We start from the raw sequence: 63030 nt of genomic DNA on the forward strand, positions 1-63030 counted from the left end.
TCTTGGGCATGGAGTTCACCAGAGCTTCACAGGTTGCCACTGGAGTCCTCTTCCACTCCTCCATGACGACATCACGGAGCTGAAGGATGTTAGAGACCTTGCACTCCTCCACCTTCCGTTTGAGGATGCCCCACAGATGCTCAATAGGGTTTAGGTCTGGAGACATGCTTGGCCAGTCCATCACCTTTACCCTCAGCTTCTTTAGCAAGGCAGTGGTCGTCTTGGAGGTGTGTTTGGGGTCGTTATCATGTTGGAATACTGCCCTGAGGCTCAGTCTACGAAGGGAGGGGATCATGCTCTGCTTCAGTATGTCACAGTACATGTTGGCATTCATGGTTCCCTCAATGAACTGTAGCTCCCCATTGGACATCTTCACTTAGGGGTGTACTCACTTTTGTTGCCAGCGAATTAGACATTAATGGCTGTGTGTTGAGTTATTTTGAGGGGACAGCAAATTTACACTGTTACACAAGCTGTACACTCACTACTTTACATTGTAGCAATGTGTCATTTCTTCAGTGTTGACACATGAAAAGATATACTCATATTTACAAAAATGTGAGGGGTGTACTCACTTTTGTGATATACTGTAAATAAATTTGATTAGAATTTGATTTGATCACTTCAGAGAACACGTTTCCCCTGCTCCAAAGTCCAATGGCGGCAAGCTTTACACCACTCCAGCTGACACTTGGTATTGTGCCTGGTAATCTTAGGCTTGTGTGCGGCTGCTTGGTCATGGAAACCCATTTCATGAAGCTCCCGACGAACAGTTCTAAATTGACATCTCTTTGTAGATTGATTAAAACCAAGTAAAAATGGATAATTGAGTTAATGGGTAGAAAATAACAAGTGGAGCTGTTGCTTTCTTGATGAGGCAAAGAAAAATAACACGAAAAAGATTAACATCTTTAATACTTCATTCATAATGTAGATACCAATGACAATTTGGAAACCTAAACCTGCTAATCTCAGTACAGTTGAACGGCTCAACAATCAACAAATGTAAACAGTTCATTAACTGTACAATGCTGAGGAAAACACTATACCACATGCCATCTTATATTCTGACATTGGCAAATTTACATTGATATTTTTGATGTAGTTTGAGGTTACGGAGAACCGTGAAACTTTTACCACACTGAACACAACTAAATGGCTTTTGTCCACTGTGAAATCGCTCATGTCTTTGGCAGTTGTCCTGCCTTGTAAACATCTTGCCACAGAGTCTGCAACTGAAAGGTCTCTCACCCGTGTGAACACTCTGATGTGACTTAAGTCTATTTTTCTGAGTAAAACTTTTCCCACACTCAAGACATCTGTATGGCTTGACTCCAGAATGAGAGTGCTGGTGTGCTTCAAGTTGACAATGGCGGTGGAAGCTCTTTCCACACAATGAGCAGATGAACACTTTTTGGTTTGGCGCAGCTCTCCAAACATTTACCATTCTCTTTGTTTTCAATCTGTTCTTATTAAGAATATGCTCTTGGTTGTGTGAGTGTGATTCGGATGTAATCTCAGTTGCTCTGAAGAGCCCTTGTGAAGAAGGTCCTGGCTGCTGCATTCTGGGCTGTAAAATCAAGCCCTCCCTCTGCCCCTGCACAGCTTGTATGGACTCAGACATGGCATTGTCATGATACACAGGATGCCTCTCAGGCTCCACTTTCAGTGGGACAGTGCTGAATATGTCATCCAGTGGTTTCCCTACAATGGACAAAGAGTTACAGGAAGGATGGGATGGGATGGGAGCGGGATATTGATCTGCCTGAGATGAGAACATCTGTAAGCATCTCCCTGTAGAGTAAGACCCATCTGGGTGGCCAGAATTATTCCCACTTAGTCCTTGTGTAACAGAGGACCACAGCTGACTATCTCTCTCGTCCATTCTAAAGTCCACACTGTCTGTGATTCCTGGATCTTGTATGGTTCCCTGGGCTACATGTTCTTCCACCTGCTCTGCTTTCACCAGAAACTCCAGTCCACCCCTCGCACCTGCAAGGTGTCCAGACCGCTGCAGCTCATTGAAGCACTCTACTGGGTCCTCTACAGGCATAGTTTGGGATTTCTGGTCCTCTTCATCACCTGGAAGTAGACAGTTTGTCATTTTGAGAAATGATAAAGTCAAATAAGCAATAAAACACTGAACAATGCAAAATAACCTGACTTGTACCACTAAGAGTAAGTTTGCCTCTCACCTTTTTGTGGAGTCCCACTCCCAACCTGAATTCCCTCGGCATGTTGCCTGTCATTTGTCACTCGTGTTGTTGCTTCCCTTTGAGCTTTCCTCAGTTCTCTTTCCATCAGCTGTAAACTATTTTGAAGGCCTTCTATCTCATTTTCTTTCCGACACATTTCAAGCCGTAGCACGACGGTGCCCTCGTCTACAAGTTTGGTTATTTCTGCAACAGCTGACATAGTTAGCACATCCATGATGGCAGCTATTTGTTTACTGAAAGAAACAGACATAATTTTTTTTAAATAAACGTTGTTACACAAAAACGAATATGTAGTGCTTCGGTGAAATGTTTATAACAATCGTTTCTACTATTGTACAGTTCCTTGAAGCTGGCTGGAAGCATTGTTTGTGGAAAAAAAGTTCTTCCGGAAAGCTTGATAACGGAAACGACGACAGAAAGGGTTACCATAAACTTTCTAATAAATGCCCTTTTATGTGCATATTTCTGTGAAATCAGTCAAACAGCTACTTATAAAATTGAAAACACAAATAAGATAATCAGTTCCCTGCGAAGAAGTTAATTCCCCAAAACAATTTAAAAAATAATTGGTTTATGGAATTGATACAAATTATGACAAAACATCTCTAGACAATGCTCCTAAGAAGTTATTAAATGTGGTTGCTCATCCTTAAATCCATGGTTATGCATGAGATGTGATACCTGACATTTCCATACTTGAGTGTAAATTGACAACCCTTTGCAGATTGATTGAAACCAAATTAAAATTGTAAGTTAGGTTAACTTAATAGGTTGAAAATAGAAGCTGTTGAGAAGCCTTTTGGCCCTAGACTTGGTGATCCAGTACTGCTTGCTGTGCAGTAGCAGAGAAAACAATCTACAACTTGGGTGATTAGAGTCTCTGACAATTTTATGGACTTTTCTCTGACACCACCTATTATGTAGGTCCTGGATGGCAGTAATCTTGGCCCCAGTGATGTACTGGACCGTACGCACTGCCCCTCTGTAGCGCCTTACAGTCAGATGACGAGCAGTTGCCATACCAGGCAGTGATACAACCGGTCAGGATGCTCGATGGTGCAGCCGTAGAACCTTTAGAGGATCTGGGGACCCATGCCAAATATTTTCAGTCTCCTGAGGGGGAAAAGGGTTTGTTGTGTTCTCTTCACGACTGTCTTGGTATGTTTGGACCACTGAGGCTAGGTAACACAGTCACCACTGATAAATCCATGATAATCTAACATTTCAATAAGCATTTCTCAACGGCTGGCCATGCCTTCCTCCTGGCTACTACTTTGCAGACAGAGTTCAGTGTGTCAAATCGGAGGACATGTTGTCCGGACCTCTGGCAGTCTATATGGGGGTACCACAGGGTTAAATTCTCAGGCCGACTCTTTTCTCTGTATATACCAATGATGTTGCTCTTGCTGCGGGCGATTCCCTGATCCACCTTTACGCAGACGACACCATTCTGTATACTTCTGGCCCTGCCTTGGACACTGTGCTAACTAATCTCCAAACGAGCTTCAATGCCATACGACACTCCTTCCGTGGCCTCCAAATGCTCTTAAACGCTAGTAAAACCAAATGCATGCTTTTCAACCGTTCGCTGCCCGCACCCACCCGCCCAACTAGCATCACCACCCTGGACGTTCCGACCTAGAATATGTGGACAACTATAAATACCTACAGTGGGGCAAAAAAGTATTTAGTCAGTAACCAATTGTGCAAGTTCTCCCACTTAAAAAGATGAGAGAGGCCTGTAATTTTCATCACAGGTACACTTCAACTATGACAGACAAAATTAGGAAAAGAAATCCAGAAAATCACATTGTAGGATTTTTTATGAATTTATTTGCAAATTATGGTGGAAAATAAGTATTTGGTCACCTACAAACAAGCAAGATTTCTGGCTCTCACAGACCTGTAACATCTTCTTTAAGAGGCTCCTCTGTCCTCCACTCGTTGCTTGTATTAATCGCACCTGTTTGAACTTGTTATCAGTATAAAAGACACCTGTCCACAACCTCAAACAGTCACACTCCAAACTCCACTATGGCCAAGACCAAAGAGCTGTCAAAGGACACCAGAAACAAAATTGTAGACCTGCACCAGGCTGGGAAGACTGAATCTGCAATAGGTAAGCAGCTTGGTTTGAAGAAATCAACTGTGGGAGCAATTATTAGGAAATGGAAGACATACAAGACCACTGATAATCTCCCTCGATCTGGGGCTCCACGCAAGATCTCACCCCGTGGGGTAAAAATGATCACAAGAACGGTGAGCAAAAATCCCAGAACCACACGGGGGGACCTAGTGAATGACCTGCAGAGCTGGGACCAAAGTAACAAAGCCTACCATCAGTAACACACTACGCCGCCAGGGACTCAAATCCTGCAGTGCCAGACGTGTCCCCCTGCTTAAGCCAGTACATGTCCAGGCCCGTCTGAAGTTTGCTAGAGAGCATTTGGATGATCCAGAAGAAGATTGGGAGAATGTCATATGGTCAGATGAAACCAAAATATAATTTTTGGTAAAAACTCAACTCGTCGTGTTTGGAGGACAAAGAAAGCTGAGTTGCATCCAAAGAACACCATACCTACTGTGAAGCATGGGGGTGGAAACATCATGCTTTGGGGCTGTTTTTCTGCAAAAGGACCAGGACGACTGATCCGTGTAAAGGAAAGAATGAATGGGGCCATGTATCGTGAGATTTTGAGTGAAAACCTCCTTCCATCAGCAAGGGCATTGAAGATGAAACGTGGCTGGGTCTTTCAGCATGACAATGATCCCAAACACACCGCCCGGGCAACGAAGGAGTGGCTTCGTTAGAAGCATTTCAATGTCCTGGAGTGGCCTAGCCAGTCTCCAGATCTCAACCCCATAGAAAATCTTTGGAGGGAGTTGAAAGTCTGTGTTGCCCAGCAACAGCCCCAAAACATCACTGCTCTAGAGGAGATCTGCATGGAGGAATGGGCCAAAATACCAGCAAGTGTGAAAACCTTGTGAAGACTTACAGAAAACGTTTGACCTCTGTCATTGCCAACAAAGGGTATATAACAAAGTATTGAGATAAACTTTTGTAGGTGACCAAATACTTATTTTCCACCATCATTTGCAAATAAATTCATTAAAAATCCTACAATGTGATTTTCTGGATTTTTTTTCTTCTAATTTTGTCTGTCATAGTTGAAGTGTACCTATGATGAAAATTACAGGCCTCTCTCATCTTTTTATGTGGGAGAACTTGCACAATTGGTGGCTGACAAAATATTTTTTTGCCCCACTGTACATGTGATAGATATGAGTAATGTGAGATGTAACATTATTAAAGTCGCATTATTTAAAATGGCATTGTTTGAAGTGACTAGTGATCCATTTATTAAATTGTCCAGTGATTGGGTCTCAGTGTAGGCAGCAGCCTCACCCAGTTAGTGATGGCTATTTAACAGTCTGATAGAAGCTATTTTTCAATCTCAAGGCTATCTCTCAGTCCCAGCTTTGATGCATCTGTACTGACCTCGCCTTCTGGATTATAGCGGTGTGAACAGGCAGTGGCTCGGGTGGTTGTCCTTGCTGATCTTTTTGGCCTTCCTGTGACATCGGGTGCTGTAGGTGTCATGGAGGGCAGGTAGTTTGCCCCCGGTGATGCGTTGTGCAGACCGCACCACCCTCTGGAGAGCCTTGCGGTTGAAGGTGTCGTGGAGGATCGTTTAAAAATATAACACTTACAAGACCTTGTGAATTCAATATAGGCTTTTAATACAAACATATCAGAAGCCTAGATGGTCCGCGGAACACACACTTTCCCAGAGCACTGGCTCTGTATTTATACACACACAGTATATGAGTCCATTCCATATGTTAATGAAGTTACTTCCCTCAGGTCATCGGCCACCATTATCTTTCAGTCCAGGCTTCCAGCTTGTTCATGCCTAATAACGCCTGTATCCGCTCTTGATTAGATTACAATGGTGGCAGGACCCTCTCGTGTCCTTAAATTAATATGTCTATCTTACCCTAAGCACTTATGTCCTTTACCCTAAGCACTTATGTCCTTTACCCTAAGCACTTATGGCCTTTACCCTAAGCACTTATGGCCTTTACCCTAAGCACTTATGGCCTTTACCCTAAGCACTTATGTTTGTTCCTCTCTATCTAGTCTTTATAATGGTGTCCTGCTCTTTCCATAATAGATCATGTATTTAAGGGTCACCTCCTCTTTACCCTAAGCACTTATGTTTGTTCCTCTCTATCTAATCTTTATAATGGTGTCCTGCTCTTTCCATAATAGATAATGTATTTAAGGGTCACCTCCTCCTCTTTGCCCTAAGCCCTTATGCACTTTAAGGCATGTATGGCTTCGGCCATTACACTTATGCCTGTTTAATCTTTGGTTTCCTGTCCGCTTTGTTTGTGGTCTAATGTATACCTATCTGTCTCTATATGTAACAATAACTACAACAAATGCGGTGCAGTTGCCGTACAAGGCTGTGATACAGCCCGACAGGATGCTCTCGATTGTGCATCTGTAAAAGTTTGTCAGGGAATTGGGTGACAGAATACATTTATTCAGCCTCCTGAGGTTGAAGAGGCGCTGTTGCACCTTCTTCACCACACTGTCAGTGTGTCTGTGATGGTTACCCGTAGGAACTTAACTTTCCACCTCCACCTTGTCTAGACATTTTAACGATTAAAAGGCCAAAATTTTCACCCCAAAAAAGTCCAGAGTAGTAAATTGGGTTCGATTCCAAATTAAATGTTACAAAATGAACACAGTGGGGGAGGTGTTGGTCAAGTATTAATAGTAAATTGTTTGCCCTGGATCGGCGCACCAAGAAAACGCATCTTCACATGTTGCCGGTCACCAGCGCACCACCTAATATATTTTTTAAACATGTTTTTTTGGTGGTTAGACACTTTTTTTCAGACAATAATGAAATTGGGAAAAACAGTGGGAAGATTGGAAGCAGGGATTAAACTCTGGTCTCAGGTGGAAAGTGTAACCACTACACCAAGGCCCTGCACAGGAAATAGTTATATTAATGGTTGATGACAGTGGGTAACCAAATCATAGATTGCAGTTTCCTTTAACATAGACTGCTTTCAAGGTAAGGACACAAACATTTTGTATTTTGGGTATTCTCTCTTTAAAATAGGGATGGGAAAAAATCCTGCTCGCTCTCCAGGAGGGTTAGCCACCCCTGATCAATGTTTCCCAAGTGCTGGGTGTTTGAAAATGTTCTGGTTATAACAATATATTTCTCAAAATCATCCAACCTTCAAGAAAAATCTAATGAATATCAATATTCAGGTGGTTTATGCCTACTAGTTGAAGATCCTTGCCATAATTCTACTCTACATAGACAAAATATACATTTATGAGGTGTGAGTCCCCCAATCATCTCTGCCTAACGTGCCTGGAGCATTTCATATCCAATGCTTATCTGTATGACTTATTCAAAACTGTAAATGAATGGCTGAACAAATACATAGCCTCCTATAATTCATTTTGAAAGACAATTAGGCATATCAAATTTCAAATATGTGATTACACTGGCAAAATTGTGATGAAGCGGAATAAAACAAGTTTTTTGGGAATAATAGTAGTGTTCTTGGTGACAAGTATATCAATTACCCTATATTTTAGCCCATTGTTAAGAATGAGAATTGTTCCACTGACCTGGTGAATGAAGTAAATATAAAATTCCCTTTAGACGACCCTACACTCCAACCAAATAATTGTTATATTTATTTCCCCCTAGAATAAGGTCACCCTACCAAACTTCATTGCTAAAATATACTGTCGGTCTCTTATCTGCTGCTTTTCGATGTCACAGCCTACATGCCAATCACCAAACGAGGGGACTAATGCAAGTGTGGATTAAATCAACTTTAGTGCATGCTGTCAAAAGGCTATATTTTGCAATAGAGTTGGGAGTAACAGCAAACTAATTTTGTTGACAACATTGTACATAAAACAGAGCTACCGTGTCGCTCTTTTTCCAGTTTTATAAACTCCGCGGAGAACGTTCTCTCTCCCCATTCAGCACCCCATTAATATTCTGTTTTTTCTTTAAAACGTGCATCCAATCATCTTGATCCATTACATAACTAGACCAATCATATGCTTTAATGTGCCACAGTTCAGTGCCGTGGCAAGACAGGCCAATAATGATAGAGGTTCCGCTTGTGATGTTATTAAATTGCAGGTGCAGATATTCCGATTTCAAAACCATTTGGATCACAGTTGAAAATGACTCATTTGAAAAATAAATGTGAAAAATAAAACCAGTACTTTTCGATGTGTGAGAAGGGGCTCAAATGAGTGTCTCACAGCCAATGCGTTAGAGTTGGCAGCTCTGGGTAAGGCAAACAGTTCAGAGATTTAACGATGCTCCTACGAAGGATCTAACGATGAGCTTAACCTTAAACCGGGCCTGGAGCAGCAAGTCTCAGCCTCTGGGCCAAAACAAATTTTGAAGCATCTTTCTGACAGTCACACTTGGGACAGTGGACACCTAGTTACAACGGGAAGAAACAATTAGGCTATTATTATCAGTCATGTCAAAACCAACAGGGTACAAAATCTTCAAGCAGTAACGTTAATCATGCAACTTATGTTACAAAAGGCTCTGCACATCCAGTAAGCCTAGCTGGCAGTCGAAAAACAATTCAACTATCCGTAAACAAATAGTGGTTGATTGACAGTTTCACATTTCGTTGCATTGCACTGCAAACTCCTTGTAGAAATGTTAGATGTTTTACAATGCAATCATCAAATGTAAACTTTATTTCAACCCCAAAATGTACTAACTCGAACTGCTGCTACGATCAGGCAACAAAGTAACACTATTGGACGTGCTACGGAAATGAATGATAAATACAAGAGAATATGCACAAAGCAATTTAAGCTAGCATGCAGCTGTTGCTCTCTTGATGAGGCAAAGATAAATCACATTAAGAAGAGGTTCAACATTTTAAAGTGGCACTCCAGTCTCCTTTTCACCTCATTTTACACCCAATTTACTTAACTATGTATACTAAATATGAAAAAAAAAAATATATATATATATATATATATATATATATATACACTACATACTTATATATGTGTAACTACATACTTGACTGTATGTTTGTTTATTCCATGTGTAACTCTGTGTTGTTGTTTGTGTCGTACTGCTTTGCTTTATCTTGGCCAGGTCGCAGTTGTAAATGAGATCTTGTTCTCAACTGGCCTACCTGGTTAAATAAAGGAGAAATAAAAACATTAAAACTAAAGGCACAGCTCAATAGGTGGTCCAGGTAAGTCATGACAAAGCACAAGTAAAAATGTTTTACCCTTTAGTTTGTGGTGTACTTTACTGTACTTATACATCACTGGATGACATCTTGAAATACTTGATTGGAAACCTAATCCTGCTAATCTCAGTACAGTTGAACAGTTGAACAATCAATATGAACAGGCCATTCAGTGTACAATGCTGAGGAAAACACAGAACATGCAATCATACATTCTGACATTGGCAAATTTACTTACATTGATGTTTTTGATGTAGTTTGAGGTTACAGAGAACTGTGAAACTTTTACCACACAGCACACAACTAAATGGCTTTTGTCCACTGTGAAATCGCTCATGTGTTTGGCAGTTGTCCTGCCTTGCAAACCTCTTGCCACAGAGTCTGCAACTGAAAGGTCTCTCACCCGTGTGAACACTCTGATGTGACTTAAGTCTTTGTTTCTGAGTAAAACTTTTCCCACACTCAAGACATCTGTATGGCTTGACTCCAGCATGAGAGTGTTGGTGTGCTTCAAGTTGACAATGGCGGTGGAAACTCTTTCCACACAATGAGCAGATTAACACTTTTTGGTTTGGTACAGCTCTCCAAACATTTACCAACCTCTTTGTTTTCAATCTGTTCTTATTAAGAATATGCTCTTGGTTGTGTGAGTGAGACTCTGATGTAATCTCAGTTGCTCTCAAGAGCCCTTGTGAAGAAGGTCCTGGCTGCTGCATTCTGGGATGTAAAATCAAGCCCTCCCTCACAACAGGATGCAGAGTATCTCTGTACTGCCCCTGCACAGCTTGTATGGACTCAGACATGGCATTGTCATGATACACAGGATGCCTCTCAGGCTCCACTTTCAGTGGGACAGTGCTGAATATGTCATCCAGTGGTTTCCCTACAATGGACAAAGAGTTACAGGAAGGATGGGATGGGATGGGAGCGGGATATTGATCTGCCTGAGATGAGAACATCTGTAAGCATCTCCCTGTAGAGTAAGACCCATCTGGGTGGCCAGAATTATTCACACTTAGTCCTTGTGTAACAGAGGACCACAGCTGACTATCTCTCTCGTCCATTCTAAAGTCCACACTGTCTGTGATTCCTGGATCTTGTATGGTTCCCTGGGCTACATGTTCTTCCACCTGCTCTGCTTTCACCAGAAACTCCAGTCCACCCCTCGCCTCTTCAAGGTGTCCAGAATGCTGCAGCTCATTGAAGCTCTCTACTGGGTCCTCTACAGGCATGGCTTGGCCTTTTTGGTTCTCTTCATCACCTGGAAGTAGAGTAATTGTAAAGTCAAATAAGCAATAAAACAACACCTTGAACAATGCAAAATAACCTGACTTGATAGCACCAAATGTCAGCATGCCTCGGGTGTATTTACAACAAGGGGTGTGGTCCTTTGTAGCTCAGTTGGTAGAGCATGGTGCTTGTAGCGTCAGGGTAGTGGGTTTGATTCCCAGACACCCATGCAAAAAAATATATGCATGCATGACTAAGCTGCTTTGGATAAGAGTCTTCTAAATGGCATGTATATACAGTGCCTTGCGAAAGTATTCAGCCCCCTTGAACTTTGCAACCTTTTGCCACATTTCAGGCTTCAAACATAAAGATATAAATCTGTATTTTTTTGTGAAGAATCAACAACAAGTGGGACACAATCATGAAGTGGAACGACATTTATTGGATATTTCAAACTTTTTTAACAAATCAAAAACTGAAAAATTGGGCGTGCAAAATTATTCAGCCCCCTTAAGTTAATACTTTGTAGCGCCACCTTTTGCTGTGATTACAGCTGTAAGTCGCTTGGGGTATGTCTATCAGTTTTGCACATCGAGAGACTGACATTTTTTCCCATTCCTCCTTGCAAAACAGCTCGAGCTCAGTGAGGTTGGATGGAGAGCATTTGTAAACAGCAGTTTTCAGTTCTTTCCACAGATTCTCGATTGGATTCAGGTCTGGACTTTGACTTGGCCATTCTAACACCTGGATATGTTTATTTTTGAACCATTCCATTGTAGATTTTGCTTTATGTTTTGGATCATTGTCTTGTTGGAAGACAAATCTCTGTCCCAGTCTCAGGTCTTTTGCAGACTCCATCAGGTTTTCTTCCAGAATGGTCCTGTATTTGGCTCCATCCATCTTCCCATCAATTTTAACCATCTTCCCTGTCCCTGCTGAAGAAAAGCAGGCCCAAACCATGATGCTGCCACCACCATGTTTGACATTGGGGATGGTGTGTTCAGGGTGATGAGCTGTGTTGCTTTTACGCCAAACATAACGTTTTGCATTGTTGCCAAAAAGTTCAATTTTGGTTTCATCTAACGAGAGCACCTTCTTCCACATGTTTGGTGTGTCTCCCAGGTGGCTTGTGGCAAACTTTAAACGACACTTTTTATGGATATCTTTAAGAAATGGCTTTCTTCTTGCCACTCTTCCATAAAGGCCAGATTTGTGCAATATACGACTGATTGTTGTCCTATGGACAGAGTCTCCCACCTCAGCTGTAGATCTCTGCAGTTCATCCAGAGTGATCATGGGCCTCTTGGCTGCATCTCTGAACAGTCTTCTCCTTGTATGAGCTGAAAGTTTAGAGGGACGGCCAGGTCTTGGTAGATTTGCAGTGGTCTGATACTCCTTCCATTTCAATATTATCGCGTGCACAGTGCTCCTTGGGATGTTTATAGCTTGGGAAATCTTTTTGTATCCAAATCCGGCTTTAAACTTCTTCACAACAGTATCTCGGACCTGCCTGGTGTGTTCCTTGTTCTTCATGATGCTCTCTGCGCTTTTAACAGACCTCTGAGACTATCACAGTGCAGGTGCATTTATACGGTGACTTGATTACACACAGGTGGATTGTATTTATCATCATTAGTCATTTAGGTCAACATTGGATCATTCAGAGATCCTCACTGAACTTCTGGAGAGAGTTTGCTGCACTGAAAGTAGAGGGGCTGAATAATTTTGCACGCCCAATTTTTCCGTTTTTGATTTGTTAAAAAAGTTTGAAATATCCAATAAATGTTGTTCCACTTCATGATTGTGTCCCACTTGTTGTTGATTCTTCACAAAAAAATACAGTTTTATATCTTTATGTTTGAAGCCTGAAATGTGGCAAAAGGTTGCAAAGTTCAAGGGGCCGAATACTTTCGCAAGGCACTGTATATATTATTACATACTGCATATTGCTTTCAATTGTATCTGTGGGAAGCCAGAAGTTACAACAGACCTGTTTAACCCAATGCTTGCTGTTGCTAGCTAATTTGTCCTGGGATATAAACATTGAGTTGTTATTTTACCTCAAATGCACAAGGACCTCTACTCCGACAATGATTCCACACATAAAACGGCCAACCAAATCGTTTCTAGTCATCTCTCCTTCTTCCAGGCTTTTTCATGTTTAACTTATATGGTGACTGCATCTAAACTTTCATTGTGTTGACAAGGGCACCCTCATAGACGTCATCCTGACCAACTGGCCCTCCAAATACACCTCCGCTGTCTTCAACCAGGATCTCAGCGATCACTGCCTCATTGCCTGTATCCGCTACGGAGCCGCAGTCAAACGACCACCCCTCATCACTGTCAAGCGCTCCCTAAAACACTTCTGTGAGCAGGCCTTTCTAATCGACCTGGCCCGGGTATCCTGGAAGGACATTGACCTCATCCCGTCAGTTGAGGATGCCTGGTCATTCTTTAAAAGTAACTTCCTCACCATTTTAGATAAGCATGCTCCGTTCAAAAAATGCAGAACTAAGAACAGATACAGCCCTTGGTTCACCCCAGACCTGACTGCCCTCGACCAGCACAAAAACATCCTGTGGCGGACTGCAATAGCATCGAATAGTCCCCGTGATATGCAACTGTTCAGGGAAGTCCGGAACCAATACACGCAGTCAGTCAGGAAAGCTAAGGCCAGCTTCTTCAGGCAGAAGTTTGCATCCTGTAGCTCCAACTCCAAAAAGTTCTGGGACACTGTGAAGTCCATGGAGAACAAGAGCACCTCCTCCCAGCTGCCCACTGCACTGAGGCTAGGTAACACGGTCACCACTGATAAATCCATGATTATCGAAAACTTCAATAAGCATTTCTCAACGGCTGGCAATGCCTTCCGCCTGGCTACTTCAACCTCGGCCAACAGCTCCGCCCCCCCCGCAGCTCCTCGCCCAAGCCTCTCCAGGTTCTCCTTTACCCAAATCCAGATAGCAGATGTTCTGAAAGAGCTGCAAAACCTGGACCCGTACAAATCAGCTGGGCTTGACAATCTGGACCCTCTATTTCTGAAACTATCTGCCACCATTGTCGCAACCCCTATTACCAGCCTGTTCAACCTCTCTTTCATCTCGTCTGAGATCCCCAAGGATTGGAAAGCTGCCGCAGTCATCCCCCTCTTCAAAGGGGGAGACACCCTGGACCCAAACTGTTACAGACCTATATCCATCCTGCCCTGCCTATCTAAGGTCTTCGAAAGCCAAGTCAACAAACAGGTCACTGACCATCTCGAATCCCACCGTACCTTCTCCGCTGTGCAATCTGGTTTCCGAGCCGGTCATGGGTGCACCTCAGCCACACTCAAGGTACTAAACGACATCATAACCGCCATCGATAAAAGACAGTACTGTGCAGCCGTCTTCATCGACCTCGCCAAGGCTTTCGACTCTGTCAATCACCATATTCTTATCGGCAGACTCAGTAGCCTCGGTTTTTCGGATGACTGCCTTGCCTGGTTCACCAATTACTTTGCAGACAGAGTTCAGTGTGTCAAATCGGAGGGCATGCTGTCCGGTCCTCTGGCAGTCTCTATGGGGGTGCCACAGGGTTCAATTCTCGGGCCGACTCTTTTCTCTGTGTATATCAATGATGTTGCTCTTGCTGCGGGCGATTCCCTGATCCACCTCTACGCAGACGACACCATTCTATATACTTTCGGCCCGTCTTTGGACACTGTGCTATCTAACCTCCAAACAAGCTTCAATGCCATACAACACTCCTTCCGTGGCCTCCAACTGCTCTTAAACGCTAGTAAGACCAAATGCATGCTTTTCAACCGGTCGCTGCCTGCACCTGCATGCCCGACTAGCATCACCACCCTGGATGGTTCCGACCTAGAATATGTGGACGTCTATAAGTACCTAGGTGTCTGGCTAGACTGCAGACTCATATCAAACATCTCCAATCGAAAATCAAATCAAGAGTCGGCTTTCTATTCCGCAACAAAGCCTCCTTCACTCAAGCCGCCAAGCTTACCCTAGTAAAACTGACTATCCTACCGATCCTCGACTTCGGCGATGTCATCTACAAAATGGCTTCCAACACTCTACTCAGCAAACTGGATGCAGTCTATCACAGTGCCATCCGTTTTGTCACTAAAGCACCTTATACTACCCACCACTGCGACTTGTATGCTCTAGTCGGCTGGCCCTCGCTACATATTCGTCGCCAGACCCACTGGCTCCAGGTCATCTACAAGTCTATGCTAGGTAAAGCTCCGCCTTATCTCAGCTCACTGGTCACGATGGCAACACCCATCCGTAGCACGCGCTCCAGCAGGTGTATCTCACTGATCATCCCTAAAGCCAACACCTCATTTGGCCGCCTTTCGTTCCAGTACTCTGCTGCCTGTGACTGGAACGAATTGCAAAAATCGCTGAAGTTGGAGACTTTTATCTCCCTCACCAACTTCAAACATCAGCTATCTGAGCAGCTAACCGATCGCTGCAGCTGTACATAGTCTATTGGTAAATAGCCCACCCTTTTCACCTACCTCATCCCCGTACTGTTTCTATTTATTTACTTTTCTGCTCTTCTGCACACCAATATCTCTACCTGTACATGACCATCTGATCTTTTATCACTCCAGTGTTAATCTGCAAAATTGTAATTATTTGCCTACCTCCTCATGCCTTTTGCACACATTGTATATAGACCCCCCCTTCGTTTTCTACTGTGTTATTGACTTGTTAATTGTTTACTCCATGTGTAACTCTTTGTTGTATGCTCACACTGCTATGCTTTATCTTGGCCAGGTCGCAGTTGCAAATGAGAACTTGTTCTCAACTAGCCTACCTGGTTAAATAAAGGTGAAATAAAAAAATAAAATAAAATTGTGTTACCACAACTACCGGCAAAACAGTTCGTCTTTCAGTCACCCACGTGGGTATAACCAATGAGGAGATGGCACGTGGGTACCTGCTTCTATAAACCAATGAGGAGATGGGAGAGGCAGGACTTTCAGCGCGATCTGCCATCAGAAACAGGAATGAGTTCTATTTTAGTTCTTGGTTGCGCAATCCCAGTGTGGGTGCAATAATTTAATAACATGGATTTCTAAATTTAATTTGCGACGCTCGCGCACGCGACGTGTCCGGTCTGGTCAGCATGTTAGACCCTCACCAAAACACACGTAACATTTTTCACAAGCTACACAAGTTATTAGATGCTAAGGGGTTATTCTACATATAATATCATAGGAAATCCCAGGACATAGTGTCTAATACTTTAACAAGCTCACAACTACAGTTTTCACTGCCTAGTTGGATTTTCATTTCCCAGTGAGAAAACACATTTCTGTACTTACAGCATTAATATCAATTAATTTTTAAATCAGGATTTGCTTTGGCGGACCTTTTATTGACATTAGTCAATAAAACTCACGGATGCAACTATTTGTCAAATTGTTTTATGTTCTACTTATACAACGCTTTGGTCTTATCCTGAATGCTGAATGATTAAAACCGCATTCTGCCTGTGTCTATTACACAAGTTACCACCAGCTAAATCAATGACGTTAAAATGCCTATTTACTCTGTTCCATCTGACTGTGCAATCCGCTGTCTCATCAACCTAGCCAGGCAATTTATAAACGTAATATCCACTATAAAAAGCATCTAGACATTATCTCACATTTCTTTTAGACTATCATTTAGATTTCAACAGCAGGGATTTGTCTGTCGATTGTTTCCATATTCAAATTCTATCTCCAGCTGTACCATAGTAATGAACGAGTCGGGACGAGACAGTGTTTCTCAGGCAGTCGAAATCATGAATCAGCTGGCATCCTTTTTATGGATACAATAGAAAGCAACGCTAGTGTATGTAAATTTACCCGCGTTGCTAAAAGCACATACTCTTACCTTTTTGTGGAGTCCCACTCCCAACCTGGATTTCCTCAGCATGTTGCCTGTCATTTGTCACTCGTGTTGCTGCTTCTCGTTGAGCTTTCCTCAATTCTCTTTCCATCAGCTGTAAACTATTTTGAAGGCCTTCTATCTCATTTTCTTTCCGACACATTTCAAGCCGTAGCACGACGGTGCCCTCGTCTACAAGTTTGGTTATTTCTGCAACTGCTGCCTTTGATAGCACATCCATGATTGCAGCTATTTGTGTACTGAAAGAAACCGTGTTAGACATTGTTCTTCAAATAAAATCACTGCTGTTATACAAAAACGAATATGTAGTGCTAGTGCCTCTGGGAAATGTTTATAACAGAATCGTTTCGACAACTGTACAGCTTATCGAAACTGGCAAGCCACATTGTTTAGTAAAAAAAGAAGTCTGGAAAGATGGATAACGGAAATGACGACAAAGGTTTTCCCTAAACTTCTTCTTCGGTGAGGTTTAACGGAGGTTGGCATCCAATACATTACATTACCGCATCCAACTGAACTATTTTTTACTTAACTAGGCAAGTCAATCCTGAAGAACAAGTTCTTATTTACAATGACGGACTACGGGGGAACAATGGGTAAACTGCCTTATTCAGGGCCAGAATGACAGATTTAACCTTGTCAGCTTGGAGTTTCGATCCAGCAACCTTTCAGTTACTGGCACAATGCTCTAACCACTAGTCTATCTGCTGCCCCACTACACTTTGTGATACAAAATGTGCAAGGGGAACCAGAAAAAAATTGTATACATTTTAATTACCCTACCAACTAACCAACTACTCATCTAAACCCAACACCTTATTCCACTACTTTAACCCAATCTGAATCAGGTCAACAGCCTGAGGCAGTGGCGATTTTAGGATGTAAAAATGGGTGGGGGAAAAAAACTAAAGTGGGATGGATGCATGCCAGCAATGCCACAACACTAAACAATACATTAATTGCACTATAACGGTGACAAACGGTGCCCACAAACAGCCTACATAAAGCTGACCCAACAGCAGTCTCAACATCTTACCACTGCTACACCTGGCTATCAGCAGAGTCTTGTCTGGCAGCAAAACAGTTCATTCAGCCTCATTTACTGCCTTTAAAAAAAACATAGCTGATATGGCTGACTTGCTTAAACAAATGTGGTTTCTAATGACAATTAAGATGTACAAACTATGGCATAAAGTGGACGAGAAGCAGATAAGAGGCAATCCGTAATTTCAAGTAAGACATTAATGAGCAAGCTAGGACGGACGTAGGCAATATAACTATTTGTTTAGCACCTTTTAAATGTACAGCGAGAAACTTCAGAACATAGGCCGTTCTTACAGTGTTCTCCCTGTACACCAAGTCAGAACCGTAAGATAAATAAAGGAGGCATATAAACAGACAATGAAAGTTCTTACAATATTCAATGATTACATTTCTCTAAAACGGGTTATAGACTACATGTGCACTACCAAGTCAGAACAGTAGGTGAAATTAAGAGGGGTAAATAGACCAAATTATTAGGTTGAGGCACATGGGCTACTAACATCTTCCTACACAACATACACTTAGTATTACTTTCTTAGCTACAGTATACATATCTCCCTGGCATATTACATAATTTATGCAGCAGCATACAATACATTTTTTTGACTCACCTTGTTGTGCTGTGCTCACTTGAACAGGAGGGTGGTGTGGTGGTCCTTCGAGGAAAATTTTGTCCTCAAAGTCTGGCATTCTCTGGATTTATGTTGCTTTCAAAACAACTGGGAACTCAGGTCGAATCATGATGACGTCATTGATCTTCAGGACGTAGCTCTAGAAAGAGCCTGGATTTACAATTCAGAGTTGGATGACCATTCAAAACTTATTTCCCAGTTGGAGCTTATTTATTTCCTGACTTCCCAGTTGTTTTGGACTCGCTTAAGTCAAGTTTTCGCAGTTCCAAGTTAATAGTTGTTTTGAGCACGGCACAAATCATGCTTCATTGACAGCATGGCCAATGTTGAATGACTATCATTTTACATTTGGAAAAGAGCCCCTTAATCCCAGATTTGGCACCACACAGCCACTCCACTGAATAACAGGCTAATGTTTGCTTTGCAATGCTTGCAGTTAATGTTAGCCACTGTCACTGATTCCTTCCAAATCACTCATTGTTGAATTTGTGATTTCCAACTTGTTGTTTAAAGTTTAAGATTTTGAAAGTATGATGTTGACATGATCAGTCCAATCAAAGCTACTGTACATATAACGTGATTTGAAGTCATTTTATCTGTGGCCAATGACCTTGAGCCTTCTTGGATGGGCACTTCTAATGTAACTCTATGGCAGCACCCAAGGGGCTAGGATTTTGTAGCTCTCCCCTTAGACTTGGCAGTGCTGTAGTGTCCCCATGAGTGACAGAACACTGAGCCAATCATGGCGCAACACTCCTTATTTTCTACTTGCTTGCCCTACCACAGAACACACTGAGCTCAAACTTGGCATTGCCCACCTCCTTGCTTGTTCTGCCCACTATGCTTAATTTTCTCCCAATGTAAACTACACAGATTAACTTTCTTGGGTTAGTTATACACATATTTTCTACCACTCAATAAATGCTGTAACAAATGTTCCCTCAAATCTTTTGTTGCACGGAGTAAATTTTAGGTCTTGTGAGCGAAAATTTGAACATTGGGAGAATTCTGTGCAACTTCCGGCACGTTTTTACAGTGTACCCTTACAGTTTTAGACAGTAGCAAATAGGCTTTTGTGGCCTTTTGAGCATAATGTAGGCCTACCAACAAATCAAATGGAGCAAATCCCATACCATTCACATGAAATAGCTTTTGATTTCTATGATATAGCTTACAGTATAGCAGGCCTAAATTGCATGAGACTTATAAAAACGTTTTTACCATATGAAGGTCTTGACGTTAATTCATTTTTTTTTTTACATGGTCTGTAACACCATGGGCCAAATAGGTGACTGTGCATTGCATTGTATTGTGTTGAATGACGCAAGAAACCACTTTAGAAAATAAAATGTATTTTTATTACCAACCAGAGAATTAGACAATATAGGCTACCCCTCTGTCTATTGGCGTATTTGCATATTCAAACCTGTCTCAAAATACAACACTGCCCCTTTCATTAATTAAGACATAAGCTTTTTACCTGATTGGCTTTTCAAAGACTGCTTTTTTAAATTGAACGTTTATTTAACTAGGCAAGGCAGCTTGAAATGTAGCCTACACATTTTGTGCTCTTGTAGGAAGCAGTAACTCCTCATTGTTATTCTTACCTATACCTGGACGTATAACTCGCTAACTAGCAAAGGACATCCACAAATGTCCACAAGCGCGGCTTTGTGCTCTAATCGGAATTTATCAATTTTGCATAGGATGGCAGGCCTGTCAACTCCTGTACACTCTTGTCATCGTTCTTGAAACTTGCTTGATTAATGGACAGCCGATCTACCTTTATTTTGCAGGACCTTTTCTCTCTCTCTCTTAGATGATCGATCTCGGTCAGCAGAGATGTACGTTCAACAGCAGATATGTACTAAACTTAATATTCTCTCAGGTCATCACCAGGCATTTTAGCGTTTTCTTGCAGATTTGCTGATCGCAAGTGCCCTCCTCTTTACCCCCTTAATCTCCATCTCCTGTCTGGTTTAAAATGTATTTAGGTTGTAGTGACAGGTTTCTTTATGACTGGATGTAAGGCGGGCGAAGACAGATGGCAGGTAGTCTGAGCTCAGGAGTTGGCATCAACTAAACCAGGTATTCCCAAATTGGGGTACGTGTACCCCCAATGCCGTCGGAGCTACGCCATATAAAAATGTGATTCACATATTTATTTTTATTTTTAATTAGTCACATTATCAAACAGTCCATTTATATTTTACAACAGGGCTATACATTTGGGTGAGTTTTTAAAAAAATCGCCTGAGTAGCCTCTTCTCACTGCCAAAAATAAAATTAAACCATCTAGTGTTCAGCAAAATAACACAATGTCAAATACAGGTAGCCTAGTTAAATAATAAACATCCAATCACAAAAACCGTTACTCTCTCGCGGGAATTCCACTAACGGTCCGTATGTAGCCAAACGTAGCAGCTGCTCATTCCGTTTGGTCGAAAATGGATAAATGGTTAAAGAAAGTAAGGCCTGCGTCCATAGAGACTCATACCAACTCTACTGGTAGTACTGCTACAACCAGTAGTACTACACCTGCACCTGTCGACGACACACGTTGTTCTGCTTCCAGGAGCACATCCAGTGCTAGCATCAGTAATTCTACATTTGTTGTTAACACAGCTAGCATAGACACTGACAGTTGTGAATCTGATGCAGCCGAAGACCTACTTTCCTCTTACCCGGGACAGCCCCGAACAACAGACAGGGACATTGGACCATCAATGGTGCAAATATGATAACTACATTGATTTGGGGTTAACTTATATTGGGAGTCGTGCCTTTCCTCATCCACAGTGTGTTATATGTGCAAAAGTACTATCTCACAACTTAATGAAACCTTCACTCTTGCACAGACATTTAGAAACACAACATGCCAATTTGAAAAATATTGAGTGAGAATTAAGACGACTTTCAGAGTAGTAAGACATGTATAACAGCAACAGATACCATTAATAAGAAGGGGCTAGAAGCATCTTATACGGTGAGCTACTGAGTGGCTAGGACAGGCAAGCCCCATACCATTGTGGAGGACTTAATTATTCCTGCTGCCATAGATATGGCTGAGACAATGTGGGAGGGGAGAAAGGCCCCCCAAAAAACTATACAGACAAATGCCTTAATCAAACAACACCGTTTAACGACGCATCAGTGACATGGCAGGAGATGTTTTGAAACAATTACTGCGTCGCATACAAGCCAGTGAATTCTATGTGTTACAGCTGGATGAGTCAACAGATGTGGCGGGCCTGGCACAGCTCCTGGTATATGTCCGTTACGTTTATGGGGGGGGTCAATTAAAGAATACACCCTCTTCTGGAAACCAGGACAACAGGAGCAGATATTTTTAATGTACTGGACAGCTTTGTGACATCAAATGGACTTTGGTGGTCAAGATGTGTTGGGACAAAGTGGAGTGGTAATGCACATGCAAGCAGTTGCTCCCGACGCCACTTAGGTCCACTGCAGCATCCACTGAGAGGCTCTTGCTGCCAAGGGAATGCCTGACCGTTTGAAAGACATTTTGGACACAACAGTGAAATGTTTAACTTTGTTAAGGCAAGGCCCTTGAACTCTCGTATTTTCTGCACTATGCAATGATATGGGCAGCGACCATGTAACGCTTTTACAACATACAGAAGTGCGCTGGTTATCAAGGGTCAAAGTATTGACACATTTTTTTTAAATTGATAGACGAGCTTATTGTTTTTTTACTGACCATCATTTTCACTTGTCTGACCACTTGCATGATGACGAGTTTCTCACACGACTGGCCCATCTGGGTGATGGGACATTTTTTTAGCTTCTAGGAATTGTGTACAGATCCTTGCAACATGTGGCTGTGTATTATCATGCTGAAGCGATCAGGATCTCGTCACGGTATCTCTGTGCATTCAAATTGCCATCGATAAAATGATTTTTTTTTTTGTCCATAGCTTATGCCTGTGGAACCATTGTGAAATGGCTAGCAAGTTAGCGGGGTGCGCGCTAATAGCGTTTCAATCGGTGACATTACTCGCTCTGAGACCTTGAAGTAGTTGTTCCCCTTGCTCTGCAAGGGCTGCTGCTTTTGTGGGGTAACGATGCTTCAAGGGTGGCTGTTGTCTATGTGTGCAGAGGGTCTGTGGTTCAAGCCCAGGTAGGGGCGAGGAGAGGGACAGAAGCTGTACTGTTACACCTGCCCATACCATAACCGCAGGAAGAATCTATTTTACAAGAGAGCCCTGTACACATTACAATAAAAACTGAATATTGAAATATCAACAGATATAAAACAATATAATATAAGTTACAAATCACATAGCCAGATAGCAGCTGCCTAATTACATTGATATGCTATGAAATGTCTCACAAGCGTATTATGAAAGCTAGCTAACTAGATTTTGGTTTAGATGAACAAATGTATACTTTACAAAAATATAAACTCAACATGTAAAGTGTTGATCCCATGTTTCATGAGCTGAAATAAGGGTGCTGAAAAATGTCCATTTCCACAGAAAGCGTATCTCTCTCAAATTCTGTGCACAAAACTGGTTACATCCCTGTTAGTGAGCATTTCTCCTTTTCCAATATAATCCTTCCACCTGACAGATGTGGCATATCAAGAAGCTGATTTAACAGCATGATCATTACACAGGTGCACCTTTTGCTGGGGACAATAAAAGGACACTAAAATGTAGAGTTGTCACAACACAATGCCACAGATGTCTCAAGTTGATCGAGCATTCAATTGGCATGATGACTGCAGGAATGACCACCAGAGCTGTTGACAGAGAATTGAGTGTTCACTTCTCTACCATAAGCCACCTTCAATGTCGTTTTAGAGAATTTGGCAGTACATCCAACCTGCCTCACAACTGCAGTCCATGTGTATAATGTTGTGTGGGCGAGCGGTTCACTGATTTTAATGTTGTGAACAGACTGCCCCATGGTGGTGGTGGGGTTATGGTATGGGCAGGCATAAGCTACTGACAACGAATACGATTGCATTTTATAAATGGCAATTTGAATGCACAGAGATACCCTGACGATATCCTGATCGCTTCAGCATGATAATACACCGCCACATGTTGCAAGGATCTGTACACAATTCCTAGAAGCTAAAAACGTCCCAGTTCTTCCATGTTCTGCATACTCACCAGGCACGTCACCCATTGAGCCTGTTTGGGATGCTTTGGATCATTGTGTACCACATCGTGTTCCAGTTTGTCCAGCAACATCCCACAACCATTACCCCAGATTGACTTCATTTCTGCTGTGCTGATGTTGGCTGATCAGATAGCTCCCTCTTTGAAGTGAAGGAGAAAACCAATAGAATGGCATCACTTTTCAACGTTCGATGACCTGGCAACCATATAAATTGAGACTTCAGTGCCGTTTTCAAAATCCTCTGGCTTAAAGTGCTGGCTAAAAACACAGACATTATGATATTTCTCACACCTCCATGGGGAGGTCCTTCACCTCGCAAAATCGCCATGAATTCTGGATATTAGGGTTTGATTACAACCAGGGTAATGTAGCTGGCCGTTTCTACCGGTGAGATGCAGAAACGCTCGTAGTGGCATGTATTGAGGAAATTCACACCTTTTATTCAGACCCCTTCACAATTTCCACATTTTGTTATGTTACAGCCTTATTCTAAAATGTATTACATTAAAAAAATATATATAAACTGAAATTACATTTACATAAGCATTCAGACCCTTTACTCAGTACTTTGTTAAAGCACCTTTGGCAGTGATTATAACCTTGACTCTTCTTGGGTATGACACTACAATCTTGGCACACCTGTATTGGTGGGGGGGGTTCTCCCATTTTTTTTTCTGCAGATCCTCTCAAGCTCTGTCAGGTTGGATGTGGAGCTTTTCTGCACAGCTATTTTCCGGTCTCTCCAGAGATGTTCGATCAGGTTCAAGTCCAGGCTTTGGCTGGGCCACTCAAGGACATTCAGGTGATCTTCACCCCAGTCTGAGGTCCTGAGCGCTTTGGAGCAGGTTTTCATCAAGGATCTTCCTGTACTTAACTCTCTTCTTCTTTCCCTCGATCCTGACTAGTCTCAGTCTCTACTGCAGAAAAACATCCCCTCAGCATGATGCTGCCACCACCATGCTTTACCGTAGGGATGGTGCCAGGTTTCCTCCAGACGTGACGCTTGGCATTCAGGCCAAAGAGTTCAATCTTGGTTTCATCCGACCAGAGAATATTGTTTCTCATGGTCTGAGTTCTTTAGGTGGCTTTTGCCAAACTCCAAGTGGGCTGTCATCTGCCTTTTACTGAAGAGTGGCTTCCATCTGGGCACTCTACCATAAAGGGCTGATAGGTGGAGTGCTGCAGAGATGGTTGTCCTTCTGAAAGGTTATTCCATCTCCACAGAGGAACTTTGGAGCTCTGTCTGAGAGACCATCGGGTTCTTGGTCACCTCCCTGACCAAGGCCCTTCTCCCCCAATTGCTCAGTTTGCCGGGCGACCAGCTCTAGGAAGAGTCTTGGTGGTTCCAAACTTCTTCCATTTAAGAATGATGGAGGCCACTGTGTTCTTGGGGACCTTCAATGCTGCATAATTTTTTTGGTACCTTTCCCCAGATCTATGCCTCGACAATCCTGTCTCAGAGTTCTACGGACAATTCCTTCGACCTCATGGATTGTTTTTTTCTCTGACATCCACTGTCAACTATGGGACCTTATACAGACAGGTATGTGCCTTTCCAAATCATGTCAAATCAATGGAATTTTCCACAGGTGGACTCCAAGTTGTAGAAACATCTCAAGGATGATCAATGGAAACAGGATGCACCTGAAATCAACTGAGTCTCATAACAAAGGATCTGAATACTTATGTAAATAAGGCATCTGTTTATTTTACTTTGCAAAATCTAAAACCACTTTTTTTCTTTGTCATTGAGGTATTGTGTATAGATTGAGGAAAACTTTATTTGATCTATTTAAATTAACAAAATGTGGATAAAGTCAAGGGGTCTGAATACTTTACGCATGCACTGTGTTAACATATGAATGGAAATGTATAGTGAAAGAGCAGTGGTGAATGTCAGAATTTTTCAACATGGACTCAGGGGAATTTGTATTATTCAGTATGATGTTACATTATGAATATAATAGTTGTTGTACAGTATCATACAAATTAGAGGATGTATAATAATCATACGTCTTACCCGGAAGTACCGAATTGGATGATGTAACTTGTTATACATCATGGGGCCTACTGGTTAGATCATTGGGCTAGTAAATGAAAGGTTGCTGGATCGTATCCCCAAGCTGACAATGTAAAAATCTGTCGTTCTGCCCCTGAACAAGGCAGTTATAACCCACTGTTTCCCGGTAGGCCGTCATTGTAAATAAGAATTTGTTCTTAACTGACTTGCTTAGTTTAATAAAAGGTATAAAAAAAATACATATTGGAGGACGTATTTATCTGAGACCAGGTTGCTTGTTGCGCTGTAACAACAAATAATAATTATGGGAAGAATCTACTTATAAAATATAAAGATAATGATTAGGTGAATTAGCGTAGGTTAGGAGAAATGGGTTACGTTTAGAATAAAACGAACATGCAACCTTTGTATTGCTAGACCAGCAATTCAGGGTGTTCCTGCAGTAGCCATCATCTTGGAGGTGCTCAGAAATACGTAAAGTATATGATTGATGCCACAATACTGATGATGGGTCAACTCCTAGAGATCTGTTATAACCCATGACTGCAAATAGTCAGCTTAGCCTTAGCTAAATCACATTTGGCACATCATTGTGCACCTGTTATTACAGATAATGTAATACATTGAGGCAAAAATTACAGACAGTAGCTCATTGAGTGAACATAAATTTGATTTCAACATATGAAGTATAAAATATGCCATTTAGCAAAACACATTTATCCAAAGTGATTTACAGTCATGTGTGCATTCGAGTGGAGGCTGGTAGGAGGAGCTATAGGAGGACGGCTCATTGTAATGGCTGGAATGGCATTATTGGAAAAGAGTCAAACATGCGTGCTTGATACCACTCCATTTGTTCCATTTGAGCCAGTACAATGAGCCATCCTCCTATAGTTCCTCCCACCAGCCTCCAATGGTGCATACATTTTTAGTATGGGTGGTCCCAGGAATCTAACCAAAGCCTATAATCCTACTGTATTTATCTTTTAATGCAGTCATCGGTTTTCATTTGAAGCATCTTTTCGACTTTCGCTTATTTGCAACAATTGAAAAGACATTGGCAACTTAGTATGTGTGGTTGATTTCGTTCTGAATTTATCGTCGGTCAGAGATAGAATCAAGATGTTTATGTTTTGCAGAGATATTCAGTGTATAAAGTGACACAGAAGGGGGGAAAAAAAGCATCTAATGACGCACTTAGCTGTTCTACCAGTGGTCTGAGGCAGTCGGTAAATAATGAGCATTTTCAAGTGCAACTTTAGTTAACGATGGTTTTGGGAAACAACGCAGAAGTTTAATGATGCTCCTATGAAGGTTTTAACGATGAACTTAGCCTTAAGAGTATTTTGGGAAATCAGACCTAGAGCAGACGCCAAGTCAAAATAAGCCTTTAATGCATCCTTCTGACAGTCGCACTTGGGAGTGGACACCTACAGTGGCTACAACAGGAAGAAACAATTTGGCTATTATTAGTCATGTCAAAACCAACACGATACAAAATTCTCAAGCAATAATGTTAATCATGCAATTTAAGTTACATAGTCAGCCTAGCTTACTGTCGAACTGTGTGGCAACAGTTCAACTATCTGTAAACAAAAATAGGGGTTCATTGACAGTTGTCAAAAAGCACAGTTTCACATTTTGTTGCATTGTACTTACACTGAAGTCATTGAAGAAATTTTAAAGATGTTTTACAATGCAATCAAATGTCAAATGTATTTTTAACCCCAAAATGCACTAGCTCAAACTGCTGCTATGATCACAAAAATTTACCGTAACTACAGGGGCATATGCGCAAGAAATTCAAGCTATCATGCAACTGTTGCTCTCTTGGTGAGGAAAAGAAAATACTTAATTCATCATTTAGAAACCAGTGTCACGTTGGAAACCTAAACCTGCTAATCTCAGTACACGGCTCAACAATCGATATTAACAGTTCATTAAGTGTACAACGCTGAGAAATACACTTTGCATGTTGTAATCTTACATTCTGACATTGGCAAATTTACATTGATGTTTTTGATGTAGTTTGAGATTACTGAGAACTGTGAAACTTTTACCACACTGAACACAATTAAATGGCTTTTGTCCACTGTGAAATCGCTCATGTCTTTGGCAGTTGTCCTGCCTTGTAAACATCTTGCCACAGAGTCTGCAACTGAAAGGTCTCTCACCCGTGTGAACACTCTGATGTGACTTAAGTCTTTTTTTCTGAGTAAAACTTTTCCCACACTCAAGACATCTGTATGGCTTGACTCCAGCATGAGAGTGCTGGTGTGCTTCAAGTTGACAATGGCGGTGGAAGCTCTTTCCACACAAGGAGCAGATGAACACTTTTTGGTTTGGTACAGCTCTCCAAACATTTACCAACCGCTTTGTTTTCAATCTGTTCTTATTAAGAATATGCTCTTGGTTGTGTGAGTGAGACTCTGATGTAATCTCAGTTGCTCTCAAGAGCCCTTGTGAAGAAGGTCCTGGCTGCTGCAGTCTGGGATGTAAAATCAAGCCCTCCCTCACAACAGGATGCAGAGTATCTCTGTACTGCCCCTGCACAGCTTGTATGGACTCAGACATGGTATTGTCATGATACACAGGATGCCTCTCAGGCTCCACTTTCAGTGGGACAGTGCTGAATATGTCATCCAGTGGTTTCCCTACAATGGACAAAGAGTTACAGGAAGGATGGGATGGGATGGGAGCGGGATATTGATCTGCCTGAGATGAGAACATCTGTAAGCATCTCCCTGTAGAGTAAGACCCATCTGGGTGGCCAGAATTATTCCCACTTAGTCCTTGTGTAACAGAGGACCACAGCTGACTATCTCTCTCGTCCATTCTAAAGTCCACACTGTCTGTGATTCCTGGATCTTGTATGGTTCCCTGGGCTACATGTTCTTCCACCTGCTCTGCTTTCACCAGAAACTCCAGTCCACCCCTCGCCTCTTCAAGGTGTCCAGAATGCTGCAGCTCATTGAAGCACTCTACTGGGTCCTCTACAGGCATGGCTTGCCCTTTTTGGTTCTCTTCATCACCTGGAAGTAGAGTAGACAGTTTATATAATTATTAGTAATTATAAAGTTAAAATATTGCTGCGAGCAACAATGAATGGAGTTCACAGGATGACAGAAAGGACACAAGATCATTTGGATAACAAACCAAGTAGTACAGCTGTGAGAGTATTGAAGTATTTTGGAACACTAATGTGGAGTGTACCAACTGAGATTTAAATCATTTACACAGACAGACATAATAAAAGTCCCAGAAATCAAAGATGACCTCAATATACCAATACACTAATGCTGAAAATATTTCATAAAAGATAACATAAACCAGTGAAACTGACCTCCTAATTGGTATATAAACTCAAAACATTAATGACTTAAGAATGATTACCTGCTGCATTCAAACGTACAGCATTAAACTAAAGTTCACTTGCGTCATCCTTGTGATATTGAGAGATAAACATGGTAATGCTTTCACTGATTGCACTTAAAGATAGACTGCGCAAACAGCTGTACTTAAGGTTTTACATTATCCAGAAAAAATGGTCCACTTTTCAATACATTCAGACCACATAATAGCGCAACAATGTGATTATACCGTTATTCTAAAAACAATATTTCACATTGTTTGTCTGCATTATTTAAAATTTGCAATGAATCATTCTCAAATTCATTAGAGGCTAATTCAATGACTTTAAATACAAAATCTGGACTGAATCTGACATGATTCATGAGATTATTGCAGATGATTTTGAGCATTAGCATTACATATGCAAATAATTAGTTAGTGTCCCTGTTCTTTTAGATATCAATACCAAATTCAGTGTGGTTCATCTTAGGGACGTACATGATAACTATGAACAGTTTTAAGTTGATAGGCACCTGTGGAGTGAATTTACAGTGGTTTTATAACTGAACACGTAAAATCTGATTATTGATTTGTCAATAACTCAGCCATCTTTTGACCAATCCTTTGTCTTAGTTTGAGAAAAGCTTATGTTAAGAGATGTATTTTTATTTGGTCCAATGGTTCACCAGAAAAATATTTGAATAAATTGCATTTAATTATTACATTTTATTTAATCAGGGGCACCCAAATTGAGACCAGGGTTATTTTCAAATGGTTCCCTGAGGACATAAAATAAAAGATACAACTAGAAGATACAAGATAGAATAACAAGAACATTACATTAGAAAGTCAAACTTCACCCACAAATTATTGAAATGAATCAAAACAATTGCACACCTCAGTGATCTAATTTATCATCAGGGTTTTAAACTGCTCTAGCGGCACCAGGGAATCCAAATGTAATTCATTTTGTAAGTGATTCCAAAAATGTCAAGCGTTAAAACTAAGTGGATTTACCTAGTTCGGTGGAGACCCAAGGAATGTCAAGAGTTAACCAACCCTGTGAACAGGTTTGGTATCATGTTTTTATACTTTAACAATGAAGTCAAGCCAGAAGCTTGTAAAGTAGAGCTTTCTAAACAAAAAGGGAGTAATGAAGTGATCTACAGGACTTTAATGAGTACCAGTAAACCCTTTGATGCATATTAGTATATGTGCTAATATGCATTTACTAATATAGAGTGGCACAGCAGTCTAAGGCACTGCATCTCAGTGCTAGAGGCGACACTGCAGTCCCTGGTACGAATCCAGGCTGAACCACATACGGCTGTGATTGGTAGTCCCATAGGGCAGCGCACAATTGGACCAGCGTCATCCAGGTTTGGCCGGGGTATACTGTCATTGTAAATAAGAATTTGTTCTTAACTGACTTGGGGGGGGGGGGGGGGGGTTATTGTGATTAGTCCAAGGACCACAGTCAGTGAATCTGACTTGTTTTATCAATAACTCAGCCATGTTAACATAGTTTGAGAAAAGCTAAGGGTTAGTTAATATATGTAGCATGGGCCTACATATATTGGGCCTATACATGTACATTGTTTTATTTGAGAAGTACACCTTTATTTTAATTGAGTCAAATCTATCCTGAAGGACATTAAGGGTCTTTGAGGCAAATCTGTTCAGCACGAGGAATGACATCTGCCTAAAAAAAAAAATCTAGTTCAAAGGGACTCCCTAAAAACACACCAGCTATGACCGAAGTGAATTTCCGTAGCAGGTTAAGAGAGCATTTTTAGCTAAGCCTAACTTAATTCTCTTAACCTCCTACGTTTATGCTCCTAACCAGCTAGGAATACGTCACTTCTGGTTGTAACTGTATGAAGGTTGTGTTCTAAGGGAATCTCATAGGTCTAACGGGGCAACATGTTTTAAGTGAGGCTGGTTATATGGCAATTGTGTCATTTCTTTAGACCATGGATTTTAGTTTCGATGTGGCAAATTAGGGGGAAAAAAGTTAACTCAAGCATAAATGATTTGATCAAAAAATGAGAATAGGTTGCAAAGCTGTGAACCCATTATAAAAGGTATCAAACAAAACCGTGAACAGTGACAAAATAAGCTGACTTGATAGCACTAAATCGAGTCAGCTCGCCTCACCTTTTTGTGGAGTCCCACTCCCAACCTGGATTTCCTCAGCATGTTGCCTGTCATTTGTCACTCGTGTTGCTGCTTCTCGTTGAGCTTTCCTCAATTCTCTTTCCATCAGCTGTAAACTATTTTGAAGGCCTTCTATCTCATTTTCTTTCCGACACATTTCAAGCCGTAGCACGACGGTGCCCTCGTCTACAAGTTTGGTTATTTCTGCAACTGCTGCCTTTGATAGCACATCCATGATTGCAGCTATTTGTGTACTGAAAGAAACCGTGTTAGACATTGTTCTTCAAATAAAATCACCGTTATTACACCAAACGAATATGCAGTGCTAGTGCCTCTGAAATGTTTATAAAAATTGTTTCTACTACTGTACAGCTTATCGAAGCTGGCAAGCAGCATTGTCTGTGAAAAAAATATGTTCTTTCCAAACGCCGGATAACGGAAATGACGACAGAAAGGGTAACCGTAAACGTTCCAATAAATGCCCACATATGGGGCTATTTCTGTGAAATGAATCAGAAAACACAAATAGTTCTATGCCTATGAAGTTTATTCACAAAAACAGAAAATGCATTGGTTTATGGAATTTATATAAATGGCACAAAACATCTCTAGGCAATGCTCATAAGTTATTACATTTGCGTGCTCATCCTTAACACCATGGTTATGCATGAGATGTGATATAAATTTCCATACTTGAGTGTAAATTGACAACTCTGCAGATTTATTAAAAGTACATTTGAGGGAGAGAGTGCGCGAGAGAGGAAGAGAAAGCGAGAGATCAGTTCTGAGTAGCCCTGAATCTTGGTGGGACGGTTATAGTCTCAGGCTGATTTATTCACACAGTATAATTAATAATCAGATTAATAGTCAATAGTCAGAGACTTCAATCCAAAGACAGAAATGAACAGACTTTTATTGCATTCCAGACTAGTACACTCAAGTTAACCAACAGAATGTGCATACAGTATGTAGATGAAGAATGGCCCTGGAAGGAATGGTGTCCGTTTTATAGTCTCCTGACCAATTGTGCTATTTTGTGTATTTTTTGGTGCTTCCGCCATCGTTTCCTATGACCAAAAAGAGCTTCTGGACATCAGAACCTCGATTTAGACGAGGACTCCTAATTCAATGAGTCGGAGGTGAAAGACATGGATTATGGCCTGGTCCGGGATAATCAAACACTTGAAGCAGGCTGTTACGAATTCCTTTTGGCCCGACAGTCTAGGGGGGGAGGGGGGGGGGGGTGGGTGGTAATGAGACCCGTAACACAACTCATGCAATTTATAATAGTGACAAAGTAAAAGTGTAAACGAAATAACTACGACAACTGAAATCTACCGTCAAACTCAGGGTTTATTAATAAACACACGGTAAATGGGGGGAGCAGGAAAAGGGGCTGAGCTGGACCCAAGGAAAGAAATATTCAAAAACACCCCTGGGCTAGACTAGCCTACTTTAACAACAGCTAACTAACCAAAAATACAGTGGGTGGTCCACCCAGTTCTAACTAGTGTATTTAACAAAGTTTACCTACGGGTAGTGTATGCCCATGGGCGACTTGTCTTGGCTCCCCCTTTTCCCACCAGCAACAAACAAACACCATAACCAAAAACAATACTCACAGGTGATGACAAAGTGCTATGGAGGTGCTCTGAAGATAGCTCAATACATAAAGCGAGTGAACCAACGAGATCAACAGACATGGCATTTACAGAGAGATTGAGCTCCAGAGCAAACAACTGACAGGGTTTTTAAACCAAGGGAAAGGAACTGTGATTGGGTAGGAAACAGGAGGAGGTGTGTCTTCTGATTGATGATTGGTGACTGATTGGGGAGTGATGATTTTCACCACCTGTGAGGGGAGAAGGAGAGAAAAGAAACACACACACACACAGGATACACACACAGGATACTTGTATCCGTAACACAGGCGAAGACGGTGCTATAGAGGCCGGCGCGCAGGCACCCTGATGAGACTACGGTTTCAAATTAATAAACCGCTTCTACCCTCTGTTCTATTGGCGAATGTGCGGTCGCTGGAGAATAAACTGGACGAGCTCCATTCGAGACTATCTTATCAACGGGATATTAAGAACTGTAATATACTATTCTTCTCTGAGTCATGGCTGAACAAGGACATGGGTAATATACACTATATATATAAAAGTATGTGGACACCCTTTGAAATTAGTGGATTTGTCTATTTCAGCAATTCCCGTTGCTGACAGGTGTATAAAATCAAACACACAGCAATGCAATCTCTATAGACAAACATTGGCAGTAGAATAGGCTTACTGAAGAGCTCAGTGACTTTCAACGTGGCACTGACATAGGATGCCACCTTTCCAACAACTCAGTTTGTAAAAGTTCTGCCCTGCTAGAGCTGCCCCGGGCAACTGTAAGGGCTGTTATTGTGAAGTGGAAACGTCTAGGAGCAACAATGCCTCAACTAGGAAGTGATAGGCCACACAAGCTCACAGAACGGGACTACCGAGTGCTGAAATATTGTCTGTCCTCAGTTAAAACACTCACTACCGAGTTCCAAACTGCCTCTGGAAGCAATGTCAGCACTGTTCGTCGAGAGCTTCATGAAATGGGTTTCCATGGCCGAGCAGCCACACACAAGCCTAACATCACCATGCGCAATGCCAAATGTCGTCTGGAGTGGTGTAAAGCTTGCCACCTTTGGACTCTGGAGCAGTGGAAAAGCGTTCTCTGGAGTGATGATTCACGCTTCACCATCTGGCAGTCTGACAGATGAATCTGGGTTTGGTGGATGTCAGAACGCTACCTGCCCGAATGCATATTGCCAACTGTAATGCTTGGTGGAGGAGGAATAATGCTCTGGGGTTGTTTTTCATGGTTCGGTCTAGGTCCCTTAGTTCCAGTGAAGGGAAATCTTAACGCTACAGCATACAATGACATTCTAGACGATTCGGTGCTTCCAACTTTGTGGCAACAGTTTGGGGAAGGCCCTTTCCTGTTTCAGTATGACAATGCCCCCGTGCCCAAAGCGAGGACCATACAGAAATTGTTTGTCGAGATCGGTGTGTTAGAATTTCTTCACTGGCCTGCACAGAGCCCTCACCTCAACTCCATTGGACATCTTTGTGATGAATTGGAATGCCGACTGAGAGCCAGGCCTACTCGGCCAACATCAGTGCCCGACCTCACTAATGCTCTTGTGGCTGAATGGAAGCAAGTCCCCGCAGCAATATTCCAACGTCTATTGGAAAGCCTTCCCGCAAGAGTGGAGGCTGTTATAAAAACAAAAGGGGACCAACTCCATATTAATGCACATGATTTTGGAATGAGATGTTCGACGAGCATACTTTTGGTCATATGTTCAGCCTCCTGCGAATTGAAGGAAATTTATGAAAACACAGAGTGACAAAAGATACATTTTCTTTTTTTTCTTGGTCAATTTTTGGGAAGCCTGGCTTCCCTTGGCATCCACGAAAACACACCATTGCTTATGTTTCAAAAGGCTCTGCACATAGTCAGCCTTGACCATGACTCTCAGTTCCATTCCATTACACTTAAGTCATTGTTCGAAGGCGTCTTCTGCAGGGGGGAGTTTTGTTAAAAGCCGCCCCGCTCAGTCTGAACATTAACACGCATCACTTGCAGTATGGTTTTGGATGCATAAGGATGTTATCTTTCATATAGACAAAAAATTTTTTTTTGTTAAAACAGTGTACAGTAAATATTTCTTTTTGCATTTGTGAAATTATTTTGATGTGATATGAAAGTAGAGGGATTTATGTTTCTACACTGAACAAAAATATAAACGCAACATGCAACTGGGAATACAAATATGCATCTGATAGTCACAGATAAAAAAAATGTAAAGTAGGGGCGTGGATCAGAAAACCAGTTTAAACCGGGATTTATCCGTGAAGAGCATACATCTCCAGCATGCCCAGTGACCATCACAGTTAAGAATTTGTCCACTGAAGTTGGTTACTATGCCAAACTGCAGTCAGGTCAAGACCCTGGAGAGGACGACGAGCACGCACATGAGTATCTCCGAGACGGTTTCTGACAGCAGAAATTCTTTGGTTGTGCAAACCCACAGTTTTATCAGCTGATGAAGAAGCCAGATGTGGAGGTCCTTGGCTGGAGTGGGTACATGTGGTCTGCGTTTGTGAGGCCAGTTGGACATACTGACAAATTCTCTAAAATTATGTTGGAGGCGGCTTATGGTAGAGAAATAAACATTCAATTATTTGGCAACAGCTCTGGTGGACATTCCTACAGTCAGCATGCCAATTGCACACTCCCTCAAAACTTGAGACATCTGTGGCATTGTGTTGTGTGACAAAACTGCACATTTTAGAGTGGTCATTTATTGTCCTCAGCATAAGGTGCACCTGTGTAAGGATCATGCTGTTTAATCAGCTTCTTGAAATGCCAAACCTGTTAGGTGGATGGATTATCCTGGTAAAGGAGAACTGCTCACTAACAGGGATGTAAACAAATGTGTGCAAAACATTTAAGAGAAATAAGTTGCAAACTATTTTGAAGGCCTTCCATCTAATTTTCTTTCCAGCACATTTCAAGCCGTAGCACTACAGTGCCCTCGTCTACAAGTTTGGTTATTTCTGCAACAGCTGCCTTTACTAGCACATCCATGATTGCAGCTATTTGTGTACTGAAAGAAACAATGTTAGACATTGTTCTTCAAATAAAATCACCCTTGTTACACAACAACGAATATGCAGTGCTAGTGCCTCTGTGAAATGTTTACAACATAATCAGTTCTACTATTGTACAGCTTGTCGAAGCTGGCAAGCAGCAGTGTTTGTGAGAATGTTTTAAAAGAATAATAATAGAAAATACATACACACTACCATTCAAAAGTTTGGAGGTTACTTAGAAATGCCCTTGTATTTTAAAGAAAAGCAAATTTTTTGTTGATTTAAAATAACATCAAATTGATCAGAAATACAGTGTAGACCTTGTTAATGTTGTAAATGACTATTGTAGCTGGAAACGTCAGATTTATTATAATTTTAAAAGGCTAATTGATCATTAGAAAACCCTTTTGCAATTATGTTAGCACAGCTGAAAACTGTTGTTCTGATTAAAGAAGCAATAAAACGGACCTTCTTTAGACTAGTTGAGTATCTAGAGCATCAGCATTTGTGGGTTTGATTACAGGCAGCAAAATGGCCAGAAACAAAGGACTTTCTTCTGAAACTCATCAGTCTATTCTTGTTCTGAGAAATAAAGGCTATTCCATGTGAGAAATTGCCAAGAAACTGAAGATCTCGTACAATGCTGTGTACTACTCCCTTCATAAAACAGGGCAAACTGGCTGTAACCAGAATAGAAAGAGGAGTGGGAGGCCCCGATGCACAACTGAGCAAGAGAACAAGTACAATAGAGTGTCTAGTTTGAGAAACAGACACCTCACAAGTCCTCAACTGGCAGCTTCATTAAATAGTACCCGCAAAACACCAGTCTCAACATCGACAGTGAAGAGGCGACTCCGGGAAGCTGGCCTTCTAGGCAGAGTTGCAAAGAAAAAAAACATATCTCAGACTGGCCAATAAAAAGAAAAGATTAAGATGGGAAAAAGAACAGTCACTAGACAGAGGAACTCTCCGTAGGAGGCCAGCATCCCGGAGACGCCTCTTCACTGTTGATGTTGAGACTGGTGATAAGATACAATACCAGTCAAAAGTTTGGACACCTACTCATTCAAGGGTTTTTCTTTATTTTTATAGTAGAAATATAGTGAAGATATCAAAACTATGAAATAACACATATGGAATCATGTAGTAACCAAAAAAGTGTTAAACAAATCAAAATAGTAGCCACCCTGTGCCTTAATGACAGCTTTGCACACTCTTGGCATTCTCTCAATCAGCTTCACCTGGAATGCTTTTCCAACAGTCTTGAAGGAGTTCATACATATGCTGAGCACTTGTTAGCTGCTTTTCCTTCACTCCGTGGTCCAACTCATCCCAAACCATCTCAATTGGGTTGAGATTGGGTGATTGTGGAGGCCAGGTCATCTGATGCAGTACTCCATCACTCTCCTTCTTGGTCAAATAGCCCTTACACAGCCTGGAGGTGTGTTTTAGGTCATTGTCCTGTTGAAGAACAAATGATAGTCCCACTAAGTGCAAGCCGGATGGGATGGCGTGTCGCTGCAGAATGCTGTGGTAGCCATGCTGGTTAAGTGTGCCTTGAATTCTAAATAAATCACGACAGTGTCACCAGCAAAGCACCCCCACACTATCATACCTCCTCCTCCATGCTTCACGGTGGGAACCACACATGCGGAGATCATCCGTTCACCTACTCTATGTCTCACAAAGACACTGCGGTTGAAACCAAAAAACTCACATTTGGACTTATCAGACCAAAGGACAGATTTCCACCAGTCTAGTGTCCATTGCTCGTGTTTCTTGGCCCAAGCAAGTCCCTTCTTCTTATTGGTGTCCTTTAGTAGTGGTTTCTTTGCAGCAATTTGACCACGAAGGCCTGATTCACTCAGTCTCCTCTGAACAGTTGATGTTGAGATGTGTCTGTTACTTGAACTCTGTGAAGCATAAATTTGGGCTGCAATCTGAGATGCAGTTAACTCTAATGAATTTATCCTCTGCAGCAGAGGTAACTCTGGGTCTTCCTTTCCTGTCCTCATGAGAGCCAGTTTCATCATAGCGCTTGATGGTTTTTGCGACTGCACTTGAAGAAACTTTCAAAGTTCTTGAAATTTTCCGGTTCGACTGACCTTCATGTCCTAAAGTAATGATGGACTGTCGTTTCTCTTTGCTTATTTGAGCTGTTCTTGCCATAATATGGACTTGGTCTTTTACCAAATTGGGTTATCATCTGTATAGCACCCCTACACTGCACACCTATGTCCTTATATTGTGATTTTTCTGTGAAATCAGTCAGGACAGCTACTTGTAAAATTATTTCTGAAAATACAAATAAGACAATTATTTTTGTCTGCAGAATAAATTTATTCACAAAAATGAATTAAAAACAGAAAATGCATTGGTTTATGGAATTGGTACAAATAATGACATCTCTAGCCATTGCTCATAAGAAGTTATACAATTTTCTTGCTCACAATACCTATGGTTTTGCATGAGATGTGATACCTGAGATTGACATACTTGGGTGTAAATTTACAACTCTTTGTAGATTGAAACCAAGTTAAAATTGCAAGTTAGTTTAATAGGTTGAAAATAGCAACAACAAAGGAGGATATTTACAGATGGAGGGGAGGGGGGAGTCTGCGGAGGATCAGTTTTCTGAGTAGCCCTGAATATTAGTGGGACGGGGTTCTAGGCCCAGGCTGAATAATACAGGCAGTATGGAAAATATAACTATATATAAATGATACGTTTGTATACTAACCATCCAGACAAAGTCAATGACTATAACATTTACTGGCTTTTATGTCCACCTCTTTCTCTTTATTGTACTTCATATCCTCTCTCTTTTTTTTTCTCCCTTTCACTGCCCTCTTTCTCTCTCCCTCTCTTGATTCCCATGGCAACAGCTTCATCAAAACACATACTGACTGGACTGTTCTTCATCATGTCTTTCACTCCCCCCTCATCCACATCTCTCCTCCTCTCCCTCACCCCCCCACTCTGTGCCTCCTTTTTGCCTGTGCCCTCATCTTCCCCATCCTCATTCCACCCTCGTTCTGTCTCGATGACTTTGTCATGCTCTGGCTTTCCTTCCATCTTTCTCTCCTTATCTTGCTGTCCCAAAGTCCTGTGTACCTTTCCCTTTCCACTGTCTCTGTCTGTCTCTCTCCTCTCCCTCTGGTGCTGCTGTTGTCTGAGGTTCAGTGCAGTTATTCGGCAGTGATGGGGCTTGGGTGGTACCACTGGCACTGATCTTGCTTGATACACTTTAGGGGGTGTTTGTTGTTTAGACACGACCAGCACTCTCCCCACCCCTTTTTCAGACCCCACTTTACTATCCATCGCTTCGTTTTCTCCCTCATATTTTTTGTTGTTATTTATCTGGATCTCTTTCAGTTCTTCTTCTCTTTCCTCTATTGTTGGTGTCTTTAGTTGACCTTTCGTCTCTCCTTTCTTCTTCTTCTTCTCCTCATCTGTCTCCCGTTGGACCACACGTATACTATCTCCTTCTTCCTCCCAGATTACATCTCCCACTTCCATCTCTTTCTCTCCCTCTTCATATCCCTCTCCCACAACATCCTTTATAAGATCTATATCTCTTTGTCTTCTCTCTAAAACGTGCTGTGCCTCTAGATCCTGTTTCTCATTATCAATCGACATCTTTTCTACCCTCTCTTCAGCTGCCTCTTCCTCAGTCTCTCCCATGGTATCCACACCTTCCACCCTCTCTTCAGCTGCCTCTTCCTCAGTCTCTCCCATGGTATCCACACCTTCCACCCTCTCTTCAGCTGCCTCTTCCTCAGTCTCTCCCATGGTATCCACACCTTCCACCCTCTCTTCAGCTGCCTCTTCCTCAGTCTCTCCCATGGTATCCACTCCTTCAGCTGCCTCTTCCTCAGTCTCTCCCATGGTATCCACTCCTTCAGCTGCCTCTTCCTCAGTCTCTCCCATGTTATCCACTCCTTCAGCTGCCTCTTCCTCAGTCTCTCCCATGTTATCCACTCCTTCAGCTGCCTCTTCCTCAGTCTCTCCCATGGGATCCACTCCTTCAGCTGCCTCTTCCTCAGTCTCTCCCATGTTATCCACTCCTTCAGCTGCCTCTTCCTCAGTCTCTCCCATGGGATCCACTCCTTCCACCGCTTTTTTCGCCTCTTCTTTTGCACTCATCTCTTCACTTGCCTTACTCTCATCTATCTCTTTCATGATCTCTTTCTGTTGTACTCCAATCATCTCTCCATCTTCTTTGGTTTCTATCACCTCCTCTATAAATGTACTTCCCTCAGTCTCTCCTTCCCTATCCTTCCTCTCTCCACTTTCCATCATGTCATCCCTCACTACTATGCTCATCATCTCTTCATAAATGACCTCTTCCTGCTTTGTGTCCTCTTCTCCTACTTCCCTTTCATCACCTGCTATCCTGTCATCCTCTTCTTCAATCATTCCTCCTTGTTCCTTCTCCACTCCCACCCTAACCCCCACATAATTTTCTTCTGTTTTTTCCAATTCCTTTAATACCTCTCTCTCCTCTCTTTTGCCCATATCTCCCTCGCTCTCACATGCTGTTTCTTCTCCCTCTTGTTTGTCCCATCCTCCCCCGTTTCTATCATCTCTTTCCTCCATCACTTCCTCTACCTTCTTCTCCTCTCCATTTTCCTTCTCTCCCGCTCTCTCCCTCTTAGCACTTTTTTCAGGACGCTCTTTTACATCCCCAGCTGAATCTCTAGAAACCTCCTCTGATCGCTCATTGACTATGTTCTCTGGCTCTTCAGCACAGGAAACAATAAGACAGGCCGTGAGTAAATGCTCTTGTGGGTTTTCTGCCTCGACTTCGCTCACTGTATCACCATTATAACCCTCTGGAATCACACCTTCTTCAGGACATTGACTCTTCAGGACCTCTTCCTCGTCTTTGAGCTTCAGATGAACTCTAGTGGTCTGCAGTGAGGCCTCCTCACAGTCAGTTGATGCGGATGCTGAAGTGTGGCTCTTCTCAATGTCATCTGGAGTTTCCTCTTCCTCCATGATGCTGGTTTCAACCAAGTGACAACTTTCTTCTATGTCAGTGCTGCAAAGTGAAGGTGATCTATGATGACAAGTAACATTTATCAAGTACATTTATCCTGATCTGCTGTTCTTCACTTTATAAATAACCTGCCTCTGTCTGCTTACCTTTCTGTGCAAGTATTGGTCAGGGTGTCTGCCTGGTTTTTCTCCTGGCTGTCTCGATCCTGTTCTGCATCCTCCTCCTCCACCAGTTTCATCGCTTCCAAACTATTCTTTTCTTCAGCTTTGCTATACTTCAAAACCTCCACTGATTGGTGACAGCAGTCAGGGGAATCAATGTCCAAGTGCTCAGGGGGAATTCTGGCCTCAGAACTAGGAATTGGTCTGTCATCAGAGGCACCGTCCAGTGGTTGTGAGGGCACAGGGGCTGGGGACAAACTGTTCTCCAAGTCAGTCTGAGGTCCACTCCATGTCAGTCTGTTGAACACCAAACTAGAAGGTAGACTTTGACAGAACATGTCATCATCATCCTCCTCATCTTCTTTGTCGTAATCATCACCTTCTTCATCCTCCTCTTCTTCTTCTTCTTCTTCAGAGGAGGAAGACAGAGCAGGCAGGAAGGGCCGGGACATGTAAGGCAGACTCATTGACTTGTTGGCTCGCCCATACTGATCTATGCTTAGAGGCCTGTGTATGGGCGTTTGTGTCTGTATTTGTGTCTGTGCGTCTACAGGTGGCCGTGTGACAGGGTCTGGTCTGTCATGTGAGAGTCCTGGGGATCTATGCTCCACCTCGTCTTCATACTCATCATCCCCATGATGAGGCTCCACTGAGAACTCTTGGAACATCTGGGAGGAGAGAGGATGGAAAAGAGAGGTTAGGATCATAACTAAATAATTAAACACACAGACACACACAAAGAAACAGACAGACACAGACACATACACACCTGGCTGGAGACACTGCTGTCCATAAGGTCAAGGAATCCAAAAGTATCCTGAAAGTCCAGTGGACAGTCCTGGTCTTGTTCATCGTCCTCCTCCATCAGAGGAAATGGCAAATCTATGGCAACTACTTCATTTCTGACACCTGACATATCTGGGGCATCCAGGGCAGTCTGCACAGAGCCTTTCATATCTGAGGAGTAAAGGCAAATGTTACAGATTGACACAAATGTCCTATCCAAGTGAATTTCACTCCAACCGGTAACTATAAACCTACTACCATGACTACTGTACTTCCCTTATTACGCAAATTATGTTTATTTAAACACATAAATGATTAGACATACCCATGTATTCTCCCTCTTCATCCTCATCGTTGTCATGGTTTTCTGCATCCCCTTCTCCACCCTCACCCTGAACCTGACTCTCTTCAATGCTCTCTTCTGATGGCTTAGATACACAGTCCCCATTCACATCCTCTTCTCTCTCCTCTTCTCCTCTTCCCCATTTTTCTTCAACTTTATCTTCCTCTGCCTCACCTCTCCTCTCCCCTGTTACCTCTTCATCTCTTCTCTTGCCTAGGTCAGTCTTGTCCTCCCTCTTAACTTCTACTCGGATGTGCCTTTCCCCTTCCCCTCCCTCCTGCCTGTCACCCTCCCTTGCCTCCTGTCTGTCACCCTCCCTTGCCTTCTGTCTCTCCCCCTCCCTTCCCTTCCGTCTGTCACCCTCTCCACCCTCTCCTTTATCTCCACTCTCCTGTCCTCCTCTATGGTTGCCCCTGTCCGCTCCACCCCCCTGCAGCACCCCAAAGGCCAGGCCTGATGTGATGTGAAGGGGTACTGTGACCGAGAAAGGTCCGGAGATGTGGATCCCTGCCCGCCGGTCGGCTTTGCTGGAGAGTCCTGGGGATCTGGATGGGGGTTGCAGAGCCTCAGTGCTGTTGCCCCCACCACAGTGACTGTCCAGTCGACTGTATATGCCCTGTGTTCCCCCGCCCCCGCTCACTACACTCACACTAGCCCCCTGACCCCTCCGGTAGGTCACAGCATACCCGCTGCCCATATCACCACCACTACTGGATGCCCCTCCCTCCGCACCCCCCTGGGTACAGGGAGAGGGCTGAGCCAAGGGGGACATCACAGTGGAAGGGGGTCGTTGTCTGGAACCTGAGAGGTATTGTAAACATTCACATTAGTCTACACAAAACTGTCATAATTGTAAGACTATAGTACTACTGAACACAGAAAATAAATGATTACTTAGCCTTACCAGTATGCATTCATTTAATTACTATAAAAACATATTCACCAACATCTATACAATAAGATAAAGACTGGGTAAACAAGTAAGGAGATGCACCTTCATGCGGATAGGGCACAGAGCTCAGGGAATCCATGCTCTTCGCTGGCCTCAAGACAGTTCTCTCTTTTTCTACAGATGGAAGGATGATTGTCAAACTCAAAATAATCATTATTACCATTGCAAAGCCATGCATTGAATTAAAGATAACATCAGTGTGTCACTCACCTTTGGCCGAGTTCTTGTTCCTCCGTCTCGGGTCATGGAGTCTGCCTCCTAAATTGAAGATGGACTTCCACTTCCTGCCCTTAAGAGATCCCTTCCTCCTGAAGTAGAGAATGTTACTTCTGTTACTCTGGCCAGGATTTTTCTACACCACGTGACCTGGCCATGTAGGAAAAACTATATGCCCTAATACTAACCTATCTATTACCATTACGAACACTAAACCTCTTCCAACCTCAACCACTATACTGCTACTATCTTGATGATAAATTGGCATAAACTGGCCATGTTTAGTTTTTTTGGTGTGAATTTGCTTACTTGTCTGTCCCGTCTATGATGGCGTGGTAGGAACGCATGGCAGGGGGACCGTCCCCTGGACTGATGTTGCCTAACTGGAATGGAATGGCCCGGAAGAAAGGTTCCTCTGGATTGTGTATAGAGGGAGATGGGAGTGACTTCCGGCGCTCCGTAATACCTTTAATAAGGAGGTGAAGAAGAGAGGGAGGAGATATGAGTGCTGTGAGTGAGTATCTATTCTCTATGGCTGAGAAAGAGAGAGACAGGGAGAGAGAAAGAGAGAGAGGAAAAGTGATGTACCTGAATCAGGAAACAGCTGGGGCACGTGGGTGAGGATGAATTCCACCACGATAGACTGGACCCTCACCTCCATAAAGGCTGCTGTACCGTTAAACCCTGACGCCTCAATGTCCTTTGACCTGCAAACAAACTCAGAGGATTAAACAACATTGAACAATGCAAACACCCTGTTTTAACTATATCTTCACGTCTTTCTCTCTCATGTACACTACCATTCAAAACTTTGGGGTCACTTACAAATGTCCTTTTTTTCCATGAAAACATACATGAAATGAGTTGCAGGAAATATAGGAAATATAGACAAGACAATATTATAAATAATGACAAGATTATAAATTGACAAGATTATAAATAATGATTTTTAATTGAAATAATAATTGTGTACTTCAAACTTTGCTTTCGTCAAAGAATCCTCCCTTTGCAGCAATTACAGTCTTGCAGACCTTTGGCATTCTAGCTGTCAATTTGTTGAGGTAACTGAAGAGATTTCACCCCATGCTTCCTGAAGCACCTCCCACAAGTTGGATTGGCTTGATGGGCACTTCTTACGTACCATACGGTCAAGCTGCTCCTACAGCTCAAAAGGGTTGAGATCCGGTGACTGTGCTGGCCACTCCATTATAGACAGAATACCAGCTGACTGCTTCTTCCCTAAATAATTCTTGCATAGTTTGGAGCTGTGCTTTGTCCTGTTGTAGGAGGAAATTGGCTCCAATTAAGCGCCGTCCACAGGGTATGGCATGGCGTTGCAAAATGGAGTGATAGCCTTCCTTCTTCAAGATCCCTTTTACCCTGTACAAATCTCCCACTTTACCACCAACAAAGCACCCCCAGACTATCACATTGCCTCCACCATGCTTGACAGATGGCGTCAAGCACTTCTCCAGCATATTTTCATTATATCTGCATCTCACGAATGTTCTTCTTTGTGATCTGAATACCTCAAACTTAGATTTGTCTGTCCATAACACTTTTTTACAATCTTCCTCTGTCCAGTGTCTGTGTTCTTTCGCCCATCTTAATCTTTTCTTTTTATTGGCCAGTCTGAGATATGGCTTTTTCTTTGCAACTCTGCCTAGAAGGCCATCATCCCGGAGTCGCCTCTTCACTGTTGACGTGGAGACTGGTGTTTTGCTGGTACTATTTAATGAAGCTGCCAGTTGAGGACTTGTGAGGTGTCTGTTTCTCAAACTAGACACTCTAATGTACTTGTCCTCTTGCTCAGTTGTGCACCGGGGCCTCTCATTCCTCTTTCTATTCTGGTTAGAGCCAGTTTGCGCTGTTCTGTGAAGGGAGTAGTACACAGCGTTGTACCAGATCTTCAGTTTCTTGGCAATTTCTCACATGGAATAGCCTTCATTTCTCAGAACAAGAATAGACTGACGAGTTTCAGAAGAAAGGACTTTGTTTCTGGCCATTTTGCGCCTGTAATCGAACCCACAAATGCTGATGCTTCAGATACTCAACTAGCCTAAAGGTCCAGTTTTATTGCTTCTTTAATCAGAACAACAGTTTTCAGCTGTGCTAACATAATTGCAAAAGGGTTTTCTAATGATCAATTCGTCTTTAAAAATTATAAACTTGGATTAGCTAACTGGAACACAGGCATTGGAACACAGCCATTGGAACACAGGAGTGATGGTTGCTGATAATGGGCCTGTTCTCCTATGTAGATATTCCAGAAAAAATCTTCCTTTTCCAGCTACAATAGTCATTTACAACATTAACAATGTCTATACTGTATTTCTGATCAATGTTATGTTATTTTAATGGACAAAAAACATGCTTTCTTTCAAAAACAAGGACATTTCTAAGTGACCCCAAACTTTTGAACGGTAGTGTACACACAAACCCACACACCTGAGAAGGTTCGGAGCCCAAACAATGGCGAGGTTCCGGGAATGCATATTGGTGTGTGAGGAGTGAGAAGCCATCTTGACAAGGTGGCGCATCAGGAACTCCAGAGTTCTGAGAAACCAGTGGGAGGAAGAAGGGGCAGAAAGAGATGGAAGTGGGATAGTTAATTTAAAAACTGTTTAAAAACATTTGAAACTGTTTGAGAATAACTATGCATGGCTAGAAAAGCAGTGCACAGCCTGAAATATACTAGTAAGTTCAAGAGATATGGTATGAAGAAAAGCAGAATTTACCTCTAATTATAAACAGACGGTTGCAGGCCATGTAATATATGAAAACATACAGCAGTCAATTACACTTTCTATATCTATAGTGAAAGAGATAGTTAAATAGTAGAGGTTTACTTGTAATGGGGAGCGGGTAACTCTTTCAGCACATCCTTAATCTTAACCAGCCTCTCCTCCTCCAACTGAATCGCCACAGCTTCCTGATGGGTAAAGAGGTGTGAGGTTGATACAAAAAGGCATATGCCATCTTTATGCTGGGTCCCATTTAGTAGGTATGAAATGGGAGTAAATGTTTTCTAATCCGAACTTAATAAAACAAGAATTATCAATTTCAAAACGCTTTCTCCTTTTTGTTCTTACTGAACGCAACCCTGGTGTCTGTCCATGTCTCTGAATGACTATCAAGACAGGTACTCACAGCATATTTGTCATAGAGCTGGTATGTGAGGAGGGGATTGGGCAACTCTCTGAAGTAGGCCTTGCAGACAGAGCTGACACAGTGAATGTCCTGCAGGTACACATCCTTATTGAGATCCGGGGTCCCCTCACTGTCAAACTCACCCCTGTTTGGAGACAAACACAACATTTCACTGCTGTACACAGGCACACAAATGCAAGCACACAAACTCACACACCCCACTTACCTTAGTTTCTGTGTGTTGGATGACACCCCAGATAGCCTGTAGATCCCATCTACCACCCCATGCTCCTCAATGAATTCACTGCAGCTTCGCAGCACCTGGGGAACTGAGAGGGAGACAAGACCATGGTATTCAAGCTAATATTTAACATATTCTAGTCAATTGTCTGGGGAAACTTGGGACTTACTCTCCTGACAGGTAGTGGACAAGTGGTCCAACAGGTCACAGCCAAACACCTTCTCATTGTTCCCTCCTTTTCTCCGGAGTCTCCGCATCTCTTCTTTTCTCCTGCCTCAACCTCTCGCACATCCAGCCCTGTGTGTTTGTGTGTCTGATATATGTATTTTCTGTATAACTTGGTTAATGGTAACGTGACCATGAGGTGCTCATATACATTTACAATATACTGTTAATATGCAACAATGTGGTTTCTTCATTGCATTTTATTAAGTTTTATTGTTCCACTCTGTGATGTGCAATGCTATATACTGTGATATAATGAGCTGTGTTTTAAGGCATTGTGCTAGGTCATGCTGTCTTTGTGGCACTCTGCAAAGTAAGAAACCAGCTAAATCATCTTCTCAATATACGTACACCAACACAACACTTAATGTGATCATTTGTGAGCATCGCTCACAATCTACAGCATGCATCAGTCTTCACTTCCCCTTAATGTCTTCTTCACAAAATAAACAGGCCACACCCTTTACCCCAATACTCCTAGACTCCCTGTCAGTGCTGTGATTTGGGGAGACTTTAAAGTAAATAACGCCTAGTCTTCCTATGCTAATGGAACACTGACACCCCTAACCCCGGCTCTGGCTGTTCTCCGTGACCGATAAAGGCCTTCTCCTCCCTGCCTCTCGCAGCCATTGTGGCCCTCTCACTGCAGCGGAAGTCAATTGAATTGTATGTCGTTCTGACTGCAGGCCTGTCGAAGAACATGAAGCCTCTGAGCCTGACCCCACCTCTCCATCCCCCTGACCCCTACCATTCCACCCCTAACACACTGTCACTGCTACTCCTCTCAAGTTTCGGGTGACATTGAGGTAAAAACAAGAATAAAAAAGCGTAATAAAAAGTTGACTGTTCTTACCTTCACTCTGCACCGGCACAACCAAGCAGCAGCAAGCAATGACGCAAGAAACCACTAAACTTCCCCTGTCGACTTCCTGAGTCTCTTTCTCGCTCGCGTTCTCTTTCTGTATATCTCCTCCATTAGCTCTGCCTCTGTTGATTGGTAAATCAATGAGAGTAAATCATTCAAACTTCCAATCTATTTCTCTTATCTAATGATCTTTGATTCAGATTACCAGTTTTATTCAGAAACAGTGGTCAGTTTAGACAATGCAAAATGTTTCAGTATAAACAGCCCATTACACTGAAACATATTTTATTGCCTCATTTTGAGATGACATACAGTAACTCAACATTTTAAGGCAGCAGAGTAATTTCCAAACCTTAACTGAAAATCAAGTTGAATTGAGTTATTAACCTGACCTGATATGAGACTGTCCCTTGTGGCAAGACGTGACATTCCAGATAGTCAGACACTACCTAGACAATACAGACTAAATGGCTCCTACATATTATTCATCTAAAAGCACAGACTGACTCTTTCATTAAATACATTTTATTGAAAATAACATGTTTTTTTTTGACAGTTTTGTAGTACAAAATACATTGTTACCAGTTGTAAATTAGTTGTTTAAAATAAAAGTGAAGAGCCGTCAACAGTCAAACATCAAAACCAATTCACAAATCAATTATGAGGAAAAGCTTGTCAAATTGTCTCAAAACAAAGTTCCAGAAAAACTATGTAACTATGAACTATTTGTTCCATCTGGTCTGAGACAACATTAAACTTGTGTGTGGATCCCCAGGGTATGCGGGTGCCACGTATTGAGACACTGGACTCTCTCCTATGTGAGTTCTCTGATGTGACTTCATACCAGATCGCTGAGTGAAGCATTTCCCACACTGTGTGCACTTGTAGGGCTTCTCCCCACTGTGGACCACAGCATGTCTGATCAGGTTGCATTGCTTGGTGAAACTCCTGCCACACTGTTCGCAGGTGTACGGTTTCTCTCCGGTGTGACTTCGGAGGTGTTCTTTGAGCTGCCAGAAACGTGGGAAGCTCTTCCCACAGAAGGTGCAGCTGAAACGCCTCTCGGTGGTGCCGCCCGACCTCCACTGAGTCCTCATTCTCTTCACCATGTTATAACTACTGCGACTCAGGCTGTATCCAGAGAAGGTGGAGGTGGTGGCCATGTTTGACCCTGTCGTGCACTCACTCAATCTCACTGTTGCTTCTGAAGCCCTGTATTGATGCTGCCTTGGCTGGAGAGCTAAACTATTTCCTTCATTATTGGAGTTCAGCATCTCACTGCTCTGTCCCTCTGGTATCTGTTGTCTAGTCTCATCAGCCAATGTTCTGACATGTCCTTTACTGTGTTTTTCTGCACTGAACATGTTAGCATGTGGTTTTCCTATAGAAGAGTGAAGTGATGGTGCTACATCATCTGTCATAGTAGGCACAGATGACAGTCCACTATGAGATGGGTAAATTGAGATATTCTGAGAGTACTTTTCTGTGGAATGAAAGGAGAAATCTGGGTGGCCATCAGGGTCAGTGTCTCTGCCTGGATCCACAGAGGTCCACAACTGCCCATCAGACTCATCTATGACAAACTGGTCAGGTCCTGCCAGGGTTGTGGTCTGATCCAGCTCCTCCTCTTTCTCATCTTTCACCATCACAAGTTCTAGTGAGTCCTCGTCTGGCCGGTGCTGCTCTGTGCTGAACACCTCTGTAGATGGGAGCCGGGGTGTTCCTGGTTCCTCTGGACGATCAGAATTTGGGTAATGTTTTACTGAGTCCCTGGGAGATATATTGGGTTGTGTGATGAAGTCCTCATCACAGTGCCGTTGTTCAAAGGATGGTGGTTTCCCAGGCTTGGAACCAGACTCTAATGATTTGGGGAAAAACATAAAATAAACATTACAAAAGACCCTTAACAGTTGCAAAACATGACTGCTTTAGAACTGACTGTGTCCGTGCGCTACGTATACCAGAACATAAAACACCAATGTAATTTGGAACGTGCATACCACTACACAGTCTTCCATAGACAGACAGAGCAGTACCCCTTATGGTCACACCCACCCTCTCCAGTGATCCTGATCTCTTCCTGAGGGTCAGTCTTCCACACATCCTCTGCTGTCTCCTCATCTTTGATCAGTATGGGTTCAGTCTCCACTCTCTGCTCCACATCAGTAGGCTGTAACAGGGAACTGCAATTATTCCTCTGGGCACACACCATGTCTAACACTTTTCATAAAAGGTGATTTATCACACCTGGCACGGAGAGTCCTCTCTGCCTCTCCACTGTGAGCTACTCCTTTCCTTGTTCAAAACAATCTTGACAGGATATGACAATCTCTCTGTTGACATGGGGTAAAGAACTGGGAAATAATTGTATTCAGTGAAATATTAGGGTTATTCACACATTTGGGATTTTCTTCAGTTGTTCATGCAATCAAATTACTACCTTTTCTCCTATCTCGTCCTTGTGTCTTCTTCAGCTCGCTCTCCATCATTCGACACTTTCTTTTCAGTACATCAATATCTCGTTGGCTTTGGGTCATTTCCAAACGTATAACAGCACAGCTATCATCTACACGATTGTTTATTTCTGCTACAGCGGCTTTAGCTAATACCTCCATAATCGATACCAACTGCGACTGAAAATTGCAGCTGGCCATCTTGTAAAACCCAAATTACAGATTTGTATAATCTGTTTGAAGTCAATAGTCTACAATTTCCAAGCTAATGTGCAAAAACAATCCGTAGACCTTGATAAATAGCAACAATGTACGAAGTGGGAGATCCGTGCGCAATTTCAATCGCACTTCCGTTCAATTCGTGACGTAAATATTTATTACCGTAAATATGAGACTGCAACAGCCTTACAAAATTGGTAGAATTAGCACTGGCAAGGCAGGTATACTGATCAATCATATAGTGGGTGCCAGGCCCAGACGATCCTGCAGGTAAAGAAGCCAGATGTCCAGGGCTGGCATCCTTAAACTCAGTCTGCGGTTGTGAGCCCGGTCAGACTTAATGCCAAATTCTCTAAAACAATGTTGGAGGTGGCTTACGGTAGAGAAATTAACATTCAATTATCTGACAATAGCTCCGTTGGACATTCCTGCAGTCAGAATGACAATTGCATACTCCCTCAAAACTTGAGACATCTGTCACATTGTGTTATGTGACAAAACTGGACAATTTAGAGTGGCCTTTTATTATCCCCAGCACAAGGTGCACAACTGTTCTGCCTGCGGCTATGGAACCTTGACCTGTTCACCGGACGTGCTACCTGTCCCAGACCTGCTGTTTTCAACTCTCTAGAGACAGCAGGAGCCGTAGAGCTACTCTTAATGATCGGCTATGAAAAAGCCAACTGACATTTACTCCTGAGGTGCTGACTTGCTGCACCCTCGACAACTACTGTGATTATTATTATTTGACCATGCTGGTCATTTATGAACATTTGAACATCCTGGCCATGTTCTGTTATAATCTCCACCCAGCACAGCCAGAAGAGGACTGGCCACCCCTCATAGCCTGGTTCCTCTCTAGGTTTCTTCCTATGTTTTGGCCTTTCTAGGGAGTTTTTCCTAGCCACCGTGCTTCTACACCTGCATTGCTTGCTGTTTGGGGTTTTAGGCTGGGTTTCTGTACAGCACTTTGAGATATCGGCTGATGTAAGAAGGGCTATATAAATAAATTTGATTTGATGTGTAATGATCATGCTGTTTAATCAGCTTCTTGATATGCTACACCTGTCAAGTGGATGGATTAACTTGGCAAACGAGAAATGGAAACTAACAGGGATGTAAACAAATTTGTGCCCAAAATTTGAGAAAAAAAAGCTTTTTGTGCATATGGAACATTTCAGGGATCTTTTATTTCAGCTCATGAAACATGGGACTAACACTACACATTGTGCTTATATTTTTGTTCAGTATACAGTTGAAGTTGGAAGTTTACATACACTTAGGTTGGAGTTATTCAAACTCGTTTTTCAACCACTCCACACATTTCTTGTTAACAAACTATAGTTTTGGCAAGTCGTTTAGGACATCTACTTTGTGTATGACACAAGTCATTTTTCCAACAATTGTTTACATACAGATTATTTCACTTATAATTCACTGTATCACAATTCCAGTGGGTCAGAAGTTTACATACACTAAGTTGACTGTGCCTTTAAACAGCTTGGAAAATTCCAGAAAATGATGTCATGGCTTTAGAAGCTTCTGATAGGCTAATTGACATCATTTGAGTCACCTATGGATGTATTTCAAGGCCTACCTTCAAACTCAGTGCCTCTTTGCTTGACATCATGGGAAAATCATAAGAAATCAGCCAAGACCTCAGCAAAAAATGGTAGACCTCCACAAGCCTGGTTCATCCTTGGGAGCAATTTCCAAATGCCTGAAGGTACCACATTCATGTGTACAAACAATAGTACGCAAGTATAAACACCATGGGACCATGCAGCCATCATACTGCTCTGGCAGGAGACTCGTTCTGTCTCCTAGAGATGAACGTACTTTGGTGCAAAAGTGCAAATCAATCCCAGAACATCAGCAAAGGACCTTGTGAAGATGCTGGAGGAAACAGGTACAAAAGTATCTGTATCCACAGTAAAACGAGTCCTATATCGACATTACCTGAAAGGCCGCTCAGCAAGGAAGAAGCCACTGCTCCAAAACCGCCATAAAAAAGCCAGACTATGGTTTGCAACTGCACATGGGGACAAAGTTCATACCTTCTGGAGAAATATCCTCTGGTCTGATGAAACAAAAATAGAACTGTTTGGCCATAATGACCATCGTTATGTTTGGAGGAAAAAGGGGGAGGCTTGCAAGCCGAAGAAAACCATCCCAACCGTGAAGCACGGGGGTGGCAGCATCATGTTGTGGGGGTGCTTTGCTGTAGGAGGGACTGGTGCAATTCACAAAATAGATGGCATCATGAGGATGGAACATGATGTGGACTTATTGAAGCAACATCTCAAGACATCACTCAGGAAGTTAAAGCTTGGTCGCAAATGGGTCTTCCAAATGGAAAATGACCCGAGCATAATTCCAAAGTTGTGGCAAAATGGCTTAAGGACAACAGAGTCAAGGTATTGGAGTGGCCATCACAAAGCCCTGACCTCAATCCTATACACAATTTGTGGGCAGAACTGAAAAAGTGTGTGCGAGCAAGGAGGCCTACATACCTGACTCAGTTACACCAGCTGTTAGGAGGAATGGGCCAAAATTCACCCAACTTATTGTGGGAAGCTTGTGGAAGGCTACCTGAAACGTTTGACCCAAGTGAATCAATTTAAAGGCAATGCTACCATATACTATTTGAGTGTATGTAAACTTCTGACCCACTGGGAATGTGACCTAATAAATAAAAGCTGAAATAAATAATTTTCTCTGTGCTATTATTCTGACATTTCACATTCTTATAATAAAGTGGTGATCCTAACTAACCTAAAACAGGGACTTTTAACTAGGATTAAATGTCAGGAATTGTGAAAAACGTAGTTTAAATGTATTTGGCTAAGGTGTATGTAAATTCGGAATTCAACGGTATATACCTGGTATATTCTTGTCTGCATGTAGGGTAGCCCATTCATATACCTAACTAGCTACTTTTCGTCGCCCATTGACAATAGTATCTTCTTCCTGTGGGGACTTTTGTTATGCTCCCCGATGCTCGGTCTGAACGTTAACACGCATCTCTTGTGGAGCGGGTTTGGAAACATTAGAAACGTATCTTCCATATGAGCGATAAATAATTTTCCAAAAACAAAAGGACAAATTACAACACACCTTTATAGCACTACGGTTAGTGTTTCTACACGGCCATATCGCCATGTTATAGCGCTTTTTACAGAAGACAGACTGAAGACATTGGCGAGCACTTGTGCTAATTAGCCACCTATCGTGCTCCGAACTCCTGTGTGTAAACGTAACTGGGGAGGAAGTGTAGTTCGTTGGCTGGAGGAACACACAGCATATGGATCTGTATAATCTTCTACAGTAACTGGTTGTTTTTGATTTGAAAGATTAATTCTCGCTGATATTAAAGATGAGGTCCATATATTCCAAAAACCGTTTAGTAAGTGATAATTATTGATGTTCCTAAACATTAAAACACAAAGTCGGGATTGTAGTTCACAAGGAGCCAGTCATGGGCGAAGCTAACCGCTGAAAACCCTACGGAGAACTACATGTAGAGTAACTATATCTATTGATTAAAGAAATTAGTTTTATGATCTAAAAGAATTCAGATCGTAAAACGTCTTGTCTCTTTCAATAGCTTTGGCTACATGTAGGCGAAAAGACTGTAATGTAATGGCTCACATGGTTGTTAATGCATTAAAAGGCTATAGATGCATAATGCACGATGACACACTGGTGAAACGTAAAATACTAAAACACTTTCTTCAACCATTCATAAAAACGAATGGTTTATACATCATCAAATATTGTCATCTCCATTCTTACCCACACAACCTAATGAAACCGGTCTGAAGATGTGGTATGGTATTTAATCAAGGAAAAGGGATATATTTGTTTGACACATAGCTGGGGAACAAGGACGATGAAACTAGTTTCATGTCAACTTCAAATAAACTTAATTTCATTACATATTTCCAATAACTATTGTATACTACATGTGTTATAGCTAATTAACATTCAGAGGTTCTTCTCAATGTTTTTAAGGCATATACACTCCCCAACGTATTTATTTGGACAGTGAAGTAAATATTTTTCATTTGGCTCTATAATCCAGCATTTTGAATTTGAGATCAAATGTCTTATGAGGCGACATAACAGAATGTCACCCTTTACTTTGAGGGTATTTTTATACATTTGTTTTACATTTTAGAAATTAATGCACTTAATGCATCTACTCCCCCCATTTGAAGGTGTCATTAGTATTACATTTAGTCAAAAGTTTAGTATTTGGTCCCATATTCCTAGCACGCAATGACTACATCAAGCTCATGACTCTACACACTTGCTGGATGCATTTGTAGTTTGTTTTAGTTGTGTTTCAGATTATTTTGTGCCCAATAGAAATTAATGGTAAATAATGTACTGTGTCATTTTGGAGTCACTTTTATTGTAAATAAGAATAGAATATGAACACTTCTACATTCATGTGGCGGCTACCATGATTACAGATAATCATGAATGAATTTGTGAATAACAAGTGAGAAAGTGACAGATGTACAAAGATCATGCCCCCAAAACATGCTAACCTCTCACCATTAATAGTAACATGGGAGGTTAGCATTTTTTGGGGGGCATGATATTTATCTCTGTAACTTTCTCACTCATCATTATTCAAGATCAATTTATGATTATCCGTAGTCATGGTAGGGTTTAAAATGTAGAAGGGTTCAGAAACAAATTCAATACTTAATTTACAATAAAAGTGACTCCAAAATGACGCACCATAATCCAGAACACAACCAAAACTAACTGCAAATGCATCCAACAAGTTTGTAGAGTCACAAGCTTGATGTAGTCATTAGGTGCTAAGAATAAGGGGCAAAGTACTAAACTTCAGACAGATTTTTATGCACTAAGTGAAATTGTCCAAATACTTATGCCACCTTCAAATGGGGGAACTAGATACATAAAGTGCCTTAATTTCTAAATGGTAAAACAGATGTATGAAAATACCCTCAAATAAAAGGTGACATTCTGTACTGTCGCCTCATGAATTTTTTTTTATCTCAAATCCAAAATCCTGGAGTATAAAGCCAAATTAAAAGTTGTAGCTTCACTGTCCAAATAAATACATAGGGAGTGTATCAGTAGAGGTATTAGATACAAAAAGAAAGCACATCAAATAGTGGTGTAGAAGATAGCGAGTAGGGTTGATTGAGCTACATTTTCACATTGAAATTGTTTATGAAGCATAATGCAATTATGTTCCTATTTGTTCCATCTGGTCTGAGACAACATTAAACTTGTGTGTGGATCCCCAGGGTATGCGGGTGCCACATATTGAGACACTGGACTCTCTCCTATGTGAGTTCTCTGATGTGACTTCATGCTGGAGCGCTGAGTGAAGCATTTCCCACACTGTGTGCACTTGTAGGGCTTCTCTCCGCTGTGGACCACAGCATGTCTGATCAGGTTGCATTGCTTGGTGAAACTCCTGCCACACTGTTCGCAGGTGTACGGTTTCTCTCCGGTGTGACTCCGGAGGTGTTCTTTGAGCTGCCAGAAACGTGGGAAGCTCTTACCACAGAAGGTGCAGCTGAAACGCCTCTCGGTGGTGCTGCCAGAACTCCACTGAGTCCTCATTCTCTTCACCATGTTAAAACTACTGCGACTCAGGCTGTATCCTGAGAAGGTGGAGGTGGTGGCCATGTTTGACCCTGTCATGCACTCACTCAATCTCACTGTTGCTTCTGAAGCCCTGTATTGATGCTGCCTTGGCTGTAGAGCTAAACTATTTCCTTCATTACTTGAGTTCAGACTTTCACTGCTCTGTCCCTCTGGCATCTGTTGTCTAGTCTCATCAGCCAATGTCCTGACATGTCTTGTTATGTGTTTTGCTGCACTGAACATGTTAGAATGTGGTTTCCATATAGAAGAGTGAAGCGATGGCCCTACTTCATCTGTCATAGTAGGAAAAGATGGCAGCCCACTATGAGATGGGAAAATTGAGATATTCTGAGAGTACTCTTCTGTGGAATGAAAGGAGAAATCTGGGTGGCAGACAGGGTCAGTGTCTCCGCCTGGATCCACAGAGGTCCACAGCTGCCCATCAGACTCATCCATGACAAACTGGTCAGGTCCTGCCAGGGCCGTGGTCTGATCTAACTCCTCCTCTTTCTCATCCTTCACCATCACTAGGTCTAGTGAGTCGTCTTCCTCGTCTGGCCGGTGCTGCTCTGTACTGAACACCTCTGTAGATGCGAGCCGGGTTGTTCCTGGTTCCTCTGGACGATCAGAATTAGTGTAATGTTCCACTGAGTCTCTGGGAGATATATTGGGTTGTGTGATGAAGTCCTCACCACAGTGCAGTTGCTCAAAGGATGGTGGTTTCACAGGCTTGGAACCAGACTCTAATGATTTGGGGAAAAACATCAAATAAACATTACAAAAGACCCTTAACAGTTGCAAAACATGACTGCTTTAGAACTGACTGTGTCCGTGCGCTACGTATACCAGAACATAAAACACCAATGTAATTTGGAACGTGCATACCACTACACAGTCTTCCATAGACAGACAGAGCAGTACCCCTTATGGTCACACCCACCCTCTTCAGTGATCCTGATCTCTTCCTGAGCGTCAGTCTTCCACACATCCTCTGCTGTCTCCTCATCTTTGATCAGTATGGGTTCAGTCTCCACTCTCTGCTCCACATCAGTAGGCTGTAACAGGGAAAGAGGTTATTACTCAGGACACACACCATACCTAACTCTTTTCATGCTCATGAATCACACAAAAGCAGTATATTCTCCTGATAATCCAATAACATATTTGATCCAAGATGTCAGGTCTCTGTAATTGTAAAAGGTGATGTATCACACATGGGGTTGAGAGTCCCCTTCAACAGACATCTCGCTGTCTCTCCACTGTGAGCTACTCCTCTGCTTGTTCAAAACAATCTTGACTGGATATGGAGATCTCTCTGATGCCATGGGGTAAAAACCTAGAAAATAATTGTATTTGGTCAAATATTAGGGCTATTCACACATTTGGATTTTGCATATTCAATCAATTTACCATGAATAATAACACAACTACCCTTTCGTCTGCGCGTCTTCTTCAACTCGCTCTCCATAATTTGACACTTCCTTTTCAGTACATCAATATCTCGCTGGCTTTGGGTCATTTCCAAACGTATAACAGCACAGCTATCATCTACACGTTTGTTTATTTCTGCTACAGCTGCTTTAGCCAATACCTCCATAATGGATACAAACTGCTCCTGAAAATTGCAGCTGGCCATCCTGTCCAGCCCAGTATTTATTCGCCGTGACTAAGTAAATATGTTTAAATAATTTTGCTAGCCAATGAGCAATAAATGATCAGTATATTTCCAGTTCTCACGCTATGGCAAATGTTGATATTGGACCAATTCGACATTTGTAAGAGATCTATTTAGGCAAACGATGTTGATAAATGCCACCATGTCTCAAATCGGAGATGCGTGCGCAATCGTGCTTCCGTTTTCTTCTTCTTCATCACCATAATCGGTGTTAAAGCGCGGTTCGTATCCAATATGTTGCATTACCGCCCCAAATGGACTACAATATAAATATATTTTACATCCTGATACAAAATTGGAAAAGGGTAAAAAACAATTATATATAACATTTTAAAAAACACCCATCCAACTAATTCTAAAAACCCACTACCCCATTCCACTATTTTAAACCTATCTGCTCCTGCACCATGCCAGCGGCCTGGGAGGACAGGGCACCACCATTCAACACACCTTGTAAATCTTCTGAAGTCAAATCTCATATACCCAAATACTTATCTGCAGCTGCCACAACAACATCTATTTTCTGTGATTTACATTCTATTTATGCGGTTGATAACCATTGCTATGAAAGCTAAGAAGCCAACCTTACTGAAGGATATATCCCTCGTTGCCCTATCGCTCTGTGCTGGCATCAGTAGTGTTAAGTACTTAAGTAAAAATACTTTAAAGTACTACTTAAGTAGTTTTTTAGTGTATCTGTACTTTACTATTCATATTTTTGGCAACTTTTACTTTTCCATTCCTAAAGAAAATAATGTACTTTTTACTCCATACATTTTCCCTGACACCCAAAAGTACTTGTTACATTTTGACAGGAAAATGGTCCGATTCACAAACTTATCAAGAGAACATCCCTGGTCATCACTACTGCCTCTGATCTGGAGGACTCACTAAACACAAATGCTTCGTTTGTAAATTATGTGTGAGTGTTGGAGCGTGCCCTGGCTATCCGTCAATAAAAAAAACATACGAAAATTGTCCAGTCTGGATTGCTTAATATAAGGAAGTTGAAATGATTTATACTTTTACTTTTGATACTTAAGTATATTTTAGCAATTATATTTACTTTTGATATTTAAGTATATTTAAAACCAAATACTTTTACTTAAGTAGTATTTTACTGGGTGACTTTCACTTTTACTTGAGTCATTTTCTATTAAGGCATCTTTACATTTACTCTAGTATGAAAATTGAATAATTTTCCACCACTGGCTGGCATAGATCTACTATTCTCAGGGATCCTCTCAGGATCCTTCTCCCTTGACCCATCCTCCTCTACTTACTTCACTGCCTCCGCATGACACCTAATACACTACTCTGACTCTAGCTACCCCAGAAATCACTCCTTTCAAGAAACATATCTTCACCCAAGTTATTTGACACGGAGCGCCTGCTCCCTGTGCTCAGAAGAAACACAAACAAATATCACAAGTCCACTACAGGTTACCTTCACGGATTCAACTGCAACTCCTTTCCCACCCACCCTGAAACCACAAATGGATCCGCCCAAAGGGCATCCACACATTCTCAAAAAATGTTACTTCTACTGGACCAGATTCTTTTTTATTTCCATCGATGCCAGGCTCGGGTTTCGAGCTTTTCACCACACTTTCCACCTCACTTAACTAGCCCTCATTCACTTACACTTTACCTCCAGAACTCTGTCTGGTGCACAGCTCACTCCATTCATCTTTTTCTTCTTTTTCTTCTGTGGATTTTATATGGTGGTTGGCAAAAAACTTTAAGGCGCATTACTACCACCAAATGGACTGGAGTGTGAAATAGAGACAGGGGTCTAAATCAGGGCAAGCCAATCCTGGAGAGCTACCATCCTGTAGGTTTTCACTCCAACCCTAATCTAGTGCACCCGATTCTAATAATTAGCAGGTTGATAAACTGAATCAAATCAGTTACAACTGGGATTAGAGTGAAAACCTACAGGGAAAAAAACTCAACACCATTAATCATTAAATCTAAGACAAATGTCTCCCTTTCCCTCCCATATTGCTGGCACTGAAATTGAACGTGTTCCGCTGTATCCATCTCCTGCTGACAGTGATCACACCTCCCAGTCTGAAGTTTTCTTACCAGTTATAATGTACTGTTGAGCCTTGTGTGTCCCATTCTCATCCTTGTGATTACACTTTCCTCCCTTCTCTCTCGACCTAAGGACCTCCTTGCCTCCACCTTTTCCTGGATCTTATACAGGTCTTCCCTTTCCATCCCTGTTCCACAACTCTTGCATTTTGTTATTAACCAGTGTTCCTATCAACCACTTGGCATCTGCTCCCACATGAGCTGGTTCCCAGTGGAACATCACAACTACCCCATCTGTCTCACACCACACAAGCACTGAAAAATCTCATACAATACATCTAGTCTGCTCCGAGACACAAATGCATTTAAGCTTATCAGTGCTGCACAGGAGTCAGAGCAGATTACTACCCCGTCTGGCCTCACCTCCTCCACTCACTCTGCAGCCAATAGTATGGCCAGCAACTTCATTGTGTAAACAGATAAATTATCAGTTGCTCTTTTTGTCACTGCCACCTTAAACTCAGGAACACTAAAACCTGTCCTCCCTGTTTTATGGTGCTCAGATCCATCTGTGAATATATTCAAGACAGCATAGTACTGTGTTCTTAAATGTTCACTTATAATATTTACTGGATCTACTCCTTTCTCATCAGCTCTTACCCTCTTAAGAAACCCTAGGCATATCATTGGTTGAGGGAGCAACCAGGGAGGGATAGCAGGAAGAACCACTGAGGGGCTCTCTCTCGCAATGCCATTACCCATCCACCCCAAACTTGTATTCAGATTTTGATCATGCTCCCAGCCCTCTAGGAGCACCTTTTTTGTAGGATGTGTAACCCTAAGTTCTTGTAGATTTACCCAATATGTCAAGGCTAGTTGTTGTCTTAACTTTAAGGGCATGTCTCCCCACTCTACCTGCAGAGCTGCCACCGGGGAGGTCCTGATTGCTACACAACATATTCTTAGAGCTTGAGCCTGGATTACATCGAGCTTTTTCAAAGATGTCTGAGCTTCTGATCCATATGCTACAGTTCCATTGTCCAGGGATGAACTTGACAGCGCATTTCACCGAGTGTACAAAACATTAGGAACACCTTCCTAATATTGAGTTACACCCCCTTTTGTCCTCAGAACAGCTTCAATTCGTTGGGGCATGTACTCTATAAGGTGTTGAAAGCGTTCCACAGGGATGCTGGCCCATGTTGACTCTAATGCTTCTCACAGTTGTGTCAAGTTGGCTGGATGTCCTTTGGGTGGTGGACCATTATTGATACACAATGGAAACTGTTGAGCGTGAAAAACCCAGCAGCGTTGCAGATCTTGACACAATAAAACCGGTTGGCCTCGACTTCGATGATGTCATCTATAAAATAGCCTCCAACACTCTACTCAACAAACTGGATGCAGTCTATCACAGTGCCATCCGTTTTGTCACCAAAGCCCCATACACTACCCACCATTGCGACCTGTACGCTCTCGTTGGTTCAAATCAAATCAAAATCAAATCAAATTTATTTATATAGCCCTTCGTACATCAGCTGATATCTCAAAGTGCTGTACAGAAACCCAGCCTAAAACCCCAAACAGCAGGCAATGCAGGTGTAGAAGCACGGTGGCTAGGAAAAACTCCCTAGAAAGGCCAAAACCTAGGAAGAAACCTAGAGAGGAACCAGGCTAGGTTGGTTGGCCCTCGCTTCATACTCGTCGCCAAACCCACTGGCTACAGGTTATCTACAAGTCTCTGCTAGGTATAGCCCCGCCTTATCTCAACTCACTGGTCACCATAGCAGCACCCACTCGTAGCACGCGCTCCAGCAGGTATATCTCACTGGTCACCCCCAAAGCCAATTCCCCCTTTGGTCGTATTTCCTTCCAGTTCTCTGTTGCCCATGACTGGAACGAATTGCAAAAATCTCTGAAGCTGGAGACTCACATCTCCCTCACTAGCTTTAAGCACCAGCTGGTCAGAGCAGCTTACAGATCACTGCACCTGTACATAGCCCATCTGTAAACAGCCTATCTATCTACCTCATCCCCATACTGGTATTTATTTTGCTCCTTTGCACCCCAGTATCTCTACCTGCACATTCATCCTCTGCCGATCTACCATTCCAGTGTTTAATTGCTATATTGTAATTACTTCGCCACCATGGCCTATTTATTTCCTTAACTTACCTCATTTGCACTCACTGTATATAGACTTTTTGTTTTCTTTTGTTCTACTGTATTATTGACTGTATGTTTTGTTTATTCCATGTGTAACTCTGTGTTGTATGTGTCCAATTGCTACGCTTTATCTTGGCCAGGTCGCAGTTGCAAATGAGAACTTGTTCTCAACTAGCCTACCTGGTTAAATAAAGCTGAAATAAATCAATCAAATAAAAAATCAAATAAAAATGTATGGGGAATATTTCAACCTCTCTTCCCCAGCACCCCGTCATCCGCAAACAATGACCTCCTAATATCTGGTCTAAAACTGGGAGAATACATCGTCAATCATAATGGAGAACAAAAGACTAATGACAGTTCTCTGGGGTGGTACCATTATCTACCTCATAACTTTCAGACATAGAAATCCCCACCCTCACTTGTACTGATCGCCCAAAAAGAAAATCCTTTATCCAGTTAAAAACCCTTCCTCCAACCCCCATGATATCCAGTTTGATAAGTAAGCCTTCCTTCCACATCATAGGCCTTCTCTACATCAAAGAAAACCGCTCCCACCACTTCCTTATTTGCCTGTGCCTTCTGTATGACTGACTCTAGGCACAGTAAAGGATCCATCATTCCCCTTCCTTTCCTGAACCCACTTTGATCTGGTGACATTAGGCCTCTGCTCTCCAGGAAGAACATCAGCCTTTCCGTTATCAAATCAATCAAATTTTATCAAATGCTCCTAATACAACAGGTATTACCTTACCATGAAATGCTTACTTACAAGCCCTTAACCAACAATGCAGTTAAAGAAAGAGTTAAGAAAATATTTACTAAATAAACTAAAGTAAAAATAGTACAATAAAAATAAAAAGTAACACAAAAATAACAGTAACGAGGCTATATACAGGGGGTACCGGTACCTAGTCAAAGTGTGGGGGTAAGGTTAGTCAAGTTATTTTGTACATGTAGGTAGGGGTAAATTGACTATGCATAGATAAAAAATAAATAGATGCATAGATAAAAAATAGCTACCCTCTGTAGCGCCTTATGGTCAGATGCCGAGCAGTTGCTATACCAGGCGGTGATGCAACCGGTCAGGATGATCTCTATGGTGCAGCTGTAGAACCTTTTGAGGATCTGGAGACCCATGCCAAATCTTTTCAGTCTCCTGATGGGAAAAGATGTTGTCGTGCCCTCTTCGTGACTGTCTTGGTGTGTTTGGACCATGATAGTTTGTTGGTGATGTGGACACCAAGGAACTTGAAACTCTCGACCCG

At 42.1% G+C, this 63030-nt stretch overlaps 6 protein-coding genes across 14 annotated transcripts; all 6 read right to left on the reverse strand.

Moving 5' to 3' along the window:
- Positions 1–896: 896 nt before the first annotated feature.
- LOC109874817 (zinc finger protein 7-like) lies at positions 897–2641 on the reverse strand. The gene is made up of 2 exons (XM_020466825.2): positions 2196–2641; positions 897–2082 (listed from the first exon to the last, which is right to left on the reverse strand). The coding sequence occupies exons 1-2, from the start codon at positions 2464–2466 to the stop codon at positions 1061–1063; spliced, it is 1293 nt and encodes a 430-aa protein (XP_020322414.2). The 5' UTR covers positions 2467–2641; the 3' UTR covers positions 897–1060.
- Positions 2642–9089: 6448 nt separating this feature from the next.
- On the reverse strand, positions 9090–17095 carry LOC116358636 (zinc finger protein 62 homolog). Its single transcript, XM_031810612.1, has 3 exons — positions 16625–17095; positions 9739–10761; positions 9090–9440 (listed from the first exon to the last, which is right to left on the reverse strand). The coding sequence occupies exons 1-3, from the start codon at positions 16899–16901 to the stop codon at positions 9388–9390; spliced, it is 1353 nt and encodes a 450-aa protein (XP_031666472.1). The 5' UTR covers positions 16902–17095; the 3' UTR covers positions 9090–9387.
- A 9763-nt stretch (positions 17096–26858) lies between these two features.
- LOC109874816 (zinc finger protein 805-like) lies at positions 26859–32726 on the reverse strand. 3 transcript variants are annotated; one of them, XM_031810632.1, is made up of 2 exons: positions 32617–32726; positions 26859–28518 (listed from the first exon to the last, which is right to left on the reverse strand). In XM_031810632.1, exon 2 carries the CDS (start codon positions 28487–28489, stop codon positions 27470–27472), a length of 1020 nt encoding a protein of 339 aa, XP_031666492.1. In that variant the 5' UTR covers positions 28490–28518; positions 32617–32726; the 3' UTR covers positions 26859–27469. The 3 variants fall into 3 exon arrangements, 2 of the variants coding, with proteins under 2 accessions (XP_031666492.1, XP_020322413.2); XM_020466824.2 differs by lacking the exon at positions 32617–32726 and adding an exon at positions 30995–31435; XR_004206407.1 differs by lacking the exon at positions 26859–28518 and adding an exon at positions 31882–32215.
- Positions 32727–37950: 5224 nt separating this feature from the next.
- LOC109874735 (uncharacterized) lies at positions 37951–47677 on the reverse strand. Of its 5 annotated transcripts, none has more exons than XM_031810617.1 (15): positions 47564–47677; positions 46655–47016; positions 46471–46573; positions 46245–46389; positions 45944–46026; positions 45543–45650; positions 43683–43801; positions 43404–43560; positions 43089–43186; positions 42921–42992; positions 41909–42727; positions 41567–41754; positions 40783–41465; positions 39406–40696; positions 37951–39297 (listed from the first exon to the last, which is right to left on the reverse strand). In XM_031810617.1, the coding sequence occupies exons 2-15, from the start codon at positions 46740–46742 to the stop codon at positions 38434–38436; spliced, it is 4818 nt and encodes a 1605-aa protein (XP_031666477.1). In that variant the 5' UTR covers positions 46743–47016; positions 47564–47677; the 3' UTR covers positions 37951–38433. The 5 variants fall into 5 exon arrangements, with proteins under 5 accessions (XP_031666477.1, XP_031666475.1, XP_031666476.1 ...); XM_031810615.1 differs by having other exon boundaries at positions 39352–40696; XM_031810616.1 differs by having other exon boundaries at positions 37951–39659; positions 39744–40696; positions 47564–47676.
- A 104-nt stretch (positions 47678–47781) lies between these two features.
- On the reverse strand, positions 47782–50634 carry LOC116358637 (zinc finger and SCAN domain-containing protein 2-like). 2 transcript variants are annotated; one of them, XM_031810624.1, is made up of 4 exons: positions 50016–50634; positions 49823–49908; positions 49631–49745; positions 47782–49433 (listed from the first exon to the last, which is right to left on the reverse strand). In XM_031810624.1, the coding sequence occupies exons 1-4, from the start codon at positions 50227–50229 to the stop codon at positions 48298–48300; spliced, it is 1551 nt and encodes a 516-aa protein (XP_031666484.1). In that variant the 5' UTR covers positions 50230–50634; the 3' UTR covers positions 47782–48297. The 2 variants fall into 2 exon arrangements, with proteins under 2 accessions (XP_031666484.1, XP_031666483.1); XM_031810623.1 differs by having other exon boundaries at positions 47827–49433; positions 49823–49929.
- Positions 50635–54066: 3432 nt separating this feature from the next.
- Positions 54067–57760, reverse strand: LOC109874820 (zinc finger protein 333-like). 2 transcript variants are annotated; one of them, XM_031810620.1, is made up of 4 exons: positions 57316–57760; positions 57099–57220; positions 56825–56939; positions 54067–56627 (listed from the first exon to the last, which is right to left on the reverse strand). In XM_031810620.1, exons 1-4 carry the CDS (start codon positions 57518–57520, stop codon positions 55486–55488), a joined length of 1584 nt encoding a protein of 527 aa, XP_031666480.1. In that variant the 5' UTR covers positions 57521–57760; the 3' UTR covers positions 54067–55485. The 2 variants fall into 2 exon arrangements, with proteins under 2 accessions (XP_031666480.1, XP_031666482.1); XM_031810622.1 differs by having other exon boundaries at positions 56825–57220; positions 57316–57759.
- Positions 57761–63030: the final 5270 nt, after the last annotated feature.

The sequence above is a fragment of the Oncorhynchus kisutch genome, linkage group LG30 (assembly GCF_002021735.2).
Source record: "Oncorhynchus kisutch isolate 150728-3 linkage group LG30, Okis_V2, whole genome shotgun sequence".
Classification (NCBI taxonomy): Eukaryota; Metazoa; Chordata; class Actinopteri; order Salmoniformes; family Salmonidae; genus Oncorhynchus; species Oncorhynchus kisutch.

Excerpts from the sequence above, each read along its gene's own strand:
- LOC109874817 (XM_020466825.2), bottom strand. The coding sequence starts at position 2,466 with ATGTCTGTTTCTTTCAGTAAACAAATAGCTGCCATCATGGATGTGCTA. Across the intron at positions 2,083-2,195 it reads GAGTGGGACTCCACAAAAAG|GTGATGAAGAGGACCAGAAA; the intron begins GTGAGAGGCAAA and ends GTCTACTTCCAG.
- LOC116358636 (XM_031810612.1), bottom strand. The coding sequence starts at position 16,901 with ATGTCTAACACGGTTTCTTTCAGTACACAAATAGCTGCAATCATGGAT. Across the intron at positions 10,762-16,624 it reads GAGTGGGACTCCACAAAAAG|GTGATGAAGAGAACCAAAAA; the intron begins GTAAGAGTATGT and ends CTCTACTTCCAG. Across the intron at positions 9,441-9,738 it reads ACTACATCAAAAACATCAAT|GTAGGCCAGTTGAGAACAAG; the intron begins GTAAGTAAATTT and ends TTATTTAACCAG.
- LOC109874816 (XM_020466824.2), bottom strand. The coding sequence starts at position 31,271 with ATGTCTAACACGGTTTCTTTCAGTACACAAATAGCTGCAATCATGGAT. Across the intron at positions 28,519-30,994 it reads GAGTGGGACTCCACAAAAAG|GTGATGAAGAGAACCAAAAA; the intron begins GTGAGGCGAGCT and ends CTCTACTTCCAG.
- LOC109874735 (XM_031810613.1), bottom strand. The coding sequence starts at position 46,742 with ATGCGGAGACTCCGGAGAAAAGGAGGGAACAATGAGAAGGTGTTTGGC. Across the intron at positions 43,187-43,403 it reads ATCATAGACGGGACAGACAA|GAGGAAGGGATCTCTTAAGG; the intron begins GTAAGCAAATTC and ends TCTCTACTTCAG. Across the intron at positions 42,993-43,088 it reads GAACAAGAACTCGGCCAAAG|AAAAAGAGAGAACTGTCTTG; the intron begins GTGAGTGACACA and ends TTCCATCTGTAG.
- LOC116358637 (XM_031810623.1), bottom strand. The coding sequence starts at position 50,229 with ATGGCCAGCTGCAATTTTCAGTCGCAGTTGGTATCGATTATGGAGGTA. Across the intron at positions 49,930-50,015 it reads AGGACGAGATAGGAGAAAAG|TTCTTTACCCCATGTCAACA; the intron begins GTAGTAATTTGA and ends ATTATTTCCCAG. Across the intron at positions 49,746-49,822 it reads GAGAGGACTCTCCGTGCCAG|CCTACTGATGTGGAGCAGAG; the intron begins GTGTGATAAATC and ends TCCCTGTTACAG.
- LOC109874820 (XM_031810620.1), bottom strand. The coding sequence starts at position 57,520 with ATGGCCAGCTGCAATTTTCAGGAGCAGTTTGTATCCATTATGGAGGTA. Across the intron at positions 57,221-57,315 it reads GAAGACGCGCAGACGAAAGG|GTTTTTACCCCATGGCATCA; the intron begins GTAGTTGTGTTA and ends ATTATTTTCTAG. Across the intron at positions 56,940-57,098 it reads AAGGGGACTCTCAACCCCAT|CCTACTGATGTGGAGCAGAG; the intron begins GTGTGATACATC and ends TCCCTGTTACAG.